A 67,190-nucleotide genomic window follows, 5' to 3' on the forward strand; every position below is an offset into this window, starting at 1 on the left:
GGGGGGTTGTCGAGGTAGCGCGACTGCCGTTTAGGGAAACATCATTATCAACAGCAGAAGAAGGCACGACCTCGACCGCGAAGCAAGTACAGCAGGCGCAGCCGGAACACCTAATTTATTAACAAAGGTGTTCAAGATGACAACAGGCCACGGTCGTAATATGCCTAGAAATCCAGTGAATCGCCAAATTCAATATATCGGATCCTCATGGGAAGAAAAGAACCAACAGGGCCAGCAAATACCGCCTTCACTATAGTGCAGGACTTACCGAGTAACCTTATCCAAAGTATATATACAACTTGACGTGGAATATATAGGCTTCATTGCTCAATGATGCACGCCTGGTAAAACCTCATACAAGCAACACTGGTAATGCAGATAAGTGGCGGGCAAGCAATCAATTCAGCGCAGACAGGCAAAGATTACAAAAAGAAGATATTCTACATACCAGGTATGTTTTCCAGCATATCGTATTTTAGAGGCAGTAAACGTTGATATCTTAACATACGCGCCACTTTTCCTCTTCCCTCTTCAAAGCATCTGACCCAAGGCTTATAGCAGTACCATATTCAAACCATTAACCATGAACTGTATCTATCTCCACTTTCCGGGAGTTCTCGAATACCTTTTATTACCTACCCAAAGTACCTACCTATAGGTATACATCCATAGCCTCTATCCCGCGACGTCCTAGGTCTTCTTATAAGCCCCAAGTGCCTTTCACAAATATCCTGCTATCCCACTGGTATACGTACGATATTCTCGGCGTTTCTGATTCCAGGCGAATGTATTCTTATTACAGCAAGCGTAATCAAGGTAAAAATGTAAGCCAATATATGAGGCGAGAGGGGATGGGATGTCGTAAAGAATTTGCCTGGCGGTTGCCGCTAAACTCGGAAGCGGCGTGCCAAGTGCTGACTGACAACTTTTGGTCGACACTCGTTCCCTCAACTCACCGTCAGTCAATCCTCTTGTCCCTCTATTTTACAAGTACTCCACTCCGCCTTCTCCTCTTCTTCGCCCCAGTCCTTTGCTTTGAGACTTCCTGCACTTTGTAGAAAAGGCTCGATACTGTACTGTACTGTACTGTACATCCCAACCTCCTTTCGAAATCCGGCATTTCGCATCTGTTCTCGGTTGAATTCTGCTGCCCTCGCGCCCACTCCTACGCCGTCTTTGAACGAACTCGGTCGTTTGGCTATGGTGTTACTGGCATACCTGTAATATATCGGTGGACGAGAGAAGCTTTGTGCTTTGCACGCGTTGTGTTGGAGATCCTCGTGTCAGGAACGCGTTCTATTCAAAAGAGAGGGGCAGGACGACATAACCCCGGACGCACACCTCCAAAGCACGACCTCGCAACAGCACCTTATACATCATGGATCCCCCGGCACGTCCCGTTTCTAAGAGACGTGCTGCGCCGACTCAGAGCAGCAGTTTAGTGTCCTCGCATAAATACCCTTCAGACGCTTCGCCGAGTCCTTTTGCCTCGACCCCAAAATCCATGCATACAAACACCACCGAAGTTCTGCGGCCTCGCCCTCACGGCCAAACCGTTGCGATGGAGTGGGATGAAGATAATGATACACCGTCGAGTCGCACCTCGAGACTACAGATAGAGTTAGCGGAGTGTGTCGAGACGAAAACAGTCACTACGACAACTACAACCAAACGCTCTTATCCTCCCCTACTTTTCCGGCAGAAGGGCCTCGACATGCTCGATGCAAAGGAATATCCATTAGCTCTAAAGCCAACCCCGGACGAGCTCAAGAGGATTTCTTACAATGTTGACGGCCAGAGTATGAGCTTCTTCGGGGATGAATTTCGAGCTAGCCCTCCCAAGGTAAGTACACCATTTCTTTTGCTAAACAGAAAATATCTTTCGAACAAGTCTAACTACTTAATCTATAGGGTTTTGGTGTCGATACTTCGACACGCTCTCCAGATCTTCCCGAAAACAAGCAAATCGCCCCAGAGAATAAGCGGGATTACCAACTCCAAATTAGTGAGCTCAACGGTGGAAACTTTCGCCGTGCAGAACCTCCGAGTAAGAAGCTAGGTTCCATTAGAGAGAGAAGATCCGCAAGATTAGGGCCAGAGGTATGGCTGAATTCTCCAAGCTCTTCGACTGAGAGGCTTCGAAAGCCTAAGAATACCAATCTGCAATCCCAAAATGGCCACTCTGCTACGACCGAAGAATCACGGACAAGACATAAGGGATTAGGCATGCATATAACGAAACATGCCTCATTCCCTGCCACTCCTGACATGTCCGAACTAGAAAGCTCTGTAATAGACCGCAGTCGAGCTTTCTCAACCTCATTTCGTTCAGATACTCCACAATCAGGAGTCAGCCAGAACGACTCCTTTGAAGCAATCAGTGATATACCTGATAACCACCAACATCAAGAATCATTTGCCAATGCGGTCGCTACACCTCCTATCGCTGAATCAGACCTCGAGCCTTTGGAAACAACGAGTGTAGATTTCGCTGATATTACTGAGCAACGACCTCCTATCAATACCGCGGCTGCTCAAAACGCAAGTTTACCAAGTCCGGGACTATCGCCAACATTTGCATCTGCGGAACTCGACCAAATCGAATTTCCTGGTGTTGACCTTCCTGACGTAGATGGAGTCTTTGCTGATAGTCCCGCAACACAACTAGATGATAGCCAAGAGACTCTCGGAGACGATGAGGGTTTCCCAGATCAATATGGGGGATCATCAGAAGACGGACAGTTTCGCGCACCTTCACTCATGGACAGTCAATCGATGCTTGAAACCTTCGACTCGATGCCAAATGATATGAAGACACTTATGATGTACCAGCTCTTGCGTCGCTGCTCGAGGAAGACTCTCCACACACTAGCAGACGTTATTGGCCCCGCACTGAAGTGTGACTTTTTAGATCAATTACCGGCGGAATTAAGCCTTCAAATCTTAGGCTTCTTGGATCATAAGGATCTTTGTAAAGCCGCCCAGGTCTCAAAGCATTGGAGAAATGTTATTGATTCGAACGAGACGGGCTGGAAAGAACTCTTTGACCGCGACGGTTTTGCTATTCCGATCGGAGAACTAGAGAAGGCAATTCATCAAGGTTGGGGATGGCAAGATCCTCATGGCCCAGACGGCTGGGAACAGGACCTAAGTGTTGAGCCTGCTGTGTCATCAGACGGCGATGCAAGCTTCACCGCTAGTGTAAAGGTTGAAGAACCTGTGAGAAAGGTTCGTTCTACGACGAAAAGAAAGCGAGTCGCAGGTGGTTCAGCCTCGGATCGAGCAAAGCGGAGAGCAACAGGGTCTGCTGAAAAGGCACAGTCATCAAGAGGTTCACAAACTGCCGTATTCTCCAAATCAGAAGGCCCGATGAGTGCTGCGGGTTCCGCTGCTCGTGCTGTACCTGATCCCCAGCTTGGTTTGGCTAGCTTGCGGAAGCTTCATCTATTCAAATCTCTTTATCGTCGCCATTACATGCTTCAACGTAATTGGATGAGTAACGATGTAGCTCCTCATCATTTTGCTTTTCCAGCACACCCAGCGCACGTTATTACCTGCCTTCAATTCGACGACGACAAGATTCTCACGGGTAGCGACGACACACTCATACACGTCTATGATACCAAGACAGGGGCGCTAAGAAAGAAACTTGAGGGTCATGAGGGAGGAGTATGGGCTCTGCAATACGAAGGGAATGTTCTAGTGTCTGGATCCACAGATCGGTCTGTTCGGGTTTGGGACATTGAGAAAGGCTTGTGTACGCAAGTCTTCCATGGCCACACCTCTACCGTTCGATGCCTCCAAATTCTAATGCCGGAAATGACTGGAAAGACCCCCAAAGGCAAGCCGATTATGGTCCCGGAGAAACCGTTGATCATCACTGGATCGCGGGACTCTCAACTTAGGGTATGGAAGCTGCCTGAGCAGGGATCCAAGCGCTATATTCAAACCGGGCCTCCGGCTAACGATGTCGACTGTCCCTATTTTCTCCGGACTTTGAGTGGCCATACTCATTCGGTGCGTGCAATTGCAGCTCATCGAGACACACTTGTGAGCGGCAGTTATGATAATACAGTTAGAGTTTGGAAGATCTCAACTGGTGAGACGATCCATCAATTGCGGGGGCATTCGATGAAGGTGTACAGTGTTGTTCTAGATCACAAGCGCAATCGCTGTATCAGCGGCTCGATGGATAACTTTGTAAAAATATGGTCTCTCGAGACAGGCGCTTGCTTGTTCACTTTGGAAGGCCACAACTCGCTTGTTGGTTTGTTAGATTTACGCGATGAGCGTCTTGTCTCAGCAGCTGCTGACTCAACTTTGAGAATATGGGACCCTGAGAATGGCCAGTGCAAGAGTACATTAACTGCGCACACTGGTGCAATTACTTGCTTTCAGCATGACGGCCAGAAGGTGATCTCGGGGTCGGATAGGACCTTGAAGATGTGGAACATGAAGACCGGCGAATGTATCAAGGATCTCTTGACTGATCTTACTGGGGTTTGGCAAGTCAAATTCGATGAGCGAAGATGTGTAGCAGCTGTTCAGCGTGACAATCTTACATATGTCGAGGTAAGTTTCCCCACCGGGATGATGTGTTTCATGCTAATTTTTGCCAGGTTCTCGACTTCGGTGCATCTCGAGATGGAATACCCGCTTCCGAACGCGGCTCACGAAAATTAGTCAGTTTCGACGACCACAGGTCTTCCGGGATTGTCGAGGAGGATGAGGACCCATGACTGCACGCTTAATGATAATTGATTCGATGGGGACCCCGGCGTGGCATCACGCGGCGTTTATTATAGGCGGGATTTTGATATTGGAATCGGCGTTTGGGTCAAACGTCTATATGCATAGCGAGGTTTATTGCTTTTTTTTTTTCGGACATAAGTACTGGTATGTATACAAGTCTTGACATGGAGGTGTTTCAGGGAACACTTGGCAACATTATGACATTATTGCATTGCATCATTTGGCTTGCTTTATATTTCGTATGCATGGCTTGCTATTTGCTGGCTATCCATTGAGATGGTTTCGGGCTTCACCATTATACTGTCATAGCATAGCCTACAAAATGGCAGTCATGAACCAAAGCCCTTTGTTTATTTTATTCTACGAGTGAATATGAATGTGATCAAATGACGAATTCCATCTCGGGTGAGAGATCATAGAATTATGCTTGACTGTTGCATGTTAAACGGCTCTAGCAATATTCAGGCAGGCAGACATACAGACAGCTGATTTTGAAAGATGAACAGAACCAGAATCAAGGGCAGGGCTATTCGTTCACCACGTCTCCTCAAGGCAACCATTACCCGACTATGATGTCGAATGCTCCTCCTGCTCAATCAAGACCGGACAGTCGGTCGGGTAATCTTTCCCCCCTTTCCACAAGCGAGAACAAACACTCAATTCGGAAATTCCCCGGCTTATTTTCACAACCATATGGCTATATATAATTGAATAAAACTTAACCAAAACACAACCTAAGTGTAATTGTTGTACGGGTTCAAGGTTTTTGTAAAGACACTTATCATTGAGCTTGCTCTATGGTATCCTTGTTCCACATTTTCTTTTTTGGTAATTTCTTTGCGTATGGTATTTGTTTTGCCATACTTGAGAACTCGGTCTTATGGAATTTTTATGTCTTTTTTTATCACGGTCTTGTCACTCATTGTTTTAAATCTGTTACTTAGAGGATTTTTTCCAGGGAGCGGGACTTTTGTGTTTTTAAACTTGTAGAATGTCGGTTGTAGTTTATGCATTCATTGCCTGCCATAAGATATTCACCCATTCTGGTTCTTATGACAGTATGGAACTTTTAAAATGAGCTCCGTTCGATATATAGAAAAGTGATTGCACTACTTCCTTCACTCAACATCTTCTCCGCCTGCTCTCCGGCTAACCGTTCTTCCTTCTTCCCTTTATTACCCTACTTCACGCCTCTCTCTGTATATCTAAACACATACCTTCCCTCCTGCTCTCTCCGTTCTCCCCTTTACAAACAGACCTCCTTTCCCATCAAGTCATACAAATCTACCTTCAGCCTTCCCCCCTCCACAAACCCAAATTTCCCAAACACCCCCCGGATCAGCTTCACTAGCATGGATCCAGGCATAAACATCCACCCTCTTGATCAAAAATCCTCTCACCAATCCATCAATTTGCTTCATTTCCTATGCCTGAGTCTAGCATAAGAGTGCGGAGTAAGTAGAAAGGGCTATCTGAACCACGTGTTTCACTCCTGGGGAAGAGATTTGGTAAACTTCAAAGGCCTTTCCAGATATCAAAAGAGATTCAATGCACCTGCATAATAGCGCTTGACCGAATTGCGAGTAAATTAATATATTTGCTAACAATATGCATTTTGATATCTTAAGGTTTGAGATATCTTGAGGAACAGGTAGCTAGTTCTTGCCCCAATTAAGCTTTTTGTGTTTATATTTAGGTTTGACTATTCAACTTAGTCAAGACGTAGCCTTTACTTGTATCAAGATGATGACCCTTAAATACCAACAAGTAAACCCAACTTCGAAGGAAATGATTCACTTGGGCTGAACCATTATGTTGTTGTGTAGGTAGAGATGTATATTTGTAACTCGGCAGTCGGTCGTTACTTTGTACACCTCGGCCGTTTCATTCCCCGCATTTCCCCAGCATATACAGTACCCAGCCCAGCCCAGCCACTAACACAACTATAAATGTCTTATTTTCTAGTACCTTGCAGATTGTCTGTCCCTCGCTGTCTTTCTATCCTCTCATATTCATCAATGTCGGCTGAACCTCTCTGGAAAACCATCGCACGGCGCAAGCAGGCCGAGCGTGAATCCCGAATTCCCAAAGAGTGGCGTCTCTCTTCCCTCCCTCCATCGAGCACCCTTGACGTACGCTCTATTCCACGAACTTCAGGAATTCTAAGCTCGAAAGAGCTCGAGATTACTGAAACTCACGATGCCACCTCCCTCGCACAAGCAATCCGCTCCGGAAGCCTCACCGCGGAACAAGTTGCCGTTGCCTTCTGCAAACGCGCTGCTATTGCCCAACAGGTCTGCAACTGTCTCACCGAGATCTTCTTCGACGATGCTATTGCGCGAGCAAAATACCTAGATCGCGAATACAAGAAGACGGGAAAGACAGTCGGCCTGCTACATGGCGTACCAGTTTCGTTGAAGGATATGTTCAGGGTCAAGGGATATGATGCATCTATTGGAATTGCGAGTCTTGCAGAGAAACCATCTAGAGAGAATTCAGCCCTCGTAGATATTCTATTAGCACAAGGGGCTGTTTTGTATTGCAAAACAAACATCCCGCAGACATTGATGGCCCTCGACTCTGACAACCATATTTTCGGCCGCACGCTGAATCCCCGGGACAGGAGGGTCACAGCAGGAGGCAGCTCAGGCGGCGAGGGAGCTTTAGTAGCTATGAGGGGAAGCCTCCTTGGTGTAGGCACTGATATTGGTGGTAGTATCCGAATCCCAGCAATGTGCAATGGTCTTTACGGCATCAAACCAAGCGCATATCGAATTCCCAACGCCGGACAGGAAAGTGGTACGAGACCAGGAGCGGCCAAAGTAGGCCTGGCTTCGAGTGCGGGTCCGATTACTGTCAGCATAAGAGACTGCGAATTGTTTTTACAAGCAGTCTCTAATTCCAAACCCTGGGAAACAGACCCTGGTGCTATTTACGGGACCTGGGAAGAACAGGGAAGCTTAGGGGAAAAGCCATTACTGGGTGTTATTCGCACAGATGGATTGATAACTCCTCTGCCTCCTGTTAGTAAGGTAGTAGACGAAGCTGTGCAAACACTTAGAAAATCAGGTGTTGAAGTCCTCGAGATTAATGCCCCTGCTCTTAAGAAATGTCAATCTCTCGCCAACGGCTTCTTCGGAATCGATGGTGGGAACTTCATGTTTGATCTTCTAGAGAAGACTGGAGAGCCTTTGACAAACTGGCTTAGTACAAGACTACGTCGGAAAGAGCCAATACAGCTTGACAAGTTGGTCGAGTTTCATGCCAAGAAGACTGAGCTTGAGACGGAGATGTTGAAAATCTGGAAAGACCCGAAAACGGGACGGACGGTTGATGCAATTATTTGCCCAGTTGCTCCTCATCCTGTTCCCCCAATAGACCAGTGGTATGCAATTCCTCAAGGATATCATTTCCTTATTCGGAGACTTCCACGATTTTTAAGATCTTTCTCTGCTTGTATGGGAGGTTTTGAGACACAGATCTCCAGGTTTCTCTTCACAAAGCATCACTGACTCTAAAACTAGGAACGGCGTCAGCTACACAAGTTCCTTTGTGCTACTAGATTATCCTGCTGGCACTTTGCCAGTACGGGACTTCAAGGAGGTCGATTTGTACGATGAAATGGTTGATAGTCAATCATTAGGAAGTTGGGATAAAGCAAACCAAGAATTATGTACGTCGTCTTCATATCCCATTTATTTCACGCGCTACATGAAGTACTGACCCGGAGAAGGGGACGAGAGAACAATTGATAGGAAGTTATATCTCAACACCAAGCTGTCGATCCAAGTAGTGGCACCAAGGCTGCAAGAAAGGAGGTTGTATCAGGCTATGGCCTTGATCGATAATATCATCCAACAGAGTGGAAGGTCTATAAACGCTAGATTATAATTCATTGGGTCCCAAAGAAGGTCTCCTAGATCTAGCTGATACTTAACATATTAATGAACCCTCTCTTGACTCGCTGCTAGAAAATTCCCTAGTGGCCTGTCAAAATCGTAATCTACAAACTAACGGCTCGGCCCTGAAGCTGCGGGAAGTCCCATCTTGGTCCGCGCCGAAACCCCTAAACTAGCCCCAAATTTCAAACTTCGTTCACTGCATAAGGATAAACTAGAAGTATTTCTAAATCAAATAATAAGAAAAGGAGTGCAAAGAAAAAGAATCAAGATTTCCATCGTCCCGTGCATACATACCGTCTCCTACGACATCTCAAGTATACGTCGTCAATGATGACTCTTTGAGAATGGCTTTCTCTCGACGTCGTATGACTAGGCTTGAGCGCCTCTTCTCCTTATTCAGGTATACACAAACTTACAACAAAATCCCTAGTTCGACTCCTCCCTCATGATCTCATCGAGTCTAGCCTTAATCCACGCGCCGTGAGCCTTAAATACCTGCCCTTCATTCTTACCCTCGCAAAATGCAAGGAGTGCTTGGTACCGCTCCTTTAAATTGGCTCCAGTCGCATTCAGAACCTTGGCCAAGTCGATAGGACACAAATACAGAGGCTGCCTTGCATCTTCTATAATAGAAGCAGTACCCTGCATAGAGCACGCATAGTACACGCAGTGGCCTATCCCGAAACAATGGCCGAGTTCGTGAGCAGCAGTGCGGCAGGCACGCGCAAGCCATAGTGCTGAAAGCGCCGCAGGTGAAGGTCTGCCCTGGGCGAGAGACGGGAGGGAATTATGAGCTGCGAGTGCTGCCTGCATTGGACTCATGACATTTTCACCAGATGACTCGCCTTCCTCTCTTTTCCTCTTCTTGTCCCCCCCAACCTCCTCTAGGCCATCAACACACCACTTGATATACCTCTCACAATGGCTCGCGGGCCACCCATGCTCCCTCTCGATATTCTGCTTCATATCAAGAGCAGGGTTGTACCTAGCTGTTGAAATAACCGCGATTCTAGACCCGCCATATGCGCGCCCGCAGACGAAATCATCTTCTTCGTCTTCATAGATGTCATGCTCGACCAGCATTAGGAACGCATAGGCATCCTTGGGTAGAATCTCTATTGCCGCGTCCAGTAGGTCGTTTAGATTAAGCTGATGAGAAAATTCTCCTTTCGGCATGGGGCGACTGCGTATACCAACGCAGCCCACCGGAGTATGCGTGTTCAGCCAGAGAGTTTGGCGTTCCGGTTTTCCTTTTGCTGTTTTTGGGGGAAGGTCAACCTCCATGTCGTCGACGTCGTTGGTGAAGATCGGGTTGGGTGAAGGCAGAAGCTTGACGGGAAGTCCATGATAAAACGCTTGTAGATACTCCAAGACGTCCTGGACTTCTACCTTCACTTGCTCACCAGATTTCGATCTCGCACGTGCACCTTTGGGTTGACTCCACTTTTGGGCAAAGGATACTTCGGGTGAGAAGCTTGGGGGTGCAGCGAGATAGACTGTCCTGCGTTCAGGTGTGATTTTATTCCTGTGCTGTTCCCCACTCCATGACCGTAGACTTTGCGGTGGGTCCGTGGGGTCCCATGATAATTCGTCTTCTGGGAGGACGAGCGGCGCTGGGAATGTTGAAGGCTTTGCTTCTTTTGCAGATGACGAGTTTGCCTTTATTACCTGTGTGCTTGCTGCAGCTGTGCGTTGTAGGAGTGTTTGCCTTTTATAGCCTGCAACGACTGCGTTGCTCGAGGACGTGAAAGTGAGGTTCTCATGACTACAGCGGCTTGAAGACTTGCGGGACATGACTACTGCTGATTGTGACTGTTGTCATTGCCCAGCCTAGAAGAATTGAGAAGTCCGTCAAATAGAAGTGTCAAGACGCGGTAGGATGACTCCCGGAACAAATAAACCAAATAAATGTCACGTGATTATGGATGGAGGGAGTGAAACTTGGCTTCTGAACCTCAATGAGGATTATAACTCGTCTTGCGGGTTAACATTTAATTAGAAGATATCATTTTTAGGATATGATTTTTGTTTTTGTCAGGTATTATAGAATAGAACTTTCCAGGTCTCATCACGTGCTTAGGCTTGCTCTTTGGAAGAGATGATGGACGAGATATTTGACATGAATTATTATTATAGACATAATTATCAGCCGTAAAGTTACCCCACTCATAGACTTTGCCATTGGAAGCTGACGCTGATGCTCTGTGAACTCGTGCTGATAGCCTCCTGGGTCGACCCACTGGGCACTGCCGCTGCGTAAAAGGTCGTGTCTCCATTGTACGAAAGTAAACCACCAACAGCCTGTATCGAAAGATATTAGTAACACTTCCAGCATATATTATTGCTGCAAAACTTACAGTGAAAACAGTCGCAGTGTTACCAGATGCACAAGTAAAGGATGAGCTCGAAATACCGCAGGGTCCTTTCGAAGACTTAAGGGTGAACCCAGAGCCTAGATATGGAGTGATAAGTCAATGATCATATAACAATCTTTTTCAGTAAAGCTTACCGGATGCAGCTGCAGTATAAGTAGCACATGTTCCAGACGTATACCAGGTCCCAGCACTGATGAGGCATCCTGTCTGACTTCCCCCAGTGATAGCATTCAGATATCCAGTGCCAGAGAATGTTCCTGGAGTTCCAGTTGGGGTGGATGTAGGTGAAGTCGTAGTAGCTGTGGTAGTAGTGCCTGTGCCACCCCCAGATTTTGGGAGATACTTTACTCCTGAGGTTGCGCAGTCAGACTTGGAGCCGTCAGGATCGGTCGGAACAAAGGTCCCAGTCTGAATAGAACCCCTAACATCGTAAGAGTACCAGATTTCATCCAGCGCGCCCGAAGAACACTGAATAATGACCTCGTAGCCAAATGAGGCTTTCAGCGCTGCTAAGATTGCGGCTGATGTGTAAGTCTTTGTGCTCGAGGGCGTAATACCCGCATTTGCTAGTGCCTTGGAAACCGTTAGTATTTTCGTGTACAAAAAGACAGAGCTGCTACCGTGTAACTATCCAACGTCTTGAATAGATCAACCGTCTTCTGGAAGAAATCAGGAACCTCTTGGGTTGGAGTGTAATCAGTGTAGCAATCTGGATCCAAAGTACTGATACAAGTACCATGCTTGCCCCACTCGTGTTCCCAGAAGCTCTCGTTGTCTCCATCTTCATCAAGCCAGTATGTGTTCATGTAGTCCAAGAGGTCTGTTTTATCAAAGGATTTCAGAATGTCGGAGATGTTTGTGTATGCGCGGGCCGTATCGCAGTTGGAATCATATGTTCCATCACAATGGTCAGGCCATAGACCGTGAATTGTCCAGTGGTTTGACGGGCCTGAAATACTCTTCAGCAATAGACATTATGAAAGTTTTCTTTCAGCACTTACCCGTAGAGGGGCTTGTATCCCAAAACTGTGTCTGAAGCAATTGTCCCCCGGGAGAGTTGACACAGCAGAGATCAGTGGAAGTGCTGGTCGAACAGCTCAATGTGGGATTTGAGCACGTCTTGGGGGTTCCAAGGCCTAATGCTACTGGCAAGGCGAGAAGAGAAGCCAACACAACTCTTGGGGTGAAAATAGCCATGATAAATGATAGAAGCAGATACAATACTTGTCACTCAAGGAAAGTATCTTTAGAGGAAGGGCATGGCATTTTTGTAGATTCAAGATGATCTGTGGTATGGAGATAAAGGAACTAGTGCAAGGCAAAATCTCCTTGAGGTTTATTCAAAAGCCGCGGGAGGGGAACCCGTTGAAGAAGGTGAATTAGTTCGTGCCTGTACTCCAACGCTATTTACACCCTCATAGGCTCGTTGAGAAATAGAGTAATGGCTAGCGACCAGACGTGACCTCCCAGACCCTGATCGACAGTCGAATGGCGGGCACGGATTTGATAGTGGACACCCCTAAAAGTCAGGTACGCCCCGATCCTCCGAATGTACGGCATCCAATTCGATGTTGCACATGATGAGCTGCTGGGAGCTGCTTAACAGGTGCATTTATGCCGATCTTCCAGAAACCTGAGTGGAAGATGTTGGCCATCGCCAAGAGCAGACTGCCTAGGTACCTTCTGCTTCCGGAACCGCGTCCATCCCTCTCGTGCCCAAGTCATCGGCTTGGTATTAGCTTTATCAGTCGGCTTTCGCCGCTGTTGAAGTGAAATGTAATGTCATTGTATAACTTTGCGATACTTAGGTACAGATGAATGCCCTAAAAATGTGGTTGAAGGTTGTGGTGGGTTGTAAACGATAAGTCGGAAATAAGGGGGTGAAGTTGGAGTACTTAAAAAGGAAAGCAGGGATGCCATGATTTAAATGGGGCTACAGTACCTTATTGTGAACAAAACCTCAGAACTCACGTAAATTATCTATCGTGTACTGTTACTGGTAAACCTCACATTTAAAGATTTTAATACTCCCTAAATTCTCATCTGCTCGATACTGTAGGGTTCTCATGACGTCATCTAGTTTTGTCTCTCTTTGCCCCTCCTGAATGCTCAGTCAGTACTACACAGCCATTCGCAAGCCGTATCACCATACACAATAAACGGCGATGCAACACAACCAGCCTCCCCCACAGTCCCGCGGGGTTTCTAGATACACAACGACAACCACAACCACAACCCCACAACTACCACACAAGAAACACACGCACCTAACAGTTATGAATTGCAGGTACAGTACACACATGCTCGACTTCGATGATAAGGATAGGCTAGTATATAAACCCCTCGCGCTTCGGATCAAGTCTCGCATCCACTTCTCCAAACCAGAATCCTCAACGAGTCCGGGAATTACAATGTGGTTTCGATGCATATGGCGAATCAACTGTCGATACTGTACGAGTATCAAGCAAGCACGTCCTCCAATGAAAAACCCACGCCCCCACAAGGTTTGGATCTACCAATGGATCTTCGCAAGGAAAACTACAGTACCGGCGATGGATCTGATCGCTTTGTTTGCATGATGCATGCATCCACCCATCCTACCTTGGCATTCAAGCGTTCGAGGATTTTTCTGGGCAGTTACAGTACATGTTTTGCACAGACCACATTTCAGACATCGTCAAGTACCGTAGAAGCAGATGTATGGAACTTGTCTACAGTAAGTAGTATTTCGTATCGCCAAGGAAAACAAATACCCAGCCCTGGTTCCTTCCCATCATGGCATCGAGTCGGAATCGAAATCGAAACAGCAAAATAGAAAAGGGAGAAGAGCAGGATATCAAACGACAGAAGAGCGAAACCTACTCAATTCGAATCTTTCTATTTATCTTCTGATACTCTCTAGAAGCGCTTCCCAAAACGTAAAGAAAGAAAGCAAAAAGAATACATGCCCAACTGCGCCCTAACCGGAAATAAGAGCCCTCCGAGTATAACTTTGAACCAATAACCCCGAAAATCTCAGATACTAAAGGCCTCCTTCTAACTTTACATTATCTCCATTCTATTCCTCGTCCCCACCCCTCGGCTCTCTCGTTTCCACAAATGTCAGCTCAGCGACTTGTCCATCCGCCACATTCAAGTTAACGCCATCGATACCCGGGCTTGGTGCACGCTTAGCTCCTGGTGCTTCTTCGAGATTCCTCTCCTTGACTATATAACTTCTCATTAGCTGTCTTTCTACATATCTTCGAAAGGAGAAAAAGAAACAGTTTCTGTGATGGGATGGGAAAGAGAAAGAAACATACCAGCAGGAGCAAGACCAGCACCACCCCGAACAAACATAGTAGTAACCGTAGTTCTCATCTTAGGAACCACTACACTTCCACCCCCACTGCTCTCATCTCTCTTCGCGGCAGCAGTAGCTGGACGAACACCCCCAGCATCTTGCAAAATCCCAACGCCAGACCCCTCTGCACCAGTCCCCAGCTGGACTTTCGGGCTCGTTGTAAGAGCTCCCGTAGCATATTTCAACGCTGCGTTAAAGCCATTGATATCTCTCTTCTGCACCTCCACATTCTCCAAGGAAACCACACGCGGCGAAATTTCCTTACCCATGCCTTGCAGCGAGGCAATCTGTGCAGCTTCAGACGTGACCGGTGACACTTCTGCTTGAGTCGCTGGTTGGACCTGGGCTGCTGCTGCTACTGGAGGCGGTGTTGGTGTTGTGACGATGGGTGCAGCAACGCCGTTGGCTGTTGCGCCGGAGACGGCGGCGCCTTCCAGGGCGTTCATCAGGTTGGTCACGTCTTGCTTGCCGCCGAATGATATTTCGCCATCTCCGACTACCAGGGCGGGCGAGTATGCGCCGAGGTTGATGTTGAGAGGGAGGGCGACGATCGTGTGAGCGGCCAGGAGGGAGAAGAGCGCGAGGGCGAGTTGGGAATGCATGGTGGTGATTCTTGGATATGGTTTGGAAAGGATGAGTTTTAGCTTGGAGGAGATTATAGATTAGAAAGTTAAAAAGAGGCGTCGAGCTTCTGAAAAACGAAAGGGGTTGAAGTGAAAGAAGTGAGCACAGCTAGACGGACAAGAGACTTGGTGGCAGGCAAGACTTTTATACAAGTCTATGGAGTAGTAGCTAGACAGACAAGCAAGGGGCCTTACCCCCAGATCCCTCAATACTAATGCACTATCTAGCCAAACCCCAACATCTGCCCGCAACGATCTCTTCGGGAACGAGCGAGAGCTCTCATCCGAGCGACCAAGCGAAAAGGGTTTCGCTTGTCGAAGAAATGCCAATGCTTTATCAAACGCCAAGTGATACGCCCAAAACGGAAGTGGCGAGGATCAACTTTGAGCCTCAGCACGGTTTTCTTTCATTCAAGCCATTGTGAAGTACTTGGATGGATATCTTGGCTGCTCAGCCGAAGTCGCGATGCTGTTTGAGGTGTATCTGCAGACATCTTGGTATTCAAGCGTGATACCTGCTAAATCTTGGCATGGCAGGCATTTTGGCTTTTCGAGGTCTAAGATCGCTAGAGCTTTGAAACGATCTAAATCGCGAAGCCCAGACCATAATGAAGAAGAAGAAGAAGAAGAAAAAACCAAATTTAGAAATACGACTGAAACCTTAATTGGACTCCTGGCAGCTCGTTATCTTGGTACCGTTGGCATTGATCCCAAGTATTGATACTGATCTTTTCAACAAGGGTTAAGAACGCCACGTGTATAGAAATTGCCTCTAGGTGTCCCCGCGACGAATTCCTGCCATGATTTCTTGAAGATACTTCGCATCTTAGGTATAAATCAAGCCCAGAACACCATGGATTTCAAATCTTCACGTGCGCCCATCCGCTAGCCATGTATAATCCTGTAACACACCACTGGAATTGGAATCCGTGAGAAAATAGGCGCCTAAGATTTTCAAGTTGATTAGAATTCCAAAGATCAGCTATGAATAGTAGGTGGTTGGACTTACAAGTCTCTTCGTACAGCAGTATCGGTCACGACGGCGTCAACGTCTTAACAGGTAAAGGGGCATTTTCTAAATTCTGGTATTCTTGAGACCCTCCTATCACTTGTGTTGTAGCCATCGCGCTCTCATTCCAGACATAGTCAAGAATACACCTCACGGAACAGCCATTCAGCGACACTCTCATGCATTTCCAACCTCCTCTTATCCCGTCTAATCTTGACGGCTCCAAAGGACGGGTAGACATCGAATGCTAAGTATTACGATTAGCCATTCCCCAGGTCTATAGTAAGAGTACCTGTCTGATCATACCATGAATTTCGCCGAGAATCTTCTCCCACTTCACACAATTCTTCTCCCAAGTAGTATCGGCGGTGTCCTCAACATTTGCGAACTTCTTAGCCATGATCTCCGCGTCTCTGCACAAAAGATCATGTGCACATCCGATGATGTAGAGCTTAGGAGGCAGTCTCTCTCGTGGCGCATAGGCAACACTGAGCAACGGATCCCTTAGGTCTTGCCCCGGTGGAATGTATCCGAAATTAAACATAGGAGCGCCTGCTTCGATCATGTCCGGTCCAGCATCTTCAGGCCTCGATGCCATACTGATTGCAATCGGCGTTGTGAAATCCACGGGCGGGTAATAAGGAACAGCACCTTTGATCTTGCCTTGGAGACTCTCATGTTGGCTCACGGCAAGTGTGAGATTGGCTCCAGCGCTGAAGCCTCCAATGGCGACTTTGTTCTTATCGAAAGGCAGAGCTTCATCTTGCAGAACCGCGTTGACGAGATCTACCACTGCCTCAACCGGAACCGGGAATTGGTACTGAGGGCTTTTGGGATAATCCAAGCTGATGACGAGAATCTTGTTGGTATTGGAGAAATAGGAACAGAACTTGTCATCTGAAGTTGGGCTCATAAGTGCGAATCCACCACCGTGGATATCAATGTAAAGAGGAAGGAGCGCATCTCCACTTTTCCACGATTTCGGGACGAACACACGGTTTGTCAGAGTTGGTTGGCAGGGGTAAACTTTTGTGAAAGTAGGAAGTGTCGAATTATCCCGTATACCAGGCAAATGTAGAACTTTGATAAAAACTGAGGTGATGAATTTGTACCAATGTAGCTTGATTGCGAGCTGCAGGCGTTTGAAGACTGATAGTGTTGGAGAATATTGCTTGGGAGCATCATATGCCATGACCACAGAGGGAAGCGTGTGTTGGTGATACCTTACGCAGGAACCTTTGCTGTAGTTGAGTTGAGTCCAGGGAGCAGCAAGAAAGGGGGGTTGAAGAAAGATCAATTGACACGTCCTGCTCTTTTGTGCCTCGGCTCCTTTCTCAAAGCGCGATCTGACCGCACGGCCAAGCATATGTCGACGACAGCCATGTTGAAAGGCAAAAGAGTAAGAAATAGATGACGTACTTTGTATGTAGTATCATCACATTTGAGCGGGGTCGCTGTCGCTGTCTGTGACTTGCGAGAAATTTCGTGACATATCTAGAAAATTACACGTGATGAGTCTCATTTCCACCCCCTGTGGTTTTAACGATCTCTCGCTCTTATCATCTTAGTATATATACATATGTAAAATGACAGCACTGTACACATTTAATCATCAAACCTTATTCTCCCATCCTTTTTAATTTCCAACTCCACTCCCATAAAAGCCCGAAAATCCCGCTATGTAACAGCAATAATATAGTACCTAAATCGCCCAGCTCTATAAACATATCAACCAAATTTTACATTCCCATTCATAGATCCGTCTCCAGGAATAGGAGCATTGCGGCCGCCACCATCAAAATAGTTGAGCACGTCTTGAGGAAGGTATTCAAGCCACGGCATCATGTCGCCTCCCATGGTTGACATGTCGATATCTTGACTCTGCATCATCATCATATCGCCAGCACCTCCAAGGCCCAAATAGCTATTTGGACCTGGGAACATGTTGTACGGATAACCATATGTTCCGGCCCTAGTATCTGATCGAGAGTTGTTCGGCGACGGAATACCATCAAATGAGTGGTGAGATCCCGGCGTCTGAGCCATGGGGGAATTCTGCAATTCCAGAAGCATCTGGGCGTCGGACTTTGATACTTGATCGGGTGAACTTTGCGAATATTTTGAAGCGGGCGGCGCCATTGGCTGATATTTTCGTTGATGCAGCTGTGAAACGTAAAGAGGAATCCTTGGATTTGGAGGATAGGTAACTGCAGATGTGGAACCTGCAGTTGATTCTGGTAGGCTCGAGCGGATCGGGTCATATATCATATTCCCAGCTGCTGTAGGTGGGGGAAGTTGCTGTACTTGTTCGCCATCTCTGTTTTGGTACATGAAAGTCAGATTCGAACTTGGTGAGTTGGTTGTTCCTGTTAAAGACCAGCCAATGGCTTGTGAGTGGTCAATTTGTGGGGAACCAGGGGCCGTTTCTAATATTGGAGAAAGGAGATCTCCAAGTCGCCCAGGAGACGGTGCTGACAACGACAACTTCCGTCTCCAATTCGGTATCATATCCTGCTTTGATTTTGTACTTTCATATTCCTGTTCAGTGTAGGTTTCAGGATCCCATATGCCTTTCGCTTTTTGGTCGAGAGCCACTAAAATATATCTGGCTCCAGACCAATAGGATTCTAGCTGCTGCAAGGCTTTATAACAACGTTGATAGTTTTGGTTGGCAGCAGAGGCGAGTAGCGAGTGCTTTTGAAGATCTTTTACTCTGTTGCCGGTTTTTGATTGTGCCCCCTTCGAAGTTGGTTCTGGAGGGGTGGCATCGCGTGACGAAGGCTGTGAAGTATGTGCAGCCGTCTCCATCAAGAAAGCACATGCGGCAATATACATAGGCTGACTAGTAAAAGGGTTGCCGATGAAACTTCTCGGGTCAATCAATTCAGCAAATGAAAGGATATCAGCAATGGTTTTAGCTGATGACATGCTGAGTTCGCGGCTATTTGGGAGCAAATTCCGGATCTGCCCCTTGAATGAGTGCATTAATGTAGGCTGATGGACCAACATAATCAATGTATGGAACCAAAAATGTACCTGGAAATTGTTAGTACTACCATTGAAAAGCTTTAACGCTTGACTCACAAGAATAAAATTCGTCCCTTCCCCAATTTTGACGTAGTGCTGGAAGTTGGCCGCGTTGAAAATTAATCTCGTGTCAAGCTTTTGGTAGAAAAGTGTCAGGTCTTTCTCCATTGCAGTAAGACCATCAATCTTCTTCGGGGTCACATCTTTGACGTCCCTGATGTTGTTCAACAAGTCGGATACTCGCCCATATAGGTGTATTATCTGTATCAACGGTGGGAAAGGATTGGGCCAACCAGATTCAAAACTATCTAAAGCAGGAAAGGTAAGCTCAAAGTCCTTGCCTCTCAAAGTAACTGGTCTGCCCGTGCCGGACGAGATAACTCTGTCCAGCATGAATACAGCCCAAAGAGTGTCGACGCGTTCTTTTTCCACCAGTTTTTTGTCCTGGGTACTGATAGCTGCCGGAGGATCAGATCTGATACTGTCTGTACTTACTCTTTGAGCCGCGGGATCTTTTTCGCCTTGGTGTTTGACGCCATCAAGCTTCTGCAAACCAAGGTCCACAGCCATGCGGATCGCACATCCTAGGTACATCCACAGAGCACTATCTTGGTTGGAACCAAACCCCTCATAGGCAAGCAGTAGGCATGCTTGAACCGCTGCGATCGATGGGCATGGGAATGTGTCTACCACCGCAGCCTTGGCTCGCCTAGCAAATACATGCCCATAATCCGACTTCGGATAGGAGGAATCGTAAGAAGCAGAGAGCAACGGGTGTTCCGAGAAACGTGCTGCCAACGCGCAGACCGCATCTACAAGAATGGGCTCAGCTGATCGTTCTTCGACTCTGTGTATAAAAGACTTCTGGCGTAAGAAGGGATAATTAGAACCCATATGAGCAAAGAAGGTTTCCACAAGGTGAATAATCAATCTATGAACAGGCAATGAGTCTTCTTGATTGTATATTGGCATGTCAACCGCAGACTTCGAGTCCGATGCATGAGAAGGCGTCCCATAAACAGAGCCGCCTGATCCCGGGGACACTATTCTAGGTTAGATTCTGAACATTTCCAGATATGGATGAACATACTGGCTACAGCTGAATTTGTACCGGTGCTACGACGGTGCTCCCGGACTGAAACCACCATCTGTTTGAATCCAGGAACAATAGCGGTCGGTCCAAAGTACCTAAAATATGGTACTCGCTGGCTTTCTGTTATCTGCTGTGTTAGTAAAAGAATGGTTCTACTTTTCTAACCAACATACCCAGTGGACTTGACTCGTCATCATAAATAGCCCCATCGATTTCCTTCAAAGATCCAGTATCTCGACGTGTCAAAGGTGGTTTCGAATCACTCTCCAGATATGGCCGCGATTGTGGATTCGTCCTGTAAACCTCAGGACTCCCATGGACAGTATTTTCCTGTTTGTCAAGTTTCCCATTGCCACGAAACTTTATATCATCCTCCTTTTCTTCTTCATCCACATCACCGCTCCGCCCCATGCCCAAGCCCAGAACTGAGTCCTTACGCTCCCTCTTGCCCGTTATGATCTCAACCCCATCAGCGTATCCCAAGCACTCATGCCCATTCTCTATACATGTCGAACATAGCGGTCGCTTGCCATCGCATCTCGTCTTGCGTTTTCGACACGTCCGACACCTACCAATAAGAAAGAAACAATCAGTCAGTCAAATGCTAATGTATGCAGTCTTAATTAATAGGCGGGCGATCAATGCTTTGCAGCAGAGATGCAGTAGGTAAATACAGAATCGGTAATCCGAATTGAAGCATAGTACGGAAGGGAAATACTAGGTATCTTTCGAAATATTGATACATATACCCTAGAAACTTCATGAAAGAAATGCATCTCTTATACATACGCTGCGTTAATCCTCCTTCTCTTTGCGGGTGGCTGCCCCCCATTATTGACGAAGCGGATCTGCTTTTGCGTATTCGTAGGCACAGGCGACATGCCACTGGATGGCGAGGGCGAGCTCATGTCGTCGTGTATTGGTTATTGCGTCCACCCAGGCCACGTTCAGCTATCGCAAGCCCATTCATTTTCCTTGCGATCTGGGGCCCGGCGCATTTGAAGGGCTGGGCGTGAGATTTACGGAGTATCGGTTCCACAGGTGGGGAGGCTTAGGGTGAGCATGCGGAAGCCTAGATGGGATGATAAGGCTGTACGGGTAGTCCTAGAGTTAAGTATGTATGTGGGTGGGGGGTATAGGCGTTGGCATTTGGGTGCTGACTCGGGGTGCAGTTTACACATTGCCATGCTATTCCACTGCATGATCTCGGCACGCGTGGAAGATGCGGGAGCTGGAGCTGCGCTGCAGCGAAAACTGTACAAGTTGTTTCCGTTTCACTTGGTGGGGCTGATCAGGTCTAGGCCAGGGCCTGATTCCGGGGTACATATCGTATCTGACACCAATGGGCTACTGTAATTGTATTGCTTGATCCCCGGGTATTGCAAACTTGCTATTCTGTTCTTATCAAGTGTTGACGTGAAAATATATATAGACTACAGATAATGTTTCATTCCTCCTCAAGCCAGAGAAGATATTAATTATTTTGCAATACAAGTGCTTCAACAGGCTTCCCCTCCCTCCCCTGAGATGCCAAGCCGAGCAGCCCGAGCTCCTATTCCGACTACGACTAATAAACACCAGATCGGCAGCTAATCACATGAAAAGGTAATGCTCATTGCTCTACCGTTACTCCGTACTAGTACGTTGAAGAGCTCGAGGTCACACAAGAAAGTTACTTTTAGTATGGTAATTATGGTAATTATGGCTGATGTGTAACCCGAATTATATCTTTCAGTAAATTTGTGCTCAGACAAGTAGATATCCAACACTTTCATAATCCTGCGATCGATAAGCCGAAGCCGCGAACAAGAGGCCAGAGCGGGAAAGGACCTGTTCTAGGTTTTGTAGATGTCCGAGTCACTAGCAAAGTCAGTTAATGATCCATGATCCTGGATGGTGTACTCACAACTTTCCAAACTTCTCCCGACCCTCGGCATCCTTATTAACCCATACACTTAAACTTGTCCCGGGACAAGTGAAGTTACCAAATCCTTCATGGTCAATAGTAACTTCGCCTTGCTCCCATCCAAGGACATCAGTCCATACCTCGCCAGCATGAATTTCACCAACATGCATCTTCTTCTCGCCTGGTCCAGCATTAGACATTAGAACAGCGCAGCCAAACTTTTTGTCCCACGTTCCGTATCTGACCCATCCAACACAAGTTGCGTAATCAAAATAGTCTTGCTGGACCCCATATGAATAAAGCTTTCGGGCGAGAATAAGATTTGGCAGGGCGCCTCCGCAAGATGGTGGGAATGGATGTTCCCCCTTGATACCGTAGAGATCGCCGTAGAAGATGCAAGGATAGCCGTCATAACGAAGCAGAATGAGTGCGTAGGCCAGAGGCTTGAAAAATGGCTCGATAGGAGCCTCAAGGGCTTGGTATGGTTGGGTATCGTGGTTCATGACAAGAGTCTGAACAGCAATTAATCCTTGAGGCAATATAAGACAGTGACCGGAAGACTTACCACGGCGTTGACGGGTTCAATTCTGACCAATGTGTTATCGAAAACAGTTCTTAAATCCGCATTTTCCGTCTTGCTCAATTGGCTGAAGTTGTAAACAAGAGGGGCATCGAAGAGACTGAACTTCTTGCCCATTCGTTCCAGATATTGAGACATATCATCCAAACTATCTTTCCAAAACTCGCCGACGAAGAACCAGCCCTCTCCGTGCTGTTCGTCAAGTTTTGAAATAAATTTGCGAAGAAAATCCTCACTGAAATGCTTCACCGCATCAAACCTAATACCCTTCAAGGTGATTTGCTTGCTCAACCAGACACCCCAGTCGATCACATCTTGCTCAACTTCAGGATGGCTATAATCCAAATCCGCGAACATCAAGTAGTCGTAATTGCCCTTTTCGGAATCGACGTCCCCGGATTTGGCCCAGCCTTTCGTCTTATCTCCCAGGATCTTGTAGATAGCAGTCTTGTTATTATCTGCATTGTAATCCGTGCCACTGAAATGATACCAGTGGTACTTCTGGGCAGAATATTTCTCCCCTCTTCCAGGGAAGTCGAACCCCAGCCATGCATCAATCTCGTAGGGATCTGAAACCGTTTTGTTCCGGTCATCATTATCAACTTCTTGGGCTTCGCACTTCTCTTTATGATCAGCGGCGGCTTTGTGGTTAAGGACTAAAGCGTTCGGTTAGTGATAATGCATTTGCTGAATGTGCAGGCTTTACCAGCATCCCAATATATCCCCACGCCAGAATCGGTTGCCTTCTTCACCAATTCCAATAGTTCTTCCTTTGTACCCCATTTGGTTTCCTTACCTCCCTTCTGATCGAATTCACCCAAGTCGTAGAGGTCGTAGATATCATAACCATTGCCTGATGGTGAAGAGGCTTTACATCCAGGGGGAACCCTGACCAGCGAATTAGCATGGTAGGGAGTCATGTATAGTAGGGGAGCCGAAAAGCTTGGGAGCTGTTCCAAGAGTGGTGGCATATACGTACTCTTGGAATAGCTCACCAGGCTTCCAGATTTCGCCCCAAAGAGTTCAGCAAGTTGGTATGAGGATATCGATAAGCTTACCAGATGTTGTCGATTCCAGTAGCCTTCATTCGCGAAACATTGTCGGACAGTCGTTTCCAGTGCTTGTGATCATCTGGAACGTACCATTCGAAGGCTTGCATCATGGTCATATTCTCCGGGGTTGGTTCCTGCTCTGGCCAGTTATTGGTATCATTCCGTTGACCAAACATGTTGGAGACTTACTTGATTCTGCCATCTTGCCTTCTCCAAAAGGGATTATTTGAATTGAGATTATTTGATGGGCAACTTCTGTTAAGAAATCTAGAAAACGTTTGACTACGAGGGAAATGCAGAGACATAAAGTTGGTGAATTCCAAGTTGGTTGAAAATGCCCCACCATGCCCCTCCTCCACAGGAAACAGGAAGAAGTTGCCCCACCAGCCCACCTAGATACTGTAGCAGAGATAGCTGCTGAAATTCTATGCAAGTTGGACCAAGAATGCAAGGCGATAAGGTGGAAAATGTCCCCTATGACGTAGAGGGCTCACTCGGGTCCATTTTAAGGCACTTTTCTTTTAGCTTTTTTTTTTTTTGGAGTGTCTAGACAGACTCTGGACTGCTGAAACATCTAAAATTCAACTTGTTTATAGACTGACTCCAAGTACTGGTAAGATAAGGTAGTGCATATTGATCGTAGCACGACCTTAGGTACCTGCAAATACCTTTTTAGGCCTTACTTGAATGCGCCGTCGTTGTGCTACTGTACCCGACCACGAGAACTTCAGCCTCGAGTAGAAGCGCGCAAATCTTTCTTTGAGAAGTATTCTGGTGGCAGAAACGGTTGGGTTTTAATTAGCTGTTGTTTAGTAAAGTAGATGCAGAAGGTAAATACATAGGTGCCTTATCTCACTCCCTTGCGTAAGAGACCAGCTTGGCATCACAAATATTGGTTGCTGCACTGCTTGGAATTGCCACGAGGTTTTGATAAGTGAAAGAGGTAAATCATTGGAATACTGTACAGGCCCTCCATATATCAATCGTCAATAGCAACCTGAAAGGCATGGAAGGCATTTAGAAACGGATGGAATGCGAGGTTCAATCATGATCAAGGTCATCTGCGTCAGATTGAACTTCCTTGTCTTTGCTGCAGAGTTGGTAAATGGGGTAAACGATACTAGGCATGGACAGTGTTACGAGTATGGGGAGCCGAATTATAGAAATGGGCTGGAGAGTATTGGGGTTTGTTTCATGACACGATGGGAGAGACTCTAGGTTCATGGGCTTGGCATCTCAAATAGACCCGAAGAGTATCAAGCATGGACCATCATATGAAAGAGAGCAAGTCCTGAGAAAATTGTTATTCTCCGAGGCTTCATTAGATATTATCTTGCATGAAGAAAATAGCCATATCCACAGATATCCGATACCGGAACGTATCGCTGTAAAGGAGAAGAGGTACAGAACAACGGCTTCGATGGTAACCCAAGTAGCAGCAGTAATCCAACAAAGCTACAATTCTAACCCTTGTCTAAAATGCATGTAGTACCCTCCGACAGAAGTGTCTGTGACATTCACGAGTAAACAGCTGAGGTACCAGATTTTCAAAGATGGAGAACAGAGTAGATGATTGTGGTGTCTAAAATGCCTGTAGAGAATCTGGAATTAGCTTTGGATGTCCACATCTCAACGACCTTTTGACGCTATGAGTGCAAAGTGCGATAGGAATGGAAGTAAAGCTCGGAGATGGTAGGCTTCAGGACTTTCGACTTGTCAAGTCAAATACGAAGCAACGCTACACATACTTACAGGTCATATCAGTGTCTCCCCTGGTATGAATTTGACTTGTAACCTCTCCTCGGAGCCTGCCATCGAAGATGGTAATTCGGTGCCAGGTTCTTGGCGTACTTCACCATTCTGCCAATAGGATTTATCGCGGAACGACTGCCATCGGATTTCTTCGTCGGGATCGTTGTAGCTGTAGCAGGTGCCAAGGTTGTACATTCAACCAAGATGTTTGTACCGTCTCGGTAACACATTCCGGTAGCCTGTATTTGAGATCTCGGAGTCAGCATTGTTTGATGGAGTAGGATTTAGGAGTTGAGACGATATTCCAGGAGTAGTAGACTGAGGAACTGGTTCTGGGCGTTTGAAAATAGGAGACAATCCTCGGATAAGGTATCTTACAGTAGCCATAGTCGGTCTTGGAGAACTTGGAGAACTTGAAGAGCTTGGAGAATTTGTGACGTTTGTAGAACTGGTAGAACTGGTAGAACTGGTAGTATTGGGAAAAATCTCAGATACAGAAATGGTGACAGTGAATGGCGGCATGGTTTCCGTAGTCGTGGTTTGTGGTGAAGTAGTGGTGACATTATTGGTTTTGATGATGACAGTGATGGTTGGAGAGTCCAAAGGAGCCGCGGAAGATGTACCCAGAGCGACAGTAGTCATGGGGTCTAGTGAGCTTGAATCCTGGAGGGTTATGATGGTGACGACCGCGCCGGACGAGATGCTTGCACCAGCAAACATGGAGACTAGCATATGTTACAAAACTGCACCTGCAGAATAACGGAGAACTTACATGCAAGCAGGAGAGCCCACATCGAAGAGAGAAGGACCGAGAACTTCAAAAGGTTTGCCATCTTGAAGGAGTATCTGTAGTTGAAAGATGGTGATTTGGGAAATTGGTATGTTGGTGTGAGATTTTTGGTCGTCGGGCAGTGCTGCAAGATCTGTAGTGGGAGATGTCAATATTGTGTGATCTGATTCAAGCATTGGACCATTGGTACGTACTACTATTAAGTAGAGTAAACAAAGAGCGATGCGGGAACGAGCGGTCGAGTGCAAAGAGACAATGAGATGGCAAGATAATGTAAAAGGTCAAAATACAAGACGAAGGAGGTCAGGAAATTCACTTATTGGGGCATTGTTATCTTAAAGTCAATAGTAGGCGGCAAGTATTAACGCAGATTTCGTTTACCTATGACCCAGCAACAGATTTTATAGCATAGCTCACCGCGCCCCAAATGAGACATAGAATTGAACGGCAAATTCAAAAAGGAATAAACTCCAGAAATATGATATTTCTCAATACTCAATCCTCGATTTCCCAATGTCTCGATGTCTCCGAGCTGTAGTTCCTATATTCGAGACTACTCAAATATAGTGGCACTCCTCCAATTCTCTTTGGTTTCTCGGACGCTTGAATTCATCAGAAGCTACTATACAATTGGGCTCATACCTACTTATCCTGGATGGTTAGTAGAAGGCGTTTCTCGGGCCACTCCGTCTTGACTGAATCTCATGGTGAAGGTATGTACAATATTCAGGGAATATGGCCTCATTAGTAAGATTCATGCTAACTTTTGTGTAGGTGGTTGGTATTTCTCCTTGGCAGTATCCTCAGAGCTAGAAGAAGGCAATACATCAAGCCGCAAGCTGCGAGTGGCAGCTTGCACAGCATTGAAGTCTTACCAACCCGAAGAAGGGGTTCTCGGAATGTATTCAGAGTACTCCATGGAGCAGATGAGGCAAGGATCCATTGATTATGGATTATTTTGAGGCAAAGCTTACCTATTTAGAGTAGGCATAAGAAGGAGGAGGAGGTGGAGTAGAGAAAGAGTGCAGGCTAGGGCCAAGCGGTTCCTGGGGTTGTCGTTGAACAAAATAGTGGGTCTAAAATATCTCCGCGTTCTGGACCATTGTTCTGGACGTTTATGTCATTTCGACGGACTGGTCCTCACATCAAATATATTTTTTACCGGCGGTAATTCCTACTACACAAACACCCACCCATTGCGTTATCTTGATAGTTTGGAAGATGGCGTGGCCATACCCGTGAAGCAATTTGGCTCACAGAAGAATCAATACGAATCCAGCGAGGACTACAAGAACTCACCGAATCGCCAGGCGAGGCAGATACCAGTGATTCTATCCCAAGGCTCAGATATAGTCCTACTCCTAGCGAAGCTTGAAATAACAGGGAGAGCGTGGACGACTCCTATGATAGGACTTAGGACGGCAAGTAAGCAAATACATTACTATATTCCATGCTTTTCTTCAAGCATTCGTGAGGCCATGCATGAATCCTGTACTGACTGGCCTTCCAGCAGGTTCGTCCCATTAGCAAGCTGTAACCATCTTGTTCGCCACTAGGAACCACCAGAACGGCTTGCTCTGAGCCCATCAACAAGTCCCGGCGTTGCCCGCAGACAAAACGACCGAATGCCTCTCCCACCCCCAGAAACCCCAGCGGTCGCTGCCTCGATTTGCATCGATGACAAAACATATCCAGTTATCGAAATTAGAAGTACCGGAGACGTAATACTCGACGTATCCTTCGAAAACTCAAATGCCTGCACCAAGTCTATTCCGGCGAAAATATCCAAGTCTCCAATACCTTCTCGAATATTTTACCGTGTACGGCTTGAGACACTGAAGAAGAGCTCAAAGTACTTCCAGCATCTACTCGGATCCACATTTGCAGAAGGGGTGGCTATTGCAGACACATTTGCACAACTCGCCAAATCGAATCTGAACCCATCGGAAGTGGAAACGGAGAAACTTCCTCGTATAAAGATTATAGAGGAAGATGTCGCCACCAAAACTATCGGAAGGGAGACTATCTTCTGCGATATGCTCCGCATAATTCATGGTGCTGTATGTGGTTATCGTGGCATCAGATTGCTTCTCGGACTGACGAAATCTAGGAGCACATCACAAAGCCTTTTACGTTGAACTGCCTTGCGGTCCTCGTTGTAATGGCCGACAGATACAATACTTTGCCATCTATTGCTCGCTATGTGCAGAAGACGTTTATGAACTTCAAATATCCAGTAACATTGGACAAAAAGGCCGAAGAGACTCTTCGCCAGAAGATTCTCATTTTCTACCATACAGATCAGGCCTTGCGGTTTGCTTCAGCCTCAAAGGAACTCATTCTAAGGGGCTCGTCGAGATGGGTCGGTGCCGATGAAACGACAACCGACTTCCAAACCGCATGGTGGGACCTGCCTGATGGACTGGAATGTACGTATTGCTAGAGACGCCCACGGAATGGCACCTACTGATCTGAATCCAGCTGAACTCGCTCACCGACGAGCGTGTGTTCTTCGAACCATAGCCTCGGTTCAAACTCAATGTTTAGGTCTATACGCCTCAAAAGACAGACAATGTCAGCTGGGGTATGACAGCAGCGCAGCTTGTGACTCCTTCCAGCTCGGCGAAATGATCAAATTTCTTACAAAGAAAGACCTCCTTTCTCTCGTCCCATTCCAAGCTGTCTCTCCTGAAGACCATGAATATATTTGGCCGGACGCCTATTCCGGAGACATAGAGAACCTCATAGGTCTCCTGCGTCAATGCCCCAGCTACCAGATCAACCAATACCATTCTTACTGCGGTCTCCGAACAAAACTCCTCCCAGCTCTCGACTACATTAAAAGCTGTATCGAGACTGGAGTTGGTATTAAATTCGGCCGTTCCAAAAGCGATTGGGTTAACGAATCGTGGAGCACAAGCAGTTCCACGGCTTCCAAGAATTCGTTCTGGGTTGGTGGTGGTAATGGTGATGAGGTGGACGTGGCAGGTGGGAAGCCGAACACCTTTGATTTCTCATCGGTGAAATCTAGAGCTGCTTGGGGAAGCAACGATCTTGGGGCTGATAAATCTGCAAAAGCACTATTTACGGCCGAAAATTGGAGTTGGATAAGGGAACAGGAAAGTGAGAATAAAATGCTCAAATCCACTCCCCGGATGGGGTATTAGATTAATTAATAAAATTTATCATGCAAATCTCAAGTGGTTTACTGGTAGCTGCTCGTGATTTCGGTATTGATCTATAGGAATTGTACGTACTTCCAAAGAGAGTTACAGTTGCTAGCAATGATACTAATGGGTATTTCATGCAAATTTCTTCGTTATTTGGTGACAGACGATTGATAGTCTCCGATCTCACATTCGTGGTTCATATATCATGCATCATCCCTTTCCCTTATCCATGTTCGCAAGCCTCATACGTTCGTTCTCCATCCCAGAAACATCATAAGTTTCACCCAGCCCTCCCCCAGCCCCCAGAAAGCCAACGAGAAAACTCTAAAAGCAACGCGCCAAGGAAAATCACAAACTAATATCCGCCATAGCCCGGTCCGGGAGGATATCCAGGTCCAGGCGGGTATTGGCCATACGGAGGTTGCTGTGTCGGGTACGGCGGGTATTGACCTGGGGGCGCCCACCCTGGAAGCCCGGAGGTGGAGGTCCCTGCTGCCATTGTGGAGGAGGAGGACCACCGCCTCCGTACGAAGGGTAAGGAGGCTGTTGCTGATAACCCTGAGGAGGGCCAGAATACGGATCGTAGCCTTGTTGGTAGTTAGGCTGGGGTGGGCCACTTTGATAGGCTCCTGGACCAGGGGTTAGATAGCCACCTGAAGAGGTTGGCCTGCTTCCGACTGTGTTTTGGTAGCCGTAGTTTGGTGACGCGGGCGGGTGGCTGGGCGAACCTATTGATGGGGACGAAGTCATGTAGGATGCTTGGGGATTTCCGTCATTGCCTGCCATGGAGCCTAGGTCTCGGCTTTGGATCTCAGTCCAGATGGAACCTGCAGTCTTCCCATGCCCGCCCAGTGCGCCGTGCGAGTGGTCGTGAGCACCGGTTTTCTCGCCGCTGACTTTATGGTTCTTTCCAGCTTTGACAGAGGCAGATCCGAGGACACAATTGAGATCATGGGCATCGGGTTGCTCTTCTACCCACTTGCGTACAGTGTTGAACATGTTTCTCTGGATTTCGATGCTCTCGTCGCGGAGTGCGGGGTGGTGGAATGCGCGTAGGAGATCCGTCATTACTTCTTCGACTGGAACGCCAGGATTCTGCCAGGCGTAGAGAATTCGAGGAGTTACATATTGCAGGATAGTGGTTGCGACTCGGCCAGCACAACCGTTCAATTTGTTGGAAAAGTGGTCCTTTGACAGCATAGAGTGAGTCGGGTTTGTGCAGTGAGGGTCATTCCATGGCTCAAATTGTTGATTGGCACTGATTTGACGTTTAGCAACAATAGCCTAAGATCGAGAAAAGGAGTATGATGCTTACCTTGCTTCAACGACACCGGTGGATCCTTCCTTGAGGGATTTCGAAACTGCATCGATGATGGGTCTCACGAATGGCGCCAGCAATGACAGAACGAAAATCGTCAAAGTTTCGCTGATCTTCTCAACTAGAGCTTCGAGTCCTGGAATCTTGGCGATTGTGGCACTGATAGCTTTGACAACGCGATCTCTGAATTCGAGAATTGGATAGATCTTCTTCGCGGTTGAAACTGGGTCGAAGCTTTCTGGCATCCCTGGAACGGTATTGGACTGAGGAGGCGCAGCGAATGAATTGCTCGAATTGGCGTTCGCATACTCCTGAGCAGCAGAATCTGCCTTGAGATCTCTGGCCGTTGCTGCCAAGCCACTGCCCTCCCCGGGAACCTTGGAAAGGAGACTGACGAAGTCTACTCCGCCCCCACCAAAAAGTCCACGTTGACCTCCACCGCCACCTGCTTGGGCTTGTTCAGCACCTTTTAGAGCAAGATCCATCTCTTCAACTTCGGTTTGAGTAAAGTGGTCAGTTGCTTCACCCAGTACTGAATGAAGGAAATCTACAGCACCGAATGTACCTGTAACCAAGGGATATACGTGGTGGCCTCTGAGGTTGATTTCGGTCGCAGTGCCAGTGTGGGTGAACACTTCGCGGTAGCCAAGCTCACGCAGAGCGAGTTCGCAATAATTCGTATGAGCACCAAAATCTTCCATACAGTGGAGACCTTGTCCAAGACATCTGGCGTATTTGGGTCAGCAGAAATTCATAACTGCAATTCAAGTATTTCCTTACCTCAGAGCCTCACAGAGATCTGCTTCCTTCCCGCGGCTACTTCCAGAACCATTAGTGTAGAGTCTGCCAAAGTGTATGCTGCGTGAGAAACTAAATTTCACATAGCCTGCACTTGTGGCCCAGCCGCCGTTTTCATTGGCAATGTAATTCTTCATGCCAGTTTGCAGGTCAACTTCTAGCTCAATCTGTTGGACTGGACCTCTGAGACGAGGATCAAACTTCCTGGCATCTGCATTGTCGGCATCTAACATACAGGTTAGTACTGAGGGCTGTACCAAAAGCCGTTCTTTCTAAACAATATACAAAAGGGCCTGTATCACAGCTGAGAGACACTTACAATCTTTTGGGTTGTCGACTGGTAAAGTTGTTCAGTTAGCATGTTCATAACACCAAGGGAGAGAAAGCATACTGTGCTCTTCTGGTCTGTAGACTCCTAGTCGTTCCTCGGTGACTTCGAATTCCTCTGTGGCATAGCCAAAGGACAAGAAACTCAAAACCCAGACCTAAAATTTCTCAACTTAAAATTTCCCACTCCTGCAGACGGGATTCAAACCAAAATTCTGATAGTTGGTGCCGAAACACCTTTCAAGCTTCCCACATCCACAGCCTGAGAGTAATCTATAATGGAGTCATAAGTAAAAGTGTGTCTAAACAGATAACCGATGCTTGATCACAGGAAAATAATTACCCCTCAACCAGTTTCCAAAGTAAACTCTCTTTACCATCATAGAAGTCCATTTATGTCCATGAATAAAAGACACAGTTTTCAGAAAGTCTTCTATGTCACCATGTCTGAAGTTCATGCCTTCAATCTGTGCGACACTGGGAATGTTCCCTGCTCCGAAGCATTGAGCCGGTGTAGGCAGAACCAGAAGTACAAGACATGATATGAGGATGACAGAGCTCAAGGCGGACGACGCCATATTGGGTAGAAGTCGAGATACCGTACTCGTAACTGTCAGACAAAGATCGTGGGTGGGTATCTGGGTTCATCGGCAAGTTACGATACGATACGATACTAGGATGATGACTAGTACTAGTCACAAAGAACAGAGCATTATAGTCACGTGTGTATAGAGTCACGTGATAATCATTTCCATGGATTAGTAAGCGGCGGAAACACCGGATTCTCGGCTTTTTGCCACGCTGCGAAATGAGCATGCGCGTAGTTGATAAAAAGTCTCCTGTCAAATCACGCCGTCAACGGGATTGGCCTACGAAGTAGTCGATAAAAGGATCTTCAAGTCCCTCATTCCCTTGACATCTTTTTGTACACTTTCTCCTAGAATATATCGAGAAGCTTCATTTCTGTCCTGGGGCCAATAACAATAACGGCATCCGCGACAATGTCACCTTCTCGCACGCTCCCTACGTTTCTCTCCTCTGAGGTGGCCGACCACGACAATGCTAAAAGCTGTTATGTTACCATGGGCACTCGCGTCTTTGATGTCACGGATTTCATAGACAGTCACCCCGGTGGTGGAGAGCTGGTGCTGGAATTTGGAGGAAAGGATGTCACGGAGATGTTGAAGGACGAATCCTCGCACACCCATTCCGAAGCTGCCTACGAAATCTTGGAAGACTCACTGGTTGGATTCGTCGCGACAGAGAAAGTTATAGATACCGCAGTCAAAAGCTCGCATCCAGACACGATTCTACCGCTTCCGGCCACACAGAATGGATTGAAGGAATTGAAGCAAAATGGTGCTGCCGATGCCCCAGTCTACGCAAGCACGGGCATGTCCACGGAGGAGGATCTTTCGAAAGAAACCGACCTTACCAACGATTACAAGACACACAAGTTCCTCGATTTGAACAAGCCATTGTTAATGCAGGTTTGGTTTGGTGGATTCGAGAAGGATTTTTACCTCGAACAAGTACACCGACCCCGCCATTATAAGGGAGGAGCTTCAGCCCCGTTGTTCGGGAATTTCCTAGAACCACTTTCGAAAACAGCTTGGTGGGTTATACCCGTGGTGTGGCTACCCCCGGTTACCTATGGCACATATATTGCGAATGCTGGTCTTTCGAGTACGATGGAAGAGGTCGCGTATTGGGGCCTGGGTCTCTTTTTATGGACTTTGGTGGAATACATACTTCACAGATTTCTATTCCACCTGGATAAGTAAGTAATGTCATTTTGTCGCCACAAGCCTATCTCTAACCCCGATCTAGGTTCCTACCCAACAACAGAGTTGCCTTGACATTACATTTCTTGCTCCATGGTATTCATCACTACCTTCCAATGGACAAGCTCAGGCTAGTCATGCCACCTACTCTATTTCTAGCCCTTGCTACTCCATTCTGGAAGCTTGCACATTTCGTGTTCTATTGGAATTGGTCTGTGGCGACAAGTGTGTTTTGCGGGGGTATCTTTGGGTACATTTGCTATGACCTGACCCACTACTTCCTGCACCACCGAAATCTTCCCTTCTACTGGCGAGAATTGAAGAAGTACCATCTTCAACATCACTTCATGGACTACGAGAATGGTTTCGGGGTAACCAGTCGGTTCTGGGATAACATATTCGGTACCCGGCTCGCGCCTGCTCCCATAAAGACCTCGTAGGAGGCAACAAGATACTTATGGGTTCATCGTCGACGTGGAATGATGTGATGATGTGCAAAGTAGTAATGGGAAGATACTCTAGGCGTTGACCGGTTTTAAATTGAGGCCTTTTAAGGAGACATGCGCTGGACACTCGTTAATCCACGAATTCTGTAACAATTACCCAATAATACCTAATAATACATTCGATTCTTTGAAGAAGAAAAAAAAATCTCTCTTAAGCTTTTAAAGCGAATAAATTTTCTTAAGAGAGCATTAGATTTCCGATCAATAAAAACTGCTGGCCAAATTTGCATAAACAGTATTGAGTGATTCTAGTCACATGACTAGCGGGCTACAAGAATATTTTCCGAGCTTCTTCATCGGTAGATTCCTTCTGCAGAAAGTCATCACACGGTACCACAACGCCCAGACCTCCATTTACTCCTTACGTGAGAATCTGCATCGTTCTGACTCACAGGCACAGTTGTTATTATTTACGGTCAACTTCGAGAGTTTTTTAAAAGTCCACGAATACATTTTATCAATATGTCCACCCTAGATGTCGAGGCTCTGCTAGATTCGACTGCGAATGCCTCCCCTCTCGACCAGAATGGAGCTACAAAACCGAAGGATGGTGATGACCGACATAAAACAGAGCGAAATGACCGACGCGATCGAGAGCGTAACCGTGACGGCAGCAGAGATCGCGACCGAGACCGAAAGCGAAGAGATCGCAGCCGCGACAGAGTGCGTAGGGAGACAAACGGAGATAAAGAGTTGATTGGTACACCTACAAGTGAACATGGAAGTGCTCAGGGAAGTGTCAAGAGTAGGCGTAGGAGCAGAAGTCGAGATGATGACCGCCGACACTCACGTCGTCACAGAGACAGCCCTGACGAGGCCGGCCGTAGAGATGGAGACTTCTATCGAGGAGGCGGTCGTCCTCGTTCACGCTCTAGGAGTCCCAACAGATACTATCGGCCCCGTGGAGGGGATCGCCGCGATCGCGACGATATAGAAAACAAACCGAGGGATGATCGCCGAGGAGGCCGAAACGAAGGTCGTCGTCAGAGTAGAAGCCCAAAACGAGAGAACACTCCTCCCTTGACGGAGGATGAGCGTGATCGTCGCACGGTTTTTGTTCAACAGCTTGCTGCTCGTCTTAGGACTAAAGAACTCATAGCTTTTTTCGAAAAGATTGGACCCGTTAAAGAGGCCCAGATTGTCAAGGATCGTGTCAGTGGCAGATCCAAAGGGTATGTAATTTGCCGAGTCCCTCTACTTCATTTGCTAATCTGCTTGTAGTGTGGGTTATGTTGAGTTTAAGAACGAAGAATCGGTCCCTGCTGCTATTCAACTCACTGGTCAAAAACTCCTAGGAATCCCAATTATTGCTCAGCTCACCGAAGCCGAGAAGAATCGCCAAGTCCGCAACCCTGAAGCTACTGGTAACAATCCGAATCAGATCCCTTTCCATCGACTGTACGTGGGTAATATACATTTCAGCATCACTGAAAGCGATCTACAGAATGTTTTTGAACCTTTTGGCGAGCTTGAGTTCGTTCAGTTGCAAAAGGAAGAGCAAGGTCGTAGCCGAGGCTATGGATTTGTCCAGTGAGTACGTCCCAAAAATATTGAGAGCTTTGCTAATACATATCAGATTTCGTGACCCCAACCAGGCGCGTGAGGCATTAGAAAAGATGAATGGGTTTGACTTGGCTGGTCGCCCAATTCGTGTTGGTCTTGGAAATGATAAGTTTACTCCCGAATCTACCGCGAGTCTACTGCAGAGATTCCAAGGGCAGAGCCACCAACAACAATTCCAGGGTTCTGCATTCTCCGGAGCTGGCGGACGTGGTCCCCAAGCGGCCAGCGGTGGCAACTTTGATCGCGCAGGTGGCCGTGATAACGACAAGAGCGCTGGGGGCGCCAGTGCCTTGGATGACACCGACGTTGGTGGCGTAAACTTCAACAATTATAGTCGAGATGCATTGATGAGGAAGCTGGCCAGAACTGATGAACCCGCCCCAACTTCAAACGGCCGCGACGAGAGGCGCGAAATCTCGAAGCCAAAGATGGAGACCAAGCCTCTTCCAGTCAATGTCAATATGGCAAGTAGATGCGTTGTCCTTAAGAATATGTTTGACCCTACTGAGTAAGTTTCCCCATTCCTATAAAATCTCACCGCTAACAATGTGCTTGCAGAGAAGAAGGTGATGCCTGGGAAAAAGAATTGGAGGATGACGTCCGAGCAGAGGCTGAAGAGAAATATGGCCACGTTGTTCACATTGCTTTAGATCCTAACTCCCAGGGCGACATTTACCTGAAGTTCGACCGAGTACAAGGCGGAGAAAATGCCATCAAAGGTCTAAACGGCAGATACTTTGGAGGTCGGATGATTAGCGCTACTCCTGTTGTGGATGCAGTCTACAGCAGTTTGTTCTCACGCACCAAGGCTATCTAAGATGCTAATCACGCCCGTTATGCTGGTCTTTAGGGACGCTTCTGGTACGTTGGAACGTTACTCTGTGGACACAAAGTCTCTGACATCACTCCAGATTTTGTTGCAGAAGTCCTTGGATTTCCTTCCAGTACGCCATACCCTACGACAACGATTTCGCTGTTACCCATCGATAATATATTCCCCCGTTCCAGGTCCTTTCACTCAAATCGTTTTTCTGGACCTCGGGATTTGATATCTGGAATTGGCAGACTATATCGAGAGCGCTGCTGATTTCGTTCAACTGCAGGAAACCCTCATCATGTGGCTACAACGTTTTTGCCCTCAACTACCTGAATCTCACACTTCTGGACCCACTGATTACACATAGGGCAGTTCGCACACAAGTTGCTTTCTCCTTTCCCCGTAATTGTAGTATTTGTTTATGTAAAGAATATGAAATGATATTAGAATTATTTGCTCTTTACGTGATGTTCTTGGCTTGGTGACCACAAGTTGTGATGATGCCAATGCGTTTGTTTTTCGGTGTAAGATCTTACATTATTTCCACTTTCCGGGTTAAGCTTTGCATCCCACCGACTTCAGTGGCAAGGTGCCTGCCTAGGCATGTTCACTTCTGAATCTGACGGGAGTTTAACGATAGAGGTCATGATCGTAGACTTTGTAGTGTTTCCACGGAATGAGTTCTGGGTTGCTTTTTAGCCACTTCTGCTTCTATTTATGATATTCTGTAAGCTGTTACATTACGTTCGCAAATACTCTAGGAAAGCAAATAATGGGGCGCGTCAGCTTTTTTAAGTGATGATTTGATACACAGTGATCTTCGCAAGAAAACAACGACGGATACCTAGGTAGGAAGCAATTTTTTGTTGATGGGTCCGGTGACGTGCGTACTTGCTAATGTCAGAACTTGTTGTCTTCTTAAGTATTCGTGGCCTTTTTGCGGCGCAGTTGTTAACCTCAAGACAGCAGTTGCAGAGTCAACAACCAAACACACAAAAGCATGTTCTGAAATTGGGACAGTAGTATCGTGTATAAAGTAGTTCCTCAACCTACCTCCATCTCACAGGAAAAGTCTTCAACACATCTAAAACATTGACTAAATATGTATCTCATGCAAACAAACTATTTGCCTTTGATTCTAAATCTATGTGAATCTATACGGCCCTAGCTCTCTGGGTTTCGATGGACAAATCAATTGATTTGGTGAGTGACACTATCCTGCTGGCAATTCTGGAAGGTGGAACTGATTTGCAAGCTAATAGGTGGTACTTTCATGCCACAGAGTCAAAGCACTCTCTGCGAGCAGCCACTACTTTTCCATCCGGTGATTCCCCCAGAAAAGGAGCTTATGGGGAGAAATCACCAAGAGTAAGTACATGCTTTGCTAAAGCTCGAGAAGGAAGACCACTCGTGCAGCAAAAGCCCTTTCATAATCCGGCAATAGGTTTCCCAGAAATAAAAAGATTGTTTGACTTCCCGTGGTTGATTTGGAATATTCATCAAGTCTTGGAATTGAAGCATCCATCAAAGGCACAACTATTTGCCTACAGTACAGCGTGTTTCTCCGCCTGCAATTCACCCTCCGAAAAGACAGATTTCCATGTTACTCACGTCTTTGGAGAGACTCTAGGCCGCAATCAATCCTCGATTCATTCTTTCCCACGTCGACCTTCCTGCAGCTTCCCTCTCCCTCATATTTAAGCTCCCCCCCCACGACCCAAAACCTTTCTTCTTCCTCAACATCAACATCTACAACCCCGTCCCCATCGCACCCTTCGTTCTGGCCCACAGCCTTAACAACAAATACTCCTTTGAGCATCATTTTCTTACCCCTACATTCATTAATATCATAATAATCGCTACTTTCTTTCCGTCGGCTTCAAGTCTACTGGACAACACAAAAGTTCTGGTTTCGCTCTGTTCATTCACTCCTACATCTCACAAACTTGCGAAATATTTCGAATCCCGACTTCCTCTCCTTCATCATCTTCCTCTTCATCATCATGTCTCACAGACTTAATGTCTATGGGGATCCTAATGCCTCCGGGTTGGTTAGAGCTGCTTTCGAAAGCGGCCGCGATCGAGGACATTCTGCAACACCAAAACCGATGATGCAGAACCAACCCACACAACAACCAGGGTCAATGACTAACGGCAACAATGGTCTTTCCGGGTTTGCCCCTCGGCCAAGCATGGGCCAGCAATCTCTTCGCTCTGGGCCCTCCCAGAGCTCGGCGCCCCAAAGCCAAGGGGGAGCCCCAATCAACAGGCCAATCGGGCTCACAACCCATCCCAATACCAGCCAGAATTCGATCCGGTCTGCTGTAGGGCCTCAGAATGTGCAGATTCAAGGTCTTCAAGGCAGCAACCAGTCTGGACCTACAATTCACCCCAGCGCAAGCCATAATTCTCTACGTTGGGGAGAGTCTCAAAGCCGAGGACCATCACTTAGTATCAACCCACCGCGGTTTGCTAACAACCAGAACCCTAACCAGCAATCATTCCGGTCTGTGCCTTCTCAGGTGCCAGGCGCCCCCTTACACAATCGAAATGATAGTTCCAGTAGTGGCAGCTCCGGTGACTCGACGCAAAGATTCAATGGTAGCAACTCGAATCCCGCTGTGTCGAGTTTTGGCAGACCAGCACCTTCTCAACAGTCGCAGGGTCACGGGTCGATGAATTCTCCCCAGGTAAGATCCACGCCCTCGTCGCCTTACTGTACTGATCATCCAACTAGAATACTGCCGCTTGGCTCTTGACTACATTCAATGAACGCCTGAAATCCCTCCAAGACAAAATCCTAAAATTCAATGGATCCAAAGATTACCAGCAAGGATTGCTAGATGAAGTTCGCTCCATCGCACAGAATTTCAACCAATATCAGCGACAACTGCAACAAAATTTTGAGAGTCTTCAGAATGAGAACGCCGACCTGAAACGACAACTGGAAAACGCATTTGAACGAATAAGGGAGACGGAACAGAGGCTCCAAAGGGTAGACTCTGAGCGCCAAATGGTTCTCCGGGAGAGAGATGATATCAACCAGAAATGCGGGCTGTTGACTTTGAAGAGTCAGCGCGATGACGAGGAACTCAAGATGCAAGGCCAGATGGTGGACGGCAAACGAGCTTTATGGCTCGGAACAAACCCTGATCCCAGTCCTCGTCGAGACTCCATGATGCATCAGATGTCTCTTCCCCGGCTTGGTAATGATATTTTCAATTCGCCGTCAAGGAGTTCGAGGCTAGGAAGCAATTCCAATTTAGGTTCTCCACCAACTTCGAATTCGTTCCGAATATTATACAGCGACTCTTCACGCACAGGGTCACCAAGTCAGCCATTACGCCATGGGAACAAATTTGATAACGATTTGCCTCGGGGTAATTCCTCGGGGTCACATTCTTTACCCACTGGCACGGCGCGGCCAGATCTAAATCCCCGGGGATATTACGAGCCCGGACCGGGGGCAGAGTATGGAGACGATGACCAACTTCTCCAACGGCCTGGATTTAATGCTTCACCAGCTGAGGTAAACGCATGCATGGAACTCGTAGTTTGGGGGTACAATAAACGGATTACGAGACTATTTGCCGTTGCTGAGGGATGGGTTAGGTCATACTCAACCATCCCTAATCCAGAAGCCGACCAGCGCATAGGTGGTTCAAACCAAGAGGTCTGGGATTTTGTGACGAGTTGCGTAACGCCGTACAATCTTCAAGAGGCACACACACATGTCATGTTGTTACTACGAGACCCCAACACTAGATTCTGGTTTATCATGAGAGTAATAAATCAGTATTGCGTCAACATAGTTTTCAATGTCAAGGCCTGGTACAAATACAACCGGAGTGTTGAACAAACTTTCATCGGGATCGAAAAGGGAATGGGGACGGTAAAGGTAAAGGGAATGGAGCCGGTAAAATGCAAGTCAAAGCTGTTCATCTGCTTAGCCTTGAAACTAACAATATCAATGTAGTGTTACTTAAAGATCGCAAGAAACTCATTGAAGAAAGGTCACAGGCTGTTAGGAATATATATAACGCCAGCGACTACCACAACTTTCGCGAAGGCCAAATTGAGCATCACTCCCTTGAGCTCCGCAGGTTGACGGCATACTTTCTCGACACGAATGTCGATCTGAAAGAGAGTGACAAAGATCTGAAGGGCATTATACGAGCCGCTTGGGACATCTCGGCCAAGATGAACATGTCTAAAGCGGAGTTTTCAATAACTTATCCCCACACTGGTACGAAGTTCGGCGGACCAGATTTGATGATTGCAAAGGATCGTTCGACCGAGGACCCAAAAATGCTTCAACTTCAACAGACCAGGTTGAAGTTGATTATTTCTCCAGCCATCACGCTTAATGAGGATATGGGTACCTCGCTCTACGTCAAGAACATGGTTAAAGCCACTGTCCTCTTAATGAATTAAGAAAGCGTATTATAGACAACTTCCATTCGGTCTATGCAATTCTTCTAGTTCATCGTTCTGGTATCTTTGTCACGCTCAGCTTTGCTGTAAACGGCCATCAACCCATCGCCTTTCTGCTGCCAGCTCAAATTGGCACATTGTCTTTGAAGTCTCTCTTTAGTGCCAGGACTTCAGACTGCTCTCTGATGCCACTTGGTTCTTCAGCTTGATTCGCATTCGCAATATCTGCAGACCACTCAGCGTGTGGCACTTTATTCCATCAAGAGGGAGATGTTGGAAGTACGATCTCCGGGGCTTTTCAGGAGCACAAATATCTTTATGCCGGGCATGTATGCAACAATCCTCTTCCATTTGTCTAATCTCGGATGGCTCGTTGCGGAATCCTATTGCAACACCATACCCCCTTTACTCGGTTATGTACCAATATCAGTATTTCCTTGCACAATATACTTTACGGCTGATTGCGACACAAAACTGGGCCCTCTTTATTCCTTTCCGCCTATACTTGTTGATGAGATGGACTTGCTAGCGTGCTCGTGGTACCACTTCCTGGTACTAAATCGATAGCACAGCTTGGATGGCTGGATGGATTTCTTTGCTCTGCCCAACTTTCGAAGGACGGACCTGCTTGCTTGCGTAGATCGCAGCAATGGACTTTCCATGGTGCCAGGATACTCTTACGGTGGCGTCTTCTACATCCAGGAGACCTTTTGCAACACTTATGACGGCAGCTGGAGTTCATACTGCGCTTTTGAGGATAGACTGGGATAGCCGGATGATATGACAATGAATCATGAGGCGTTTCTTTGCATATAACTTTAGCATTCAAAGGATTTCATGCCATAGAAGATTACCACCATTTGCAATAGTTCCATGTCGTAAATGTGATGACGTTCTCAACAACTCTCGCTTCTCGAAAGGGGAAGTGGCAACCTGGCTTTTAGCGCACAACTTAAAAGCTCATTACTGTACCATTTGCGGTTTTGCAGCTGCCGCAGCCTCATTTGTCCAAGCGGACAATTCTCCAGGCCGCTGGAATGGAGGGGAGGATATCAAAGCGTCATTTTTCGGGAGCTTTAGTTTCTAACCTGACATCTACCTAACCGCATCTAAGGTAGTACTGATGCATCTACGAGTTTATTCGTAGGGGCAGAATGATGTATATCTTTGTTGACCTACGACATTACTCAACCGCGACAGGTCACAAGAATACATGTCAATTCCCCTTCATCCCATTCCCCAACCACCAATTCTTTCTCATCATACCCAAGCAAAATGACACCTAAAACTCTCTCCTTCAAATGTGCAATCGTCACTGGGGGTGGAGGCGGAATTGGCAGAGCCATGGCCGAATACCTCATCTCCATCAACAAGAAAGTACTCATCGTCGGCCGAACAGAAAAGAACCTCGCCCAGACAGCCAAAGAACTCGGACGTGGTACCTCCTACTACGTTCTTGACACAGGCGACATATCCTCCATTCCCTCCTTTATCAAGAAAGTCATCTCAGAGCATCCAGACGTCGACTGCTTGATAAACAATGCAGGCGTGCAACGCCCTCTCAATGTCAATAACTTTGAGCTAGAGAAAGCAGACCAAGAGATCAACATAAATATCCGTGGGCCGATGCACCTCGCCATTGGCTTCCTCCCACACTTCAAGACCAAGCCAGCTGCTACTATCATAAACGTCAGTTCCGCCCTAGGCTTCATCCCATTTTCCATCATAAACCCCGTCTACAATGGAACAAAGGCATGGCTCCATTTCTGGACGTTGAATCTCAGGACTCAACTCGCAAAGGAGAATGTCAAGGTTGTGGAGATTGCACCTCCTATGGTAGCGACAGATTTGCATCGCGAGAGGAGTGATCCGGATGATAACAAGAAGGAGAAGAATTCGTCGACTTTGGGGATAGAGGAGTTTATGGAGTTTGTCAAGAAGGGTTTGGAGGCAGACAAAGACACTATTGGTGCTGGGATGTCTGAAGGGATTGTTGATAGATGGAATAAGGAGTTTGGGGACCAGTATAATAAGGCTGCGGAGGGGTATATCAAGGGTTGACACGTTGGAGTGCAACTATGGAATTACTATATAACATGGGTATATATTACTTAAGATTTGAGATTTTGGTTTCTGCCAAGTTGTCCCCATAACTCCAACCCATTCTACTTGTACAAAGACCTGATATCACATTCCAAAATCGTCACGTATGGCCCAACAACCTTTTCTTCTCCGCCTCCCGGTGTTCCCTCTCCAACCGATTCCACTCCTCATCACTCTCCCCCGGAAACGGCTCAAACTTAACCTTAAACGCCGTATCCACCGGAACCTTCTGCTCCCTACTCTTCCACAAATCCTCACTACTGCCCTCCGCATACTTCTTCGCCTCAACCTTGCGATAATACCCCCTTATCGCCTCCTCCTTCTCCGGGCCACTCCACTGCCGCGTGCGCATGCAGAACCAGAACTTGCTCCAGTGCTCCGAACACGGCTGAAGGGACCCAGACCGGTATATGTCCTGGAACTTCCCGCCGAAGGAGTTGCAGTAGAAGGCAGAGTCGAAGGCTTCGCGGCAGGACATGGTTGTCGGGAGTAGTTGCTCGGATATGGGCGCGTTGGAGAGGGCTTGTGAAGTGGGGGAGGATGTTTGGGGGGTGGAACGCCCTATGCGCGAGTACTTTGTGCTGGAGGGTCGGGTGTCGGCGGAGAGTTCTTGCAGGAAGCTGTTGAGTTCCTTGTCGGCGATTTCGTCGCTTGAGAGAGGTTTTGAAGATGCGGCTTCAGGAGCAGGTTGTGGTAGTGGGGGTGGGCCATTGTCTTTTTGGTCTGGAGGGAATATCGGTGAGGGCGTGGTAGAGGTGGACGCGGGCGTCGGTGTAGTCCATAGCCAACCCATTTTGAAGTGTTGTGAGAGCGATTGATGAGGCTGAAGGATGCGATGCTTCAACTGAGATTGGAACAGGGATGCTCAGCCTTTTACTCCCACGTGACTAAGCCTTACCTCTGCATGACGTGCATGGCTCCCCATGCCATGTTCCTGGTTTCTTGAGATCTCTACGCACATCTCCTGTGAGGAGATTTCGAAAGGGTCGTCGCGTTTGGATGTCCTATTAGATGCATAGCGTGAGCTGAATCCCAGTTGCGCTTCCAGAGTCAAGTCAATACGAAAATGCAAACCACGCGACGCGTCTTTTTCAACCCAACCAGCATACCCAGCTTGAGGACGAAGAAACCGCAAAATCGGGACTTCTGCAATGCTGGGTATGTTGCGCGGGCTGGGTTGAGGAAGGGCAATGGAGCTGGAATGGGGCGGTGGAGAAGTGTGCGTAAAGAGAGCACAGAGACAGGAGAGGATTCAACAGGCCATATTACCGCTCATCCAAATGAGGGCATTTTGTTCTTTGATAGTAATGACTTGGGCGCTTTAATACGGATCTTTGCTAATTACTCACAGACCTCTTTCCGTTGAAGCTTCACTGGATTCTTCGATTGCCCTTCCGAGGCGATAGAAGTCTGTCAGATCTGCTGGTCCGCTTCAATAACCAAACTCTTGGGCCGTATGAGCCTCTAAGTATGGTCAAAAGAGCGATACCATCTTCAATTCCTCTGAAAGTTACCGAGATTCTTCCACGTTTAAAGGATGGGTACGTTTACACTAGCTTCTACTCCAGGTATCTTAAACTCATGCTCTCAGGGGTGCTTTTGTGAAATTCTCTCACCAAGATGGAATCACTGCGAAAGAGATTGAAGGTATTCCACCAACGCTGTCTCTAAGAAAAACTGGCTTGGCTAACATTATATAGGTCTTGTTACTGGGTATTTAAGAGAGCACCCGATAAAACCTTGGTTCAACCCCTTCCGAAGGATCAAGTCCAGTCTAGTGGTTGGCAAACCTTGGCTTGAGGACCTATACCGGTTCCCAAGCCGTCGAATCAGGGTGGAATTTTGTCCAACAAGCCCAGAGAAGCAAGCTGCCGAGTTGTCTCAAGAAACCCTTTATAGTCTATTTCGGCGATATGGGAAAATTGGAGAAATCACTTCCCAATCTTCTGAGTCTAAGATTCTACCCAAGTATGCATATGTCGATTTTGCGAGGACTCGGCATGCTATCATGGCAAAGAATTGCATGCATGGTTTCACTGGTAAGAAAGTCCCAATCAATTTCCATGAGAGATCAAACTGACAACAACCAAAGTCCCAGCTAAATCTGGAGGAGGTGAAGCTGGGACCGTTATTCGCCTTGCTTTCGAGCCAACAATGAAGTCTCACTGGATCCGTGAGTGGCTTGTGAATCACCCAAGAGTTGTCATTCCAGCTGTGGCGGCACTGGTCGCCACCTTCACGGTTGCTGTGTTCGATCCAATTCGAACATTCTTCATCAAGGCGAAGATTGATCATGCCTTTAAGATCAAGGATAATCGCATTTATAAATGGTTTAAGAGCCAAGCCACGGATATTTTTACGTTTCGATCCAGTCGGGCCGAAGAAGCTGGCCTTGGTGCAATATGGGACGACAGGAAGGAAGTCATTGAGCAATTGCAGACCTGGCTGATGGAAACGGCTGACACATTTGTGGTTGTACAAGGCCCGAGAGGATCTGGGAAGAAAGAGCTTATATTTGAGCAAGCTTTGAAGGGCCGAAAGAACACATTACTCATTGACTGCAAGCCAATCCAAGAGGCGAGGGGAGACAGCGCGACCATCGCTGCAGCTGCAGTATCGGTCGGGTATCGTCCTGTATTTTCCTGGATGAACAGTATCAGCAGTCTGATTGATCTGGCCGCCCAAGGAACTATTGGTGTAAAATCCGGATTCAGTGAAACTCTCGATGCTCAATTGGGCAAAATTTGGCAAAATACAGCAACAGCGCTTAAGCAGGTAGCACTTCAGCATCGCAAAAAGGACGAGAAAGACGTTTCGTTAGCTGATGATGACTGGCTGGAAGCTCATCCAGAATGCCGACCTGTTGTGGTCATCGATAACTTCCTCCACAAGAATGAGGAGAGCAGTGTGGTGTACGACAAAATCTCGGAATGGGCCGCCGGTTTGACCACAGCTAACATAGCCCATGTCATATTTTTGACTAACGACATCTCCTACTCGAAATCTCTCAGCAAAGCTTTGCCTGATAGAGTTTTCAGACAGATTGCCCTCGGCGATATTACCCCGCAGGTGGCAAAGAAATTCGTGATAACCCACCTTGATAGCGAGGAAGGCGAATCTTCAGAGACTCCTGAAAAGCTCACGGCAAGACAGCGCCGCCGAGATCTGGAACAGCTTGATGAATGCATTGAAATCCTTGGAGGTCGCCTTACCGATCTCGAGTTTTTCGCTCGAAGACTGAAGACTGGCCAAACACCGAAACGTGCAGTAGCAGAGATCATCGAGCAGAGCGCTTCCGAGATCATGAAAATGTACCTTCTCACCGTCGATAAGGAAGGACGAAAGTGGTCCCCAGAGCAAGCATGGTATTTGGTCAAGACCCTCGCTGAGAACGAGAACCTTCGTTATAATGAAGTGCTTCTCACCAACACCTTCGCCTCATCTCTCACACCAGCAGCCTCTAACGGCGAAAGTGTCCTCGAAGCCCTGTCCGCCGCCGAACTCATTACCATCAAGACTTATAAAGGACGACCGCAGACAATCAAAGCTGGCCGACCAGTCTACCAAGCCGCCTTCCGAATGCTCTGCGAAGACCAGGTGCTAAAAAGTAGACTCGACCTCGCAATCTTGACAGAATTGACCAAGATTGAGACCAAAAACATTGATAAATACGAGACGGAACTGAATTCGCTTGGCAGCTTACCAAAGCAACCCAGAGAAGTCGGGCCAAGAGTACAGTTTCTACTCTCGAAGTTGGCCGCAAGTCAGACTAAGGTAGAGTCTTGGGAGAAGGAGATTGGCGCGCTCAAGAAAGTGCTTACGAACGAGTTTTAAACACAGGCTGTCTTTGTACATATGATAACTATACCCAACTCAGCAACTTCTAGTATAATGAATAATTGTCTTTACAACCTCGACAGCATTTCATCATGACGATCCGTCGAGTCGCACTTGCTGGACGAAAGCCATGTTTGGAAACGGGTAAGTATCTCGGCATTCAGCATTAAACTATTGTACCACCATTTTAGCCAGCAAGAGAAATATATCCTCTTTATATTAGCCAGCACGCTCATAGAGTCACAGACCTGATCAGAGTTTACGCGGATACCAGTTATTGGACGGCCTCCGCACATGGTCTCACGCATGACTTTCTCAATCAACAATCTTCCACAGTCCACTCTGAGTACTCGAGTCACTCCTGATTTGGAAAAAGGTAATCCACATACTAATAGCGCCACGGATTAATACACTCCACCAGCAACCCGTATTCTCCGTCTCTCGTATATTGACAGTTTCGAAACTCAAGGGCCTTTTTTTTCATTGGCGGATTTTGGTGGCGCGATCATCTCATGTACCCCACATTTAGCCCCTGACCAGGACAGGGGGACCGGCTGGACCCCGGACATGTGCATGTTTCGAAAGATTCTCCTTGGGACTTTACTTTGGTCATTTTTTGTCCTCGAAGCAGGTAAGATGCTTTCTGCGATAGATGGTTTGCGGGGTAGAGTCCTCCCTTCATTTATTGGGTACGAGGACGCTTGGATTTCATATAAGTAGGTAGAGGTGGTGGGTTTTGAACAACTGCCATTCATTCATTCTCTGGTTTGATATCTACCACGATCTTTTTATTATACTTTATACTTTATACTTTATACTTTCCAAAAATCTGCCATCATGAAGTTCACCCAAGCTATTCTTCCCTTTGTCTTCTCGGCCGCTGCTGTGCTTGCGTCCCCTACCCCAACACTCGACAAGCGCGCCACGACCATCTGTGGACAGTGGGACTCCGTTGTCACCGGAACTTATACCATATACCAGGATCTCTGGAACGAGGCTGAAGCTACCTCTGGCTCGCAATGCACCACGGTCGACTCTCTTTCCGGTACCACGCTCGTTTGGTCTACCTCTTGGACTTGGGCTGGAGGATCCAACCAGGTCAAGTCGTATGCGAATGCTGTCGTTAGCGAGACTACCAAGAAGCAGATTTCGGCTATCGCTAGCATTCCTACGACCTGGAAATGGAGGTAAGGAGAAAGATATCATAAGGGTGGCAGAGAGACTGATGGAGCATAGTTATACCGGATCCAGTATCGTAGCTGATGTCGCGTACGACATCTTCACTTCGTCGACCGCCACAGGGTCAAATGAATACGAGATTATGATCTGGCTCGCTGCCTTGGGGGGTGCCGGGTAAGCATCGCATCCCTTTCTATGTTTCCTATCGATTATACTTCGATGAGGTTGCTCCTGACTCGTCTTTGAAATGCGGTCCTAATTAATGCCTTCTTATAGTCCCATCTCCAGCACCGGATCGTCCATCGCCACCGTCACTATTGACAACGTGAGCTTCAACCTGTTCTATGGGTTGAACGGCTCCACGAAGGTCTACAGCTTCGTCGCAGTGTCCGAGGCTACCGATTTCTCCGGTGATCTGTTGAGCTTCTTCACGTACCTCGAGTCCAGCCAATCCTACCCATCTACCCAGTATCTCTTGAACATCGGCGCTGGCTCTGAGCCTTTCACTGGTATGTGATTGATCTCTCTTCACAGGAATGGGCTTTTTTGCTAATGATGTACGTGTAGGATCCGATGCCGTCTTCACTACCAGTGCATACAGTGCCGTTATCAACTAGATTGGCATTTCTTCCATTTCTTCTACTTGTATATAGCTATCTCACGGACGCCTTGTGGAATGCAAAAGGGAATCTGGGAACCCCAAAAATTCATGTACATACTTTGTCAAAGACCCCGAAAGAAAATCATGCCTCATCTCGCTCTTCCATCTCCAGACACCCTCAGATGTTATTGTTCGGTGAGTTTTGGCACCAGCCACAACCGTATTGAGTCACAAGAGCATTTTACAGTGCTAGATAGAGATGCAAAGAGCCTGCCTTCTTTTCTTGGATAGTATCGGTCCGAGAAATAAATGACCCGCTGCCTACCTTTGGGTAGGTCATCTGAAAGGCTGACGATGAAGCTGACTACAGCCTTCCTACTTACCGAAGTACCTGTACGAGGCTTCCTGACAAACTGAACAGCCGCCCCTACATCTTCCACATAATACTGATCCTCCCCCACCTTCGAATCGAAGAAGGAATATCTATACGTGAAGGTACCTCTCCTGTGGAGGTGCCTCAGAATCTGTCAGTCCCGCAGCCTTCCCCAGCCATGGTTCCTGAAACGGCCATCATTGAGGCCAAAGCGCTTGTTCCTGCATATTAAAGGACCCCAAGTCCCGGATGGCTATGCCAAGGTTCATACTGCGAGATGTGCGTTCGTGTTAGCTAATCAAGCAGTTGGGTGGGGTAGTATCAGATCAGTTCCTACTTTATTGCCACGTTTTGGAAGATCGTGCGTGCAGCACGATGGCTCCGTCCTCATGGAACCACTATCTATTGGGCGCCATTCACACAAATGACTGTAAGGCAGATCGAGATGTGTATTGCGGCCGAGGCTACTAGTGAGGCTGAGCTGTGATGGCGGGTGGGATCAACGCCTGCGCACAGGGCTGAGTCTTAAGCGAGCCAATCATGTGATATCACAGCCTCAAAACAGAAGCAGCAGTCAGTACTTGTTACTCAAGGAACATAGCCAACGCTAGTGGTGCCAAATTCCTCGCACTGCCATTGGTTTAGCCTCGCCAGGGCATTTTCAAAGGCTCTGGTGATTGCAATCTGAGTCTTGAATTCCTTTGAGGGGCGAACAGGTACTGTACTGTAGAAGAGTATAAGGACAAGTCTTATTCATTGCAATGAAGTTTTTCTAACTCTTCATTAGACAAACAACAATCACACTAACACAAGTCCTACCAACCCATTCACAGCTTGCCAACACTTAATATCCTCAACTTATAAAAGCAAGTCTATATCAATGCCTCACGCAATATCACCAACCATGCCCACCTCAAACCCATGGACGGTATCACCACCAGGAGATAGACAAAGCCGATCTCTCTTTGGATCTTTACGCAAAATAGGCCGCAAGAGCAGCAAGTCTTCACAGCGATCAGATACCTCGTCGACAAACGGAGCAGATCTACAAACACCAACAACACCAACCTTCCGGGGTCCTTCAGATCTCCCTGCAACGCTACAGCCAGGCGGTATGGGTAGAAGAAGCCCAAGTCCGCTTTCAAACCCTTCCCCCGCAACACGTCGCCCAGACCGTGCAGGCATGAACGCCTTCACAGTCCCATCCAATGAGCCCCCGCCAGCATACACGCCATCACCAACCTCAGAATCCGGGCCAATCCTCCAATCCCAAATCTCAGAGCTCGCCGGCTCCTCAGCATCAGCATCAGCATCGACCAGCGCTGCAGTCCCCGCACCAACAACCACAGGAGGCGAAGACCCATACTCGTTCCTCGCCACCTTTGACACAACCCTCCTAATCGACGACTCTGGCTCCATGGCCGGCCGTTCCTGGCGCGAGGTAGCCCAAGCGCTCTCGACCATCGCGCCCATCGTCACCCAGCACGACGCCGACGGCATCGACGTGTATTTCTTGAACCACAAGTCCAGCGACGCCGGCTCGCTATCCGAGGGCATCGCACCGGGCGGCTACCGCGGCATCAAGCGCGCTAGGACCATCAGCGAGATCTTCGAGCGCGTGCGTCCATCCGGCGGAACGCCGACCGGAACACGTGTACACAATATCCTGAAACCGTATCTGGCGCGGCTAGAAAAGGATATCGCTATAGACAAAGAAACAAAGCCGCTTAACCTGATTGTGCTTACGGACGGTGTGCCCTCAGATGATGTAGAGTCTGTGATCCTGTCCGCGGCGAAGAAGCTAGATAGGTTGGATGCGACGCCGTATCAGATCGGGGTGCAGTTCTTCCAGGTTGGCAATGAGGAGGGCGCACGCGAGGCGCTGGAGGAACTGGATGATCATCTAGGTGATGAGGTTGATGGCGGGGTGAGAGATATTGTCGATACTGTTACCTGGACGGGTGGACGCAGCTCTAGTGAGGGAGGCGTTGGCTTGACTGGTGATGGGATTCTGAAATGCGTGCTTGGATCAGTGGTCAAGAGGCTTGATCGCAAGAGAGCTAGTGGAGAGATCAGAAGGACGCGAAGATGAGCTTTTTTTTCGTTCGGGTGTAATACTACTAATTTTCTTTCTTGTGCAAATGATACATAGGGAGGGGATTTGCATTGCTTGGCGTTTTCAGAGGCAATGGCACAAGGAGCAACAGATTGATACCCAGATAGATTTCATGAAGCAATTCGAAAAACTTGTAAATGTAATCCCTATTTAACAATGCACTTGCAAAGTGACTGCAAATTTCCAAGGCTGTTATTGCGTTTTAAAAGGCAGCCTCGGCAAGGCAAGAGCTGAAAGTTTAAAGAAACTTCAGAATTCGTAGACCCACTCCATTATTCAAGATACTCAAGATTCAAACTTTTAAGAGTCGATTTCTCTATGTGCATCCTTGTTAACTGCCAGCCTGTCAAGCGCCACCGAGTCCCTAGGTATACCCCGCAAACAATCAAAACTCCCATGTAAACGCCGTTCCCAAATGTTCCAGATCATAAAGTTACAAGTATCACACCCCCTGATACTAACGCCAGATCCATTGACCATCCCTTCATACTTCGTGATATAACCCAGAAAGCAATGCCCGCCGTAACACCTTGCGTCTTTTGCAGCCTAGAAATTACATTGGCATATTATTCTGCATGTTCATGTTCTGCTGCATCGCCGCACCCTGTTGAGCTATCATAGCTTGTCGAGCCACCTGTTCTCTCCTGACTCTCAAAACCGCAGCTTGCGCATCAGCCTGACACTGAGCTCGGAAGCTACGGTCCTGGTCTGGAGTTACGCCTCCAGGATGTTGGGCTTGGAATGCGGTCATTCGCTCCCGATAGAATAAACCAGCCTGTTGTCGAATTTGCGCCGCAATTATTGGATTTAAGCCACCTGGTTGTTGATGCTGCTGCTGCGGTTGTTGCTGCATACCCTGAATTTGTGCTTGCGCTTGAGCCTGCGCCTGAACTTGAGCTTGTTGAATTCGGTATTGCATTTGCTGCTGCATTTGCATCTGCTGCGCATTCATAGGCTGGCCATTGTTCCTAAAGTTTTGGTTCATGCTTGCTTGATGTATTCCTTGCTGGCCCATGGCAGCCATTTGAGCAGCGTATTGTGCGAGGTGAGGATTGTTATTACCGCCCATTTGCATGCCGCCTTGCTGCTGTTGATTCTGTTGATGTTGTTGAATCATGCGAGCCTGAGCCTGGGCGTAATGCATAGCTTGAGGACTAACTTGTGAACCATTCGCCATTCCGCCCATGCCAGCAGCATTCTGCCTGAGCATTGCCTGCATTTGTTGTTGTCGCATGAGGTGGTTAGGATTGTTCATCTGCATCTGGCCGTTCGCCATCATCATTGGAGTTTGGGCTTGAGCCATTGGAACTTGGACTGGACTGCCTTGGCTTAATCGTGGTGTCTGGCTCAGCTGTCGAGGCGTTGATTGAATATGAGGGGTGGAATTCGGCATCCGGGGCGTTCCGGCATGGCTCTGTTGGCTTCTCTGTGGGACCATACCATGGCCTTGAGCACCCATCTGGGGGTGATTTTGTTGTACAACAGATCCCGGACGAGGTGGACTGCCACCCATACTTGATGTAGAATGCTGCATAGGTACATTACCCATGTTACCAACTATGGGCGATGAATGATTTTGCGGCGTGCCGTTCCGAATAATAGGCGACGAAACCTGCGCTTGAGAACCTTGTTGATTATGGAAACGTTGCGGCTGCCCTTGTATACCATTTGGGATGATGTTGTTCGCAGGTGGATGTGCATGCTGGGGTTGCATCTGAGGAGGCACTCCTTGAAGACCTTGTTGTAACTTGGCCTGCTGCTGCTGCTGCCGACGGGCGTTTTGTTGCATCTGAGCCTGTGCCTGGGTGGCACGCTGCTTATCCGCCTCCCTTTTCTCTGACTCGATTCTAAGCCGCTCTCTCTCTCGCTCCTGCTGTACTTTCCTGTCGTTTTCGGCTTGTCTCTGCTTCTCCAGCCTCTTATTCTCTTCGTGTTGGGTTTTAATGTTTTCTATAGCCTTGAATTTTTCGAAGCGAGGCTCAAAGGTTGCTCCTCCAGCTTGGCCATCGCCATCTGCTGGATTACCACCACCCTGAGCATTGAGATTACTTGAAAGTCGCTCATCCAAGGTAAGCAAGTACCGTTCTTGCTCTGCTGCCACTGCTTCATCTGCTGCCATCTCTGCAACCGTTCTCTTTCGCGTCTTAGGTGATGGTGGCTTCTCCGAGTGCATCGGGTGTGACAGTGATTTCAATAGAGCAGCTGAGGCGGCTGCATTATCAACGGGATCGAGGACAAGTGGGGCTGTGGTAGCAATGAAAATTTGCGCTTCTGCCTCGTATACATTGTTGCTGTTAAGCTCCAACTTGTTTTTCTTCTGTCGCTTTGCGGGAGGTGCCATGCTACTCTGGGGGGTTGGTGGAACAACAGCGGTTGGTGTGGGAGGTACTGTCGCAGATAATGGCCCACCATCTTGACGAGAGTGTCCATCTCCGCCAGATAGGACATCAGCGGCTTTCATGGCGAGATCAACATGAGCACTGAGTGGTGTCGGACGAAGGACAATGGTAGATATTCTAGGGATCTTGGGTTGAACTGCAGCTTTTCCACGTTGGCCATCGACAGGAAAAGCTGGAGCAGGCATATTCTCCTTGTCTTTCTGCTCAGCGGTCTTCGACTTTTTGTCTCCATCCGCTTCTGATGGACCTTTTCCCTTCCCTGATGAATTGATTTGGGCTGGAAATGGTACCCAAGGTGAGGGCGTGATATGATAGTTGTAGTTGTGGACCGAAAATGGGATGGTTTTTCCTATATTGGAAGTTGGCCGTGTTGCGCCTTGCGATGGAGCCGTGGATTTATGATCATGTATCTGGACAATCATGCAGCCTTCATAAAAAGGCACTTCCGTCAAGAACTCAACTAATTCGTGCGGGATGGTACGTTCCTTGAGATTTTCAATAAGGACTCTCATTGGAGACTTGTAGGAGAAACTTCCTTCTTGCTGATCGAATCTGAAGTGTGTAGGGTGAAGATGTACGATTAGCGATGGTGCTCGGTTGCGATATTTCTTGAGAATGTATTCGTCCGATAGGACTAAGAAGATGTTAGTAAACGCATTTCGACATTTCCAATACTCCTCACTGTAAGGAAGCGGCTCAGCCGTCTGGGAAGAAGTAGAGTCTCCAACTATACTAGCAGATCGTAGTCCAACACTACTATTTCTTTGACCTCTACCTAGCAATGGTCCAGGTTCTCGTTTCGCCCGGCTCGCAGACCGTACTCCTGAGTTGTTTCCCACGCCATTGGTCGCAGCTGAATTCGGGGGTTTGCCACTGTTGGGGAGTCTACCAGCCGAAATAGAAGGCGAAGGCGAGGAAGTTGAGGAGTGTATGCCATTTGTCTGTATGCCAGGTGGTATGGGGCGCTTTGCTTTGGAAGAGAGCGACTGGACTACTGCTGCGGAGGGCGCCATCTTCAATATCTTGCGCTGAAAAGTGCAGAGCGCCTTTTGCGACCGTCCAACGTCCTGACCGCCCTCCTTCGCTATCGATGATTTGGATAAGTTGTCTCCATGCACTGCTAAATGGGGATGGCGTTGGGCGCGCGAATGTAGTTGCGACAAAGGATTGCGCTAGGCAGTGGTTGAGCGCGATGATTGATGTAGGTATGGTTTGAAAAGAGATATTATGTAGTGTATGCGACAAATATGAAGAGAGATACAGCAGCGATGAAGAAAGCGGTGGTGATGGTGGTGGTGATGGATGGTTCCTGAGTCTCTCGAAGTAGAGCCCCGCGTGACGTTGGGTCGAGGTCGGTCTACTTCTCATATCACGTGGTACACTTGCCTAAAGTAGTTGCTTGGAGTTGTAAAGAGTCCGGGGATACCCCAGAGGGGGCAAAGTCTAATAACCTATGATCGTGATGTTTGTTGAAATTGTAGAAGGTAGTCATTAAGCCTTATATTGGTCTCTATTGCGAATTGACAACTAATGAAAAGAGCTGGACATGGCTCTTGAATTCAGTCACAAGTAGTGCCTAAATATACAAATGGTTTCATGCTGATCAACCAACATAAATCTAATTCCAGATCCCCTCATGTTTTAAGTATATAATATTACTTTATGTGAGCAAGCAAGGTGCATAAGTTTGTAATGGCTACAAATTTACGATGACCAAATATTTCTTCCAAGTTCTGTTCTTTAGTCAGAGTGATCCGAACTACTCGGAGAACCACGACCTTTATTTTCTTGAGACAAGGACTATTTTCAATAGTCTCCCTCGCAGGTATTGCTACCTAAACGCCAAACGCACCCCGTCCTTTTGGGTATCCAGCCAAAAAATATGATAAGCAAATGCAAGCCATAGACCCCTTCACCTCAAATCCAGATCCGGTACCCAGAACACAACCTCCTTATCGCCTGTCGCAAACATATTATACTTTGGATTAAACGCCATCACCGCCGAATCACCCTTATACTCCAATTCATGTACCGGACTCAATACCTTCTCCGGCGCTGGTTGTAGCGTGTCCCATACCAGTACGTTCTCCTTTCTCGTCCCGCTAATCACATATCGACCGTCGGGAGTGAAGCAGCAGTCGCCGTTACTGGGCTGCAGGAATTCACTGTAGTGCGGGTCTGTATGTTCTGGGTTGTGATCCCCGACTCCTAAACGCTTAACTCCTCCTCGATCACGTCGTAGGAATGCTTTGAGGTTTCCGTCGAAGGCGTCTAAGAGCAAGTGGCCTCCCCCTGTGGTACCGAGCAAGAGGTGTTTTCCATCATTCGAGAACTCGAGCTTGTTCCAGCCTTTGCTAACACTGTTCGCTTGTGATTCTTGAGCGTAAGGCAGCACGTCGAAAGTTGAGAAAGGCTCCTTGTCGTAATTGCGGAAATCGTATAATAGGATGGACTGGGATGTTGGCGAAGCTACTGCGAAAACGTTTCCTGAGGGGTCCCAGGCTGCTAGATAGGCACCATTGAGGATAAGTTTACCACAGGCATGACGGGTTCCAGCATCCCAGATTCGGACCGTATTATCTTCGCTGCAGGAGAGGAAGTTGTCTTGACCAGGATGCAACGAGAGACACGTGACGTTCTTTTCATGGCCTTCGAAATAGCGGAGGTAAGTGTTGTCATGAGTAGAGAGATATCTTATGGTGTCTAAAATGATGTTAGCATATAGCCAGTCTAATTTTGGATGAACAGCTTACGATTCTGTTTGGTACTGGAATGAATGATACATGGACCGGAGTCTCTAGTCTTGTGCGTGAACATAGCATGCATTACACCGTACTTTTGACTCAAGCATGTCTTATAAAATTTGCCCTTAGCGACATCATATATTTGCATGCTATTGTCACTTTCTGAAGTGAGGAGGAAATCGCCTTCATCAGTAAAGTCCATGGATAGAATGGAGCTCTGCGTTGAGCCTGCCTTTCCAGGAGCCGATCTGGGAGGGTCTCGACGGAAGAGCTGTCCATGTTTAGTAACTGTCCTCATTTCTCATAAGTATCCTCAAACAATACCTTGGTAGGGCGAAAGATGGATATCATGTCAGAGACCTTGGCCGTACTTGGTATTCCATTCGAAGTGCTGACGCGCCCGTTGGGCACCAGTGCCAGTGGAGAATCGATCGCCATCGGAATTGAAGACATAGGTAGGGTCAGTGAGTACGTGCTTCTCAAGAACTTTGGACGTATAAAGACGCCTTTTCTCCCAGTCCAGTGAATTCAGAAAACAGTCACGCGCCTTGAAACGTGATTTTTGTACACGAGTCACATGATACGGTGTATCTCCACCTTTAAATTTCCATCCGGTGTCGGCAGGAATTCGTGAGTGCCATCCCTGTAGCTTTGAACATCAACAGCAGAAAAGAATAAGCCCTCAAATATTACATACGTACACATACGAAACTCAGTTGCCATTGCCACAGCCAACTTCTGGAGCTTCCAAGTCTTAAAGATCCTGTTTTTCGGTTTTGTTGTGGCCTCAATCCGTCAACATACGAAATCTAGGGTCCTAAGCACCGCAACCCAGCCCAGCCCAGCCCAGCTTCTAGGAATTTGCTGCCCTCCGAAAGGGAGTGAGCGGTTGCAATGGCTACAACATTGGGGTGAGAGCTGCATGTCTATCTATGTATGATCTACCTGTCTAATTCATACAGAGCATTCATTGCTGGTGGCATCGCAGCCTGCGGAGCTGTCACCGCAACTCATCCATTCGAAACGGTTAAGATCCGGTATTTACCTCCCACTATTCACGTCTCAAAGTCCTAATATAAAGCTCCAGCATGCAATTACAGGGCGAGCTCCAAGAAAAAGGTCTACAACCGCGCATGTATAAAGGGCCCTTCCACGGCGTCTCAGTGATCATCCGAAATGAAGGTGTACGAGGGCTCTACCGCGGAATCGGCGCAGCATATATCTACCAAATGACCCTCAATGGCTGCCGACTAGGATTCTACGAACCACTACGCCAATCGATCACCTCTGCCATTTTCACTGATTCGAAAACACAAAGTTTGGGTGTAAATATCTTCGCGGGCGCAACGTCAGGGATCTTGGGGGCTGCGGCGGGGAGTCCGTTCTTTTTGGTGAAGACGAGGTTACAGAGTTTCTCACCATTTGCACCGATGGGGACGCAGCATCCTTATAAGAATGCGGTAGATGGAATGAGGCAGATACACAAAGGAGAGGGTATTAGGGGGCTTTATAGAGGGGTGGGGGCGGCGTGTGTAAGGACTGGTTTCGGGAGTTCAGTACAGCTACCAACGTACTTTTTTGCGAAAAGGAGACTTGTAAAACATTTGGGCATGAAGGAAGGACCTGCGTTGCATTTGGCAAGTAGTACTGCGAGTGGATTTGTGGTTTGCTGCGTGATGCATCCGCCAGGTAAGCTAGTAGCTAATTTCTCGGGTTGATTTTGCTAACTTGGATAGATACCATCATGTCCCGCATGTACAATCAAAACGGCAACCTTTATCAGGGCGTCTTGGACTGTCTCGCAAAGACAGTGAAGACTGAAGGAATTCTGGCTATCTACAAGGGATTCTTGCCACATCTTGCCAGAATCTTGCCCCACACCATCTTAACCCTCAGTTTGGCGGAACAGACCAACAAGCTGATGCGGAAGTTTGAGAACAAAATCTTGCCTTCTTCAATCGAAAACCAAGTGTAGAATGTATGCTTCCACTTTGTATATGACAATAATCTCCTTTATCATCTTGTATATATCCAGTTGCAAGGAGAGCTGTTGGAGGTCCTTGCAAAAGGTCGACGAGTTTATAGCGGGATTCCCTGGAGACTGGTCTAACTTCAGGTGAGATGCTTTCAGCCGTTGATAGATCTGGAGCACCCGTAGCACAAAACACCATATTGGTCATCCTCTCTTGCTGGCCGTGAGTCTGAATTCTGGTCTCCTCCCCAGCCATAAATTCCGTCAGTCCCTTCGGCAACTGGAAGCCCGCATAAACCACATCCTTTGTTATCATTGCCCGTCAGGGATTTTAATTTGCTTGATGTTCGAACGACATTTGCAACAATGCTTGGATAGTTCTCTTCAACAGACTCGAAGTACTGTACCATCAGATCATCAATTGTAGTTGTCTTTGAAGATGCAGAGATGTTGGATGACTTCTCTTGGAAAATGACCAACTCAGCTAAAGGCGGTGATGTTAACGAAGTATATGTGACTAGTTCTTTCTTCAGGAGATCCCGCAAGGGGTAATTGAACCCAATGCCATACGGCGATGCTCCATCGGAGACTTGCCATGGCAGGGAGAATCCGCGACCTTTGGCCGTTTCCGTGAGGGTCTTCTCGGCCAGCCGGGTAGTAGACTCTCCAAATAGAATACTTTCACAGTCATGCCTCTTCGCGACGTCCACTAGAAGTCGAGTAAGTAATGTAGAGGCTATATCCGCTCTAGAAGTTGCGGACGACATTGATCCAAGTAAATGTTGCAGTCGTTCCGTAGCTGGCTTTTTAGACTCCGCTTCCTCGGGGCCTGGAACATCCAAAGCTTTCCAGTCGATGCCATCTAGAAGAAGTGCTTTTTCAAGCCCAAAACTAGAATAGGTATGCCTCGAAAATCGACTCTTGTATTTCTCCAATAACTCAGAAGCATCCTTCCGGTCTGCTGGATCCAGAAAGACATCGATATGCACGACAAACAATTCGTACCCAGATCTGTTCATGCGAGCATATTGCCCCTCAATATGCTGGTCCAGGATTTGTAAAAGAGAGGACGAGGAGGGGCCAAAGGAGAGAGGGAGTAGGAGCTTTCTTTGATCTTTTATGGTAGAACCCCGAACTCGATAGGTCTCCATGCGCTTTACAGTCTTCGTGGCAACATATAGACAGAAACATTTCCTGAGCGATTAGTAAATCAGTATGAGTCTTTGAACCTTCGTGGTGGGGTAAGAAATATTTACTTGCAGACAGATTCAGAGCGGATTTGTTCGGTTGCTTCTTCATTGTGGCATCTTTTGCATGGATTGTGAGACGCTTTGCTAACCTCAATTTCTTGAGCTGCCATCTTGTACACAGGAGCACAAAATGATAAGCTTTGTGGTTGAATAATGTAGACTTGGCTTGGCTTGACTTGCAATAAATTAATGCGGGCTTTGCCTTGCAGTCCGTGCAACCCCCGTTTTTTACTGACAACTAGATCCGCTAGTTTGGGTGTTACGTCGCCTATTGAGGGTGAGCCTCAGAATGATGTTTTGAAGCTCTACGGAATTGCACCGCTCGCTACAGCTCTTCTGTTCTCTACACATCCTGTTCATATCGGACTTTCTGGATCTCTTCTGGATGGCCATTCTGTCTGCAACCGAGCCCATACCCTTACCCTTACCCACACCCACCATTATCCTCCCAGCAGTTGCGGTTCAAGCAGAGATTCGTTTCAGCCGACAAGGCTACTGTTCAACATGAGGAGCTGGCTCCATGGCCTCGCCCTCTTAGGGCTGTCCTGTGTGACTGCCAGTGCTCTGGAGACCAAGATGGTAAGCTGGCAGGGCAATCGATTATAGAATGGCTTCTAATATATTCGGTAGGATCAGACTGACAAGAACCGGCAGGTATGCGCCGGAATGTACAGCAAGAACTCTTGGGGAGGATCGGTGGATCCGCATATACTGGTCAAGTTCTTGAAGTATGAGGCAGAGGATGATTCGGATCCAATCGCCAGTATGATTATTTTTGAGTGGAAAGACTTCGATCTCATAGGAGTGCCAGAAGTCGACACAGTCAGTATTGCCGAAGGGTTCTCAATTGACGGGATACATGCTAAATTCAATTAAAGGCCAAAACCGAATGGATTTGCGATGAAGAGAACATTCAAAACGGATATTGCAGTAGCGAACAGACGGGCCAGTTCATCTTACAACCAAATGCGACGGAGATCTCGAAGAACGCCCTTTTTACACAGGCAGTACATCTGAAGGACCCTGGGCTACCCATCAAATACGATATCAAGAAGACAGGATACTATTGCGTAGGGACAAGTGCTTTCTCGCCAGGAAACGTAGAATACGCTGCAGTGTTGGAGTTCCGAAACGCTTACGGAGAGCTCCCTGCTTCTGAGATTGCCAAGCTTCCATTTTATGGTGGTATCACCATTGTCTATGCAGTCATTGGAGTGTAAGGGACCATCGGAGATTTTACTGTGGACTTTTGACTAATTGCTTTATAGCTTCTGGGGTTTCCTATATGCTCAACATCGACATGATATTTGTGAGTAACCGTGGCCCCAAAACCCCACGAAGAAGCTGACAATTACTTTTAGTACCGGTTCAAAACTATATTACTGCAATCATAATATTCTTGGTTGTAGAGATGCTGATGACTTGGGGATTTTATGGTACTTTTTATTGCCTCTTGATACCATAAGACACTGCTAACTTCTACAGATTACCTAAACCGAAATGGCACCAACGTGGGCTCAAAAGTGCTGATGATTGTGGTTGCAATTTTAAATGCAGCTAGAAATTCGTTCTCATTCTTCCTTCTCCTCATTGTCTGCATGGGGTACGGTGTTGTGAAGCCCAGCTTAGGCAAGACAATGGTATGGGTTCGCTACCTAGCAGGAGCCCATTTCGTTTTCGGACTGGTATACTCAATCGCCTCCCTAACAATATCCCCTGAGAATGCCGGCCCCCTCGTTCTCTTCGTCATTCTGCCATTAGCAGGCACATTGACAGCCTTCTACGTCTGGACGCTCAATTCTCTCAATGCCACAATGAAAGACTTGAACGAGCGCAAGCAAACCACCAAGGCAGCCATGTATCGCAAACTCTGGTGGTGCATTCTCGCTTCCATCGTGGTTATCTTCGGCTTCTTTTTCTTTAACTCCTTCACCTTCGCCTCAACCTCTGACCCCAACTTCGTGCCCTTCCATTGGCAAACAAGATGGTTCATCCTCGACGGCTGGCTCAACCTCGTCTACCTCGCCGATGTGGTCTTCATCGCGTATGTCTGGCGTCCTACTGCTAACAACAGGAGGTTTGCCATGTCGGATGAATTGGCGCAGGATGATGAGGGCTTTGAGATTGCCGATTTCGGGGTGGAGGATGATGACGAAGATGATGATTTGGAGCATGGCGGCGCTACACAGGGGAACAGGGGCGATGAGGGTCCACGATACGACCCTGCCCCTGGAGCGAAAGTCACCAAGCCTCCTCCTGGCTCGAACACGGCGAAGGATATCCCGAGAGATTCACTTGACGGTGATACGATTTTTGCAGTTGGCGAAGATGGCGATAGGTGGAGTGATGATGGAAGCGATGAGGAGAGGGGAAAGCTGGTGGGTGATCATGAGCATGGGAAGGACTAGCGCGACTTTCTCTATCATTCAAATGATTGTGGGCATGGCGTAAAGGAATGTAATATCATATCTAGAGAATTGGGTAAATAGTGATGCTTGAATCTTACAACGCTTTTCATACACAATCTGATCTATCTTTTACACAAACTGGGTAAATTTGGTTTATTCGTCTAGTTCATGCAAAATCATCTATCATCTATCTATCTTTCTATATATCCCCGCTAAAAAGATGCTCACTTCCATTTACCAAAGTTTATTTCCTATAATCACAGTTCATTCATCATTTATTTACCCATTCTTACCTAACAACGCTATTCTCTATAAATCAGTCATCATTCAATCCCACCATCTCCCTCTTCTTCTCCGGTCCACCTCTCGCTATCTCCATGAAATCAGCGATGTTGCTTCCCTGTGCAATGCCCACTTCGTCGCCGATGTACCGCAACACTTTTATCACGTAGGATTTCATGTGTGGGGGTGCCAGATTCATGCTTCCGACGACGACTGTGTGGGTTGTGAATGTATTAGTAGGTGTTTATATACTTGATTATTTACTTGATGGGGTAATGGGGAAAGGAAAAACGAAGAAATGAAAGAATCAAGTGCGTGTGGTATGTGGTGTCTCAAAGTGGAGAAGGGAGACTTGCATAGTGGCCACATGAGATTATACGCGCCGACAGCGGGAAAGAAGGCTGCTTTTTTAAGTGGAGCAGTGTTTTGTTCAAATTGTTCTGCAAAACTTGGCACTTCAAGATCCGAAAGCATGTTTGTAAAGCTGGTGTCGCGACTATCCTCGGATACCGGCACTGAATTGGGCATGGGTGAGTTCTCGGGGTTCTGAAAAGGTTTCCTGTTCACTAGCCCCAGGTGCTGTGGAACGCTATGCAGGATATCATTCTGCAGCACCGTAACATTATCGGTACACATCTGGTACAGGGCCGTGTAATCCGGGGTGGTGAAGTCTTGGGCCCCGTTTTGGAATGCGTCGAGTAGACCGGCACGGATGGTTTGGTTGAGCATGATGCGAGTCGTGCGCATGGCATTCCATGTCCGTGCTTCGAGATAGCTGTCGTATATGTCGTAGTATCCGTCGTAGAGGAGATCGGTGTGGGCGGATGTGTAGGCGGATTCGTATTGCCAGTCTGCGGGGCTGCTGATGAAGATGTCGGTTAGCCTGGCGTCGAGGGCGAGGCAGGCGTTGATGATTTCTGTTCTGGAGGTCAGGGCACCTTCGCGGATTGCTGCTCGGAGGATGGTGAAGTCGTCGAGGGCCTTCATGAATTGACATGTAAGGTCGTGACAGTTGTAGCCTAAGAAGGGAGGTTAGTATCTCATGTCGGACAAGGTTTGGGTTAATTGGCTTTAATTGATGGACTGAATGAAAGACCTGCAAATATGAGAAATTCTCGCACTTGGGAGACTTTAGTAGTGATGATTGCATGTCCATATTTTCAGTACCGAGTACTCTCGTAATGAAGTAGCACTACGGAAGGCTACAGAGAAGGGTATGCTGGGTTAAAAGGAGATCAGTATCTTACTAAACACTTCGTTTCTCAATTCAATTATCTGGTTAGGTACCGACGTCTCTCTCTGCACGCAACTTACGAGGAGGTGAGATGTAGCTTGAAGAAAAACGCCTCGGCCAACAAGGGTCTTGAATTGCGAGCGCCCTCGAAGTCGAATGAGCGCAGCTGCTCCGTTGATATGCTGCGTCCATGCTTTCAAAGTCAACATCCAAGCTCCTGCGGTTGCTTCGTAGATAGCAAGAATTACGATGCCAATTAACGTGCTGTCTTTGATGGAGTCTATGGGCGATGCTACTGCAGCGTTTATATGTCGAAGCGCTGAAGTGTATTGTCTTTGAGCGTGTCCCATAAGCTGTGGGCTTTTTGAGACATTGGACAGGCCAGCGAGACCGGTGGCTACAATACAGGATTTCAAAATGTCTTCTATGCCAGCTTCAACTGCATCATACAGGTAGTGAAAAGGGCCATTGGCCCCATGAGCCTTGGGTGTAACAAAATTGGCAAAGAAGTAATTAGTTCCCTGTTCTTCAAGGCTAGGTCCTAGGCCAGCGGAAGGTGAGTTGGGAATGCCGGCAGGATGAGTGAAGTCTTCGATGTTGTAGTTGGTAAATGAAACTCCAGGGCCACCTGTATTGAAGTGACGGAAGGCAGTGGCGGTTGAAACAGTAGAAGATGCTGGGGCCTCGCTAATCACTGGCTTTTTCGCAACAGGCGAAGCCTTTCTGGAACGAGGAAGTGGACTCTTGCTCTTCCTGGGTTCAGCCGCCCTGGCTTTTGCTTTCTCAATGACAGCGTCACTTTCATTCCGGAAAGAAAGACTTAACATGTCCCGGTACCCAGGACAATCCTTCTCAATCTTGATACATTGTCCACACGATGGTGTCTGCTGGTCGCACTGCAGCAAGCATGTCAGTCATGCCAGTCGCTACTCCTGCCTTATCGAGATGCCTTGAGCCGCAAGCGCCAACATGGCACAAGTCATTGACCGTTGTCTTGCATGCAGTATATATGAAGGTTGGGTTCCCATTACTCACTCTGATTTTCCGTGTTCTGCATGTTTTGCATCCTTTAGAGGGCTTTCCGCAGTACACCATTCTTTTACTCTATCGACAGGACGAGCACTCGATGCAGATATACTAGTGTTTGATATATTATGACGACTCCAAGGAGAACAAAGGAGACGTAAAAGATACTATCAGCTACCAGGAAAGAGAAGCAAAACGACGCGCAACGGTATTTGAACTTCAGATCAAGTGAGAAAACAACGGAATGAACGGAAAAGCATAGCTGATGAAGATGCAAATGCCAGCAATACCTTGCTGTGCCACAATACTTTGGAAATGGTATCCGGACACTAATCGCGAAAACTAGGTAGACTGGTAGGTAAGAAGTTCCTTGACGTTGAACGCGTGGACTGGTGGTCCAACCCAACTACTGTCCAATAGAGATGGCATCGCACAGAATACCGAAATAGGAATGGCACGTATGCAGCTTACACCCTGAAGCTAAACTCAATCAGGTGTACGAGGAGTAGCGTAAGCGTAGTCATCCTCGCCTTGTACCGCAGCCATGGCCCATGGTTTTCTACAACAACGGCAAGGCACAGACATCAACACGAACCCTCCTATGAAGAAGAAGAAGGAGGAGGAGGAGGAGAGGAGGAGGAGGAGGAGGAGGATATCTCTGTTCATTAGGGATGGATTGGACGCGTGTTGCACGATATCTTTGCGTCTCTGGTACGCAGGAGAGAAAAGATCCTGGCAAAGATCCTACAGAGATCCTTCTACTGAATTTACTGTACGGAACTTCTCACACCCGCAAAGCTTTCCAAATGTCTCGACAAACACCCAAAATACCTGAGAGGACGCTGAAAGAAAGCAAAGATCTCCAATTTGAGCGCATAAACCAGCCTGGCTGGATCTACAGGCCGATACCAAAGGTAGTCATCAAGACGAGCTGGTGGAACAGAACAAGCTTTTCGCCTGAGCCGTGTCGGTAGAGGTTTATCCGGGTATTAGAATAGCGTCCGCGTCCTATCTACTCAAATGTACAGTTGCGGCGTATCTTGTAACTGATCTATTGTATTAAACCTATATTTGTATCTTGTAAATGATCTATTGTATTAAACTTATATCTCCAGATCTTATAGACCCCCAGACCCATGTTTCAAGTCATCTAGGTTAGCAAGGTCATTAGATTTCAACATTACCAAGTAAGATCCTATTTTGTAAGCGACGCGGCGCGGTCAAAAAAGGCTTTTTTTAGTATCGCTAAAACCGTGTGGAGATTTGAGGTGCATGGTGAGGCTGAGCCTTGTCAACATCGAGGTTGCCCAATTGGGCATGCATTCTGTAGCTTCGTAGGCAATGCCCTTCGACGATCCCATCCTTAAAGTTGAAATTGGTATTCAAGATGTTTGAGTTGCTATATATTCTGGGGTTCCGCTGTGCTGATGGAAAGTCTCATCTACACACAGCAACACATCCATCTATCTATTCCAAAGAGCAATCCTCAATCCGGCTCAACTTTCAACCCCGACTCGCAATCACTTCAGATCTCCTCATACACACGCAAACATGACCCTCACATATCGCAACGGGGTTTCTATTGGAGAAATCATCCTCTACATCCCTGCTTTAGCGATTGCCATTTTCCTCTGCATCAAACATGGTTTCGGACGCTCTTCAGGCTGGTATTTCTTGATCGTCCTGTCTCTGGCTAGAATAATAGGCGCAGCAATGGAACTTGCAACTATATCAAGCCCAAAAAGCGTCTCCCTCTACACCGGATCCGCCATCCTTACAAACGTCGGCTTTTCCCCATTGGTGCTTGCAGCACTGGGCCTATTGTCCCGCCTCAGTGACAGCATCCGCAAGAGCTACAAGACAATCGTCGATGCGCGGATGCTGAGAATGATCGAGCTTGTCATTTTCGTCGGCCTCATACTCGGTATCGTGGGTGGTGTTAATGCTGGATCCAACTTCAGCAAGACAGGGCACTACACACCTAGCACGCTGAACAAAGTTGGAACAGCACTCCTTGTGGTCTCGTTTGGCTTCATTATCATCTCGATCATCTTCATCTCCTTCGCCACACCGCATGCCGAGCAAGGCGAGCACCGTCTCTTTTACGCCGTGGTCGCAGCGCTGCCGTTCCTGACTTGCAGACTCGTCTACTCCTGCTACAGCACCTTCAGCCACAACAAGAATTTTAACCTCATTACCGGCAACACGACCATCCTGCTCTGTGTAGCGTTGTTGGAGGAGCTGGCTGTGGTCATCATCTTTGAGGGTGTTGGACTTACGCTGAAGAAGGTCGAGCATGTACTTGTTAGCAACCGCGATCCTTCGGAGCCGTTGGCTCAGGGCCAATCCGAGGGTGAGCCGTGGAAGAAGGAAAATATGGCGTTGAGGATCTTCAGGCACACTATTCTTGGAAGAGTTGTGATGGCCTTTGTCGGAAACAAGGATGAGAAATATGGGGACGTGGAGATGCATGGGCAGAAATAAGAGGTTAATATGGAGATGAAATGTGTTGGTAAAGGAAGTATAAAAGCTCTAGACTCGGAATTAGCGATGGCGTTGGAATACCAATTTTCCTTTTATCATTTGTTCATAGATCATTTACAGATACCAGACAATAGTCCATATAAACAAGTCATTCAAACATATCAAGCTAATCCCCTCAAATCTCCAATTCCAGTTTCCAAAACAGAGGCCTACTGTCATGGTGTAGGGATGGGCGGCTTGCTTCTGGCACAGAAGACGGTA

The 67,190-nt window shown here is 47.4% G+C and overlaps 23 protein-coding genes across 23 annotated transcripts; 12 read left to right on the plus strand and 11 right to left on the minus strand.

Annotated features, from left to right (window-relative positions):
* Nucleotides 1-1,378: 1,378 nt before the first annotated feature.
* CDC4 (Cell division control protein) lies at nt 1,379-4,739 on the plus strand (the record flags this gene model as incomplete). The annotated part of the gene is made up of 3 exons (XM_031149953.1): nt 1,379-1,843; nt 1,912-4,572; nt 4,620-4,739. The coding sequence occupies 3 exons, from the start codon at nt 1,379-1,381 to the stop codon at nt 4,737-4,739; spliced, it is 3,246 nt and encodes a 1,081-aa protein (XP_031004771.1).
* A 2,031-nt stretch (nt 4,740-6,770) lies between these two features.
* LHYA1_G005004 (putative amidase) lies at nt 6,771-8,600 on the plus strand (the record flags this gene model as incomplete). The annotated part of the gene is made up of 2 exons (XM_031149954.1): nt 6,771-8,081; nt 8,508-8,600. 2 exons carry the CDS (start codon nt 6,771-6,773, stop codon nt 8,598-8,600), a joined length of 1,404 nt encoding a protein of 467 aa, XP_031004775.1.
* Nucleotides 8,601-9,080: 480 nt separating this feature from the next.
* AMZ2 (Archaemetzincin-2) lies at nt 9,081-10,448 on the minus strand (the record flags this gene model as incomplete). Its single annotated transcript, XM_031149955.1, has 1 exon — nt 9,081-10,448. The coding sequence occupies one exon, from the start codon at nt 10,446-10,448 to the stop codon at nt 9,081-9,083; it is 1,368 nt and encodes a 455-aa protein (XP_031004774.1).
* A 372-nt stretch (nt 10,449-10,820) lies between these two features.
* Nucleotides 10,821-12,226, minus strand: rny1 (Ribonuclease T2-like; the record flags this gene model as incomplete). The annotated part of the gene is made up of 5 exons (XM_031149956.1): nt 10,821-10,955; nt 11,012-11,106; nt 11,164-11,602; nt 11,650-11,978; nt 12,031-12,226. The coding sequence occupies 5 exons, from the start codon at nt 12,224-12,226 to the stop codon at nt 10,821-10,823; spliced, it is 1,194 nt and encodes a 397-aa protein (XP_031004773.1).
* Nucleotides 12,227-14,087: 1,861 nt separating this feature from the next.
* LHYA1_G005007 (uncharacterized protein) lies at nt 14,088-14,974 on the minus strand (the record flags this gene model as incomplete). Its single annotated transcript, XM_031149957.1, has 2 exons — nt 14,088-14,236; nt 14,332-14,974. 2 exons carry the CDS (start codon nt 14,972-14,974, stop codon nt 14,088-14,090), a joined length of 792 nt encoding a protein of 263 aa, XP_031004772.1.
* A 1,167-nt stretch (nt 14,975-16,141) lies between these two features.
* est_1 (Esterase) lies at nt 16,142-17,196 on the minus strand (the record flags this gene model as incomplete). Its single annotated transcript, XM_031149958.1, has 2 exons — nt 16,142-16,251; nt 16,311-17,196. The coding sequence occupies 2 exons, from the start codon at nt 17,194-17,196 to the stop codon at nt 16,142-16,144; spliced, it is 996 nt and encodes a 331-aa protein (XP_031004795.1).
* A 536-nt stretch (nt 17,197-17,732) lies between these two features.
* On the minus strand, nt 17,733-21,032 carry LHYA1_G005009 (putative transcriptional regulatory protein; the record flags this gene model as incomplete). The annotated part of the gene is made up of 5 exons (XM_031149959.1): nt 17,733-19,040; nt 19,089-20,074; nt 20,122-20,244; nt 20,298-20,692; nt 20,914-21,032. 5 exons carry the CDS (start codon nt 21,030-21,032, stop codon nt 17,733-17,735), a joined length of 2,931 nt encoding a protein of 976 aa, XP_031004759.1.
* Nucleotides 21,033-21,959: 927 nt separating this feature from the next.
* AMT6 (Glucan 1,4-alpha-maltohexaosidase) lies at nt 21,960-23,838 on the minus strand (the record flags this gene model as incomplete). The annotated part of the gene is made up of 5 exons (XM_031149960.1): nt 21,960-21,984; nt 22,031-22,542; nt 22,596-23,266; nt 23,317-23,498; nt 23,669-23,838. 5 exons carry the CDS (start codon nt 23,836-23,838, stop codon nt 21,960-21,962), a joined length of 1,560 nt encoding a protein of 519 aa, XP_031004779.1.
* A 3,991-nt stretch (nt 23,839-27,829) lies between these two features.
* On the plus strand, nt 27,830-29,371 carry LHYA1_G005011 (uncharacterized protein; the record flags this gene model as incomplete). The annotated part of the gene is made up of 3 exons (XM_031149961.1): nt 27,830-28,264; nt 28,315-28,633; nt 28,686-29,371. 3 exons carry the CDS (start codon nt 27,830-27,832, stop codon nt 29,369-29,371), a joined length of 1,440 nt encoding a protein of 479 aa, XP_031004780.1.
* Nucleotides 29,372-32,818: 3,447 nt separating this feature from the next.
* On the plus strand, nt 32,819-34,041 carry SCS7 (Ceramide very long chain fatty acid hydroxylase; the record flags this gene model as incomplete). Its single annotated transcript, XM_031149962.1, has 2 exons — nt 32,819-33,597; nt 33,648-34,041. The coding sequence occupies 2 exons, from the start codon at nt 32,819-32,821 to the stop codon at nt 34,039-34,041; spliced, it is 1,173 nt and encodes a 390-aa protein (XP_031004781.1).
* A 528-nt stretch (nt 34,042-34,569) lies between these two features.
* rsd1 (RNA-binding protein rsd1) lies at nt 34,570-36,487 on the plus strand (the record flags this gene model as incomplete). The annotated part of the gene is made up of 4 exons (XM_031149963.1): nt 34,570-35,279; nt 35,329-35,637; nt 35,684-36,178; nt 36,229-36,487. 4 exons carry the CDS (start codon nt 34,570-34,572, stop codon nt 36,485-36,487), a joined length of 1,773 nt encoding a protein of 590 aa, XP_031004782.1.
* Nucleotides 36,488-42,196: 5,709 nt separating this feature from the next.
* Nucleotides 42,197-42,982, plus strand: dltE_0 (putative oxidoreductase; the record flags this gene model as incomplete). The annotated part of the gene is made up of 1 exon (XM_031149964.1): nt 42,197-42,982. The coding sequence occupies one exon, from the start codon at nt 42,197-42,199 to the stop codon at nt 42,980-42,982; it is 786 nt and encodes a 261-aa protein (XP_031004760.1).
* A 142-nt stretch (nt 42,983-43,124) lies between these two features.
* EMI1 (Early meiotic induction protein) lies at nt 43,125-43,985 on the minus strand (the record flags this gene model as incomplete). The annotated part of the gene is made up of 2 exons (XM_031149965.1): nt 43,125-43,868; nt 43,923-43,985. 2 exons carry the CDS (start codon nt 43,983-43,985, stop codon nt 43,125-43,127), a joined length of 807 nt encoding a protein of 268 aa, XP_031004776.1.
* Nucleotides 43,986-44,090: 105 nt separating this feature from the next.
* On the plus strand, nt 44,091-46,858 carry YME2 (Mitochondrial escape protein; the record flags this gene model as incomplete). The annotated part of the gene is made up of 5 exons (XM_031149966.1): nt 44,091-44,328; nt 44,376-44,565; nt 44,616-44,671; nt 44,725-45,063; nt 45,123-46,858. The coding sequence occupies 5 exons, from the start codon at nt 44,091-44,093 to the stop codon at nt 46,856-46,858; spliced, it is 2,559 nt and encodes an 852-aa protein (XP_031004777.1).
* Nucleotides 46,859-47,698: 840 nt separating this feature from the next.
* Nucleotides 47,699-48,657, plus strand: xgeA_1 (putative xyloglucan-specific endo-beta-1,4-glucanase A; the record flags this gene model as incomplete). Its single annotated transcript, XM_031149967.1, has 4 exons — nt 47,699-48,048; nt 48,113-48,214; nt 48,317-48,549; nt 48,608-48,657. 4 exons carry the CDS (start codon nt 47,699-47,701, stop codon nt 48,655-48,657), a joined length of 735 nt encoding a protein of 244 aa, XP_031004778.1.
* A 1,261-nt stretch (nt 48,658-49,918) lies between these two features.
* Nucleotides 49,919-51,106, plus strand: LHYA1_G005018 (uncharacterized protein; the record flags this gene model as incomplete). The annotated part of the gene is made up of 1 exon (XM_031149968.1): nt 49,919-51,106. The coding sequence occupies one exon, from the start codon at nt 49,919-49,921 to the stop codon at nt 51,104-51,106; it is 1,188 nt and encodes a 395-aa protein (XP_031004783.1).
* A 577-nt stretch (nt 51,107-51,683) lies between these two features.
* spt20 (SAGA complex subunit) lies at nt 51,684-54,542 on the minus strand (the record flags this gene model as incomplete). Its single annotated transcript, XM_031149969.1, has 2 exons — nt 51,684-54,163; nt 54,212-54,542. The coding sequence occupies 2 exons, from the start codon at nt 54,540-54,542 to the stop codon at nt 51,684-51,686; spliced, it is 2,811 nt and encodes a 936-aa protein (XP_031004784.1).
* Nucleotides 54,543-55,441: 899 nt separating this feature from the next.
* On the minus strand, nt 55,442-56,726 carry SWD2 (COMPASS component; the record flags this gene model as incomplete). Its single annotated transcript, XM_031149970.1, has 3 exons — nt 55,442-56,232; nt 56,283-56,544; nt 56,598-56,726. 3 exons carry the CDS (start codon nt 56,724-56,726, stop codon nt 55,442-55,444), a joined length of 1,182 nt encoding a protein of 393 aa, XP_031004792.1.
* Nucleotides 56,727-57,209: 483 nt separating this feature from the next.
* On the plus strand, nt 57,210-58,248 carry OAC1 (Mitochondrial oxaloacetate transport protein; the record flags this gene model as incomplete). The annotated part of the gene is made up of 3 exons (XM_031149971.1): nt 57,210-57,310; nt 57,361-57,962; nt 58,010-58,248. 3 exons carry the CDS (start codon nt 57,210-57,212, stop codon nt 58,246-58,248), a joined length of 942 nt encoding a protein of 313 aa, XP_031004791.1.
* A 152-nt stretch (nt 58,249-58,400) lies between these two features.
* ncs2 (Cytoplasmic tRNA 2-thiolation protein) lies at nt 58,401-59,544 on the minus strand (the record flags this gene model as incomplete). The annotated part of the gene is made up of 2 exons (XM_031149972.1): nt 58,401-59,439; nt 59,510-59,544. 2 exons carry the CDS (start codon nt 59,542-59,544, stop codon nt 58,401-58,403), a joined length of 1,074 nt encoding a protein of 357 aa, XP_031004794.1.
* A 455-nt stretch (nt 59,545-59,999) lies between these two features.
* Nucleotides 60,000-61,903, plus strand: PTM1 (Membrane protein; the record flags this gene model as incomplete). Its single annotated transcript, XM_031149973.1, has 5 exons — nt 60,000-60,074; nt 60,126-60,317; nt 60,374-60,711; nt 60,764-60,804; nt 60,981-61,903. 5 exons carry the CDS (start codon nt 60,000-60,002, stop codon nt 61,901-61,903), a joined length of 1,569 nt encoding a protein of 522 aa, XP_031004793.1.
* Nucleotides 61,904-62,566: 663 nt separating this feature from the next.
* BEA4_1 (Beauvericin cluster-specific repressor) lies at nt 62,567-64,514 on the minus strand (the record flags this gene model as incomplete). The annotated part of the gene is made up of 3 exons (XM_031149974.1): nt 62,567-63,204; nt 63,433-64,315; nt 64,455-64,514. Coding segments are annotated over 3 exons (1,581 nt in total), but the record flags the coding sequence as incomplete, so codon positions are not given.
* A 1,482-nt stretch (nt 64,515-65,996) lies between these two features.
* Nucleotides 65,997-66,929, plus strand: LHYA1_G005025 (uncharacterized protein; the record flags this gene model as incomplete). Its single annotated transcript, XM_031149975.1, has 1 exon — nt 65,997-66,929. The coding sequence occupies one exon, from the start codon at nt 65,997-65,999 to the stop codon at nt 66,927-66,929; it is 933 nt and encodes a 310-aa protein (XP_031004787.1).
* Between the last annotated feature and the right edge of the window lie 261 nt (nt 66,930-67,190).

This window comes from Lachnellula hyalina (genome assembly GCF_007821495.1).
Source record: "Lachnellula hyalina strain CBS 185.66 chromosome Unknown contig00080, whole genome shotgun sequence".
Taxonomy (NCBI): domain Eukaryota; kingdom Fungi; phylum Ascomycota; class Leotiomycetes; order Helotiales; family Lachnaceae; genus Lachnellula; species Lachnellula hyalina.